Source organism: Triticum aestivum, chromosome 6B (assembly GCF_018294505.1).
Source record: "Triticum aestivum cultivar Chinese Spring chromosome 6B, IWGSC CS RefSeq v2.1, whole genome shotgun sequence".
NCBI classification, from domain to species: Eukaryota; Viridiplantae; Streptophyta; class Magnoliopsida; order Poales; family Poaceae; genus Triticum; species Triticum aestivum.
The window spans coordinates 19,317,594-19,389,682 of NC_057810.1; the positions used below are offsets into that span (position 1 = coordinate 19,317,594).

The 72,089-nt window shown below is 45.7% G+C and overlaps 2 protein-coding genes and 1 pseudogene across 2 annotated transcripts; 2 read left to right on the top strand and 1 right to left on the bottom strand.

Annotated features, from left to right (window-relative positions):
• Nucleotides 1-17,212: 17,212 nt before the first annotated feature.
• Nucleotides 17,213-23,486, bottom strand: LOC123138643 (uncharacterized). Its single transcript, XM_044558589.1, has 6 exons — nt 23,363-23,486; nt 21,276-21,772; nt 20,428-20,520; nt 20,192-20,287; nt 17,969-18,255; nt 17,213-17,669 (listed from the first exon to the last, which is right to left on the bottom strand). Exons 1-4 carry the CDS (start codon nt 23,484-23,486, stop codon nt 20,282-20,284), a joined length of 720 nt encoding a protein of 239 aa, XP_044414524.1. The 3' UTR covers nt 17,213-17,669; nt 17,969-18,255; nt 20,192-20,281.
• An 847-nt stretch (nt 23,487-24,333) lies between these two features.
• On the top strand, nt 24,334-25,908 carry LOC123135439 (uncharacterized). Its single transcript, XM_044554513.1, has one exon. It carries the CDS (start codon nt 24,478-24,480, stop codon nt 24,967-24,969), a length of 492 nt encoding a protein of 163 aa, XP_044410448.1. The 5' UTR covers nt 24,334-24,477; the 3' UTR covers nt 24,970-25,908.
• A 16,285-nt stretch (nt 25,909-42,193) lies between these two features.
• On the top strand, nt 42,194-43,616 carry LOC123138644 (uncharacterized; annotated as a pseudogene).
• The last annotated feature ends 28,473 nt before the right edge of the window (nt 43,617-72,089 follow it).

Below are 72,089 nucleotides of genomic sequence, written 5' to 3' on the forward strand. Positions count from 1 at the left end.
GTCATGTCCATTGTGTCCCTAAGAAGGGAGGTATTACTGTTGTCCCTAATGATAAAGATGAATTAATTCCGCAAAGAATTATCACATGTTATAGGATGGTAATTGATTTCCGCAAATTAAATAAAGCTACTAAGAAAGAGCATTACCCCTTACCTTTTATTGACCAAATGCTAGAAAGATTATGCAAACATACACATTATTGCTTTCTAGATGGTTATTCTGGTTTCTCTCAAATACCTGTGTCGGCTAAAGATCAATCAAAGACTACTTTTACATGCCATTTTGGTACTTTTGCTTATAGACGTATGCCTTTTGGTTTATGTAATGCACCTGCTACCTTTCAAAGATGCATGATGGCTATATTCTCTGACTTTTGTGAAAAGAATTGTGAGGTATTCATGGACGACTTTTCCATCTATGGTTCCTCTTTTGATGATTGCTTGAGCAATCTTGATCGAGTATTGCGAAGACATGAAGAAACTAATCTTGTCTTGAATTGGGAAAAGTGCCACTTTATGGTTAATGAAGGTATTGTCTTGGGACACAAAGTTTCTGAAAGAGGTATTGAAGTTGATAAAGCCAAGGTTGATGCTATTGAAAAGATGCCATGTCCCAAGGACATCAAAGGTATAAGAAGTTTCCTTGGTCACGCCGGATTTTATAGGAGGTTCATTAAGGACTTCTCAAAAATTTCTCGGCCTCTGACTAATTTATTACAAAAAGATGTACCATTTGTCTTTGATGATGATTGTGTAGAAGCATTTGAAATAATTAAGAAAGCATTAGTCTCTGCACCTATTGTTCAGCCACCTGATTGGAATTTAGCCTTTGAAATTATGTGTGATGCTAGTGATTATGTTGTAGGTGTTGTTCTAGCGCAAAGAGTTGATAAGAAATTAAATGTTATCCATTATGCTAGTAAGACTCTAGACAATGCTCAAAGAAATTATGCTACTACCGAAAAGGAACTTTTAGCAGTTGTATTTGCTTGTGATAAATTCAGACCCTATATTGTTGATTCTAAAGTAACTATTCACACCGATCATGCTGCTATTAAATATCTTATGGAAAAGAAAGATGCTAAACCTAGACTTATTAGATGGGTTCTCTTGCTGCAAGAATTTGATTTGCATATTGTTGATAGAAAAGGGGCTGAGAACCCCGTTGCAGACAACTTATCTAGGTTAGCGAATGTTCTTGATGACCCACTACCTATTGATGATAGCTTTCCTGATGAGCAATTAAATGTCGTAAGCACTTCTCGTAGCACTCCATGGTATGCTGATTATGCTAATTATATTGTTGCTAAATTTATACCACCTAGCTTCACATACCAACAAAAGAAAAAGTTCTTTTATGATTTGCGACATTACTTTTGGGATGATCCACATCTTTATAAATAAGGAGTAGATGGTGTTATTAGACGTTGTGTACCTGAGCATGAACAGGAACAGATCCTACGCAAGTGTCACTCCGAAGCTTATGGAGGACACCACGCTGGAGATAGAAATGCACATAAGGTATTGCAATCTGGTTTCTATTGGCCTACTCTCTTCAAGGATGCCCGTAAGTTTGTTTTATCTTGTGATGAATGTCAAAGAATTGGTAATATTAGTAGACATCAAGAAATGCCTATGAATTATTCACTTGTTATTGAACCATTTTATGTTTGGGGCTTTGATTATATGGGACCTTTTCCTGCCTCTAATGGATACACGCATATATTAGTTGCTGTTGATTACGTTACTAAGTGGGTAGAAGCTATTCGTAGTGCTGATCATAACACTTCTATTAAAATGCTTAAGGAAGTTATTTTTCCGAGGTTTGGAGTCCCTAGATATTTAATGACTGATGGTGGTTCACATTTTATTCATGGTTCTTTCCGTAAAATGCTTGCTAAATATGACGTTAATCATAGAATTGCATCTCCATATCACCCGCGGTCTAGTGGTCAAGTAGAATTGAGTAATAGAGAGCTCAAATTAATTTTGCAAAAGACTGTTAATAGGTCTAGAAAGAATTGGTCCAAGAAACTTGATGATGCATTATGGGCATATAGAACTGCATATAAGAATCCTATGGGTATGTCTCCGTATAAAATGGTTTATGCAAAAGCATGTCACTTACCTCTCGAATTAGAACTTAAGGCATATTGGGCTATTAAAGAGCTCAACTATGATTTCAAACTTGCCGGTGAGAAGAGGTTATTTCATATTAGCTCACTTGATGAATGGAGAACCCAGGCCTATGAAAATGCCAAGTTGTTTAAAGAAAAACTTAAAGATGGCATGACAAAAGGATACAAAAGCGTGAGTTTAATGTAGGTGATTATGTATTGGTATACAACTCTCGTTTAAGATTTTTTGCAGGAAAACTTCTCTCTAAATGGGAAGGTCCCTACGTTATCGAGGAGGTCTATCGTTCCGGTGCCATAAAAATCAACAACTTCGCAGGCACAAATCCGAAGGTGGTAAACGGTCAAAGAATCAAACATTATATCTCAGGTAATCCTATAAATGTTGAAAGCAATGTTGTTGAAACCAATGTTATTGAAACCGTAACCCCGGAGGAATACAAAAGGGACACTTTCCAGAACGTTTCAGACTCTGAAAAGGAATAGGTATGTGTTATGGTAAGTAAACCGACTCAAAACAAATTCTAAGGCAATATTTCTCCATTTTGGAATATTTTAGAAAAATAGAAAAAAAGTAGCAGTCCGGGGAGGACACGAGGCCTCCACGAGGGTGGAGGGCGCGCCCTACCCCCCTGGGCGCGCCCCCTACCTCATGAGCACCCCGTGTGCCCTCCAGACTCCGTTTTCTTGCACGATACGTATTATGCTCGGTAAAAATTCATTATATATTCTCCCGAAGGTTTTGACGACCGTATCATGCAAATATCCTCTGTTTTCATTTCGAGTTGTTTCCGTTGCAGATTTGAGGATTCCGGAGACTCTATCATCCTTCTATAAGGGTGAGCCTATGCCATGGAAGGTGGACGACAAGCTTGCATCATCAACAACTCCTCCACCGCCAACAACAAAGAAGGAGACATAATAACATGGGTATGGGCACTCCCCTTGGCAACTGCCAAGCTTGGGGGGGGGTGCCCCGGTATCGTATCACCATCACAACTCCTATCTTTACCGTTTTTCTTAGTTCGATCCTATTAGTAGTATTTTGATTTAGTAGAATAAAGTCATGGCATGATCTAGTGCTGAAGTTTTGCTTTATGATCCCTCTATGCAATCGAGTCCGTGAGCTATATATAATAAAGATTAGTGTTGAGTCAAGGGCTTGATTACTTTGCCATGATCTTGAGTGAATAAAAGAAAAGAATAAAAAGAAACAAAGAGCTCATATTGATCTTATTGAAAGTAATGGCTTCACATAGAAAGAGTACGATGATTAAAAGTTGTTGGGAGTTGGCAAATATAGCTTTGGTCATCGTTGCAATTAATAGGAAGTAATAAGGAGAGAGAGGCTTCACATATAGATATATTATCATTGACATCTTTTATGGTTGGGAGCACTCATTAAAATATGACATGCTAAAGTGTTGATGTTGGACAAGGAAGACAACATAATGAGTTGTGTTTTCTTATATCTAAGATAAAGTATGTTGTCATGGTTCCTCTAACATGTTGAGCTTGCCTTTCCCCCTCATGCTAGCCAAATTCTCAGCACCAAGTAGAGATACTACTTGTGCTTCCAAAAACCCTTAAACCAGTTTAGCCATGAGAGTCCACCATATCTACCTATAGATTGAGTAAGATCCTTCAAGTAAGTTGTCATCGGTGCAAGCAATAAAAATTGCTCTCTAAATATGCATGACTTATTAGTGCAGAGAAATAAACTTTGTACGAACTTGTTGTGGAAGTACTAAAAGCGACGGACTGCATAATAAAGTTCCACATACAAGGGGCAATATAAAGTGACGTTCTTTTGCATTAAGATTTTGTCCATCCAACCATAAAAGCGCATGGCAACCTCTGCTTCCCTCTGCGAAGGGCCTATCTTTTATTATTATCTTCTACCTTATGCAAGAGTCACGGTGATCTTCACCTTCTCCTTTTTATTTTATCCTTTGGCAAGCTCGGCATGTTGGAAGGAACATGATATATATATATATCTAATTGGATGTAGGGGAGCATGAATTATTATTATTGACATTACCCTTGAGGTAAAAGGTTGTGGGGCAAAACTATAAGCCCCTATCTTTCTCTGTGTCCGATTAAAACTCCGTAACCACAAGTATTGCGTGAGTGTTAGCAATTATGAAGGACTAAGTGATAGTTGAGTATGTGGACTTGCTTTTAAGCTCTGACATAGACTCTTTCCGATGTTATGATAAATTGCAATTGCTTCGATGACTGAGGGTATAATTTGTTGGTGCTCAATAAGGTTTATGATTCATACTTTGGCTTTATGAAAAGATCATCACTTGAACATAAGTAATCATATGAAAAATCTATATATGTTGTTGTTATGAGAATAATCATGATGCCTTCATGTCCGTATTTTATTTTTATCGACGCCTCTACCTCTAAACATGAGGACATATTTATTGTTATCGGCTTTTCGCTTGAGGACAAGCGAGGTCTAAGCTTGGGGGAGTTGATACGTCCATTTTGCATCATGTTTTTATATCGATATTTATCGCGTTATGGGCTTTTATTTCACGTTATGTCACAATACTTATGGCTATTCTCTCTTATTTTACAAGGTTTACATGAAGAGGGAGAATGCCGGCAGCTGGAATTCTGGGCTGGAAAAGGAGCAAATATTGAAGGACTATTCTGCGCAACTCCAAAAGTCCTGAAACTCCACGGAATACCTTAAAATAAATAAAGAAAAATCATCGCCAAAGATGAAGGCCAGGGGGCCCACACCCTGCTCACGAGGGTGGGGGGCGCGCCCCTCCCCCTGGGTGCGCCCCCCTACCTCGTGGGCCCCCTGGTGGCTCTCCGGCGCCCATCTTCTCCTATATGAAGTCTTTCGATGAGAAAAAAATAGCAAGCAACCTTTCGGGACGAGACTCCGCCGCCACGAGCCGGAACCAATCTAGGGCTCCGGCAGAGCTGTTCTGCCGGGGACACTTCCCTCCGGGAGGGGGAAATCATCGCCATCATCATCACCAACGCTCCTCTCATCGGGAGAGGGCAATCTCCATCAACATCTTCACCAGCACCATCTCATCTCCAAACCCTAGTTTATCTCTTGTATCCAATTCTTGTCTCCAAGTCCGGGATTGGTGCTAGTAGGTTGCTAGTAGTGTTGATTACTCCTTGTAGTTGATGCTAGTTGGTTTACTTGGTGGAAGATCATATGTTCAGATCCTTTATGCATATTATTACCCCTCTGATTATGAACATGAATATACTTTGTGAGTAGTTACATTTGTCCTGAGGACAAGGGAGAAGTCTTGCTATTAGTAGTCATGTGAATTTGGTATTCGTTCGATATTTTGATGAGATGTATGTTGTCTAACCTCTAGTGGTGTTATGTGAACGTCAACTACATAACACTTCACCATTATTTGGGCCTAGAGGAAGGCATTGGGAAGTAATAAGTAGATGATGGGTTGCTAGAGTGACAGAAGCTTGACCCTAGTTTATGCGTTGCTTCGTAAGGGGCTGATTTGGATCCATATGTTTCATGCTATGGTTAGGTTTACCTTAATACTTTTTTTGTAGTTGCGGATGCTTGCAATAGAGGTTAATCATAAGTTGGATGCTTGTTCAAGTAAGAACAGCACCCAAGCACCAGTCCACCCACATATCAAATTATCAAAGTACCGAACGCGAATCGTATGAGCGTGATGAAAACTAGCTTGACGATATTCCCATGTGTCCTCGGGGGCGCTTTTCCTGTTATAAGAGTTTGTTCCGGCTTGTCCTTTGCTACAAAAAGGATTGGGCCACCTTGCTGCACCTTATTTACTTTTGTTACTTGTTGCTCGTTACAATTTATCTTATCACAAAACTATCTGTTACCAATTATTTCAGTTCTTGCAGAGAATACCTTGCTGAAAACCGCTTATCATTTCCTTCTGCTCCTCGTTGGGTTCGACACTCTTACTTATCGAAAGGACTACAATAGATCCCCTATACTTGTGGGTCATCAAGACTCTTTTCTGGCGCCGTTGCCGGGGAGTGTAGCGCCTTTGGTAGGTGGAATTTGGTAAGGAAAAATTTATATAGTGTGATGAAATTTTCTGTCACTTGTTACTATGGAAAGTAATTTTATGAGGGGCTTGTTCGGTGTATCTTCACCCCTTCCAGTAGAGCAAAGAGTTGCTCCTCAACCTACTGAACCTATTGAAAATGAAACTCCTTTTGAATTTCCTTTGGGTATCATGGAAAAACTGCTGGCTAATACTTTTACAGGAGATGGAACAAAGCACCCTGACGAGCATCTTCGCTATGTGGATGATATTTGTGGACTATTTAAGCTTGCAGGTATACCCGATGATGTTGTTAAGAAGAAGGCTTTTCCTTTATCTTTGAAGGAAGACGCATTGACATGGTATAGGCTATGTGATGATACGAGATCATGGAACTATAAAAGAATGAAATTGGAATTTCATCAAAAGTATTACCCTATGCATCTTGTTCATCGTGATTGCAATTATATATATAATTTTTGGCCTCGCGAAGGAGAAAGCATCGCTCAAGCTTGGGGGAGGCTTAAATCAATGTTATATTCATGCCCCAATCATGACCTCTCAAGAGAAACAATTCTTCAGAATTTTTATGCTCGGCTTTCTAATAACAATCGCACCATGCTTGATACTTCTTATGCTGGCTCTTTTATGATGAAGACTATTGAATTCAGATGGAATTTATTGGATAGAATTAAACGCAACTCTGAAGATTGGGACCTCGACGAAGGTAAGGAGTCGGGTATGACACCTAAGTTTGATTGTGTTAAATATTTTATGGATACCGATATTTTCCGTAAGTTTAGCACTAAATATGGACTCGACTCTGAGATAGTAGCTTCTTTCTGTGAATCTTTTGCTACTTATGTTGATCTCCCTAAGGAGAAGTGGTTTAAATATCATCCTCCCATAGAAGTAAAAGTAGCTGCACCTATTAAAGTTGAAGAAAATATTATCACTTATAATGATCCTATCGTTCCTACCTCTTATGTTGAGAAACCACCTTTCCCTGTTAGAGTAAAGGATCATGCTAAAACTTCAACTGTTGTCGTAAAATCAATATTAGAACTTATGTACCTCCTGAGCAAGTTAAAGTAGAACCCAATATTGCAATTGTTAAAGATCTCTTGTCTGATAATATTGATGGGCATGTTACTCAGTTCGAAGGTGAAACTGCTAGAATTGCTAAACCCTGTGCTAAAGATAAACATAGACCTGTGGTAGGCGTGCCTGTTATTTCTGTTAAAATAGGAGATCATTGTTACCATGGCTTATGTGATATGGGTGCGAGTGCTAGTGTTATACCACATACTTTATACGAAGAAATTAAGAATGAAATTGCACCTGCTGAGTTAGAAGGTATTGATGTCACAATTAAACTTGCCAATAGAGATACTATTTCACCAATTGGGATTGTTAGAGATGTTGAAGTCTTGTGTGGGAAAACTATTTCACCAAACGCGAATCATATGAGCGTGATGAAAACTAGCTTGACAATATTCCCATGTGTCCTCGGGAGCGCTTTTCCTATTATAAGAGTTTGTTCCAGCTTATCCTTTGCTACAAAAAGGATTGGGCCACCTTGCTGCACCTTATTTACTTTTGTTACTTGTTGCTCGTTACAATTTATCTTATCACAAAACTATCTGTTACCACTTATTTCAGTACTTGCAGAGAATACCTTGCTGAAAACCGCTTATCATTTCCTTCTGCTCCTCGTTGGTTTCGACACTCTTACTTATCAAAAGGACTACGATAGATCCCCTATACTTGTGGGTCATCACCAAGCTTGCCTTCCACACAAAGGAGTGTCCCATCCGGACACGGGACAAAGTCTTCAATCTTGTATCTTCATTGTCCAATAGTCCGGCTGTCCGGATACCCCCTTATCCAGGACTCCCTCAGTAGCCCCTGAACCAGGCTTCAATGACGATGAGTCCGGCGCGTAGATTGTCTTCGACATTGCGAGGCGGGTTCCATCTCCGAATACTCCAAGATAAATTCCGAACACAAGGACCGTGTCCGGCTCTGCAAGACAAATTTCATATACCACCATAGAGAGAATAATAGACCATGAATCTAATCTACTGACAACTCTTCGTAGCGTGATATCACGCCATGGCCCGGTCATTATTCGAACCGTTTTCTGCAACCCGCTTCCGCACATATTGCGAGGCGGTTTCCTTAGCACGTCTTATCAAAGCAGAGATTGTGCCCCTTATTGCGGGGTTCTCTTCAATATGGGCGTGGCTAACCCAACCGTACCACCAATCGCGGTGAGTGGGGAACGAGCAGGTTCCATTAGGCAAGCCGGGAGGCACAAAGTTTCATTGCCTCTATAAAAGGGAAAGGCCTCTTCCTTTCTACCCACGCCTTCTTCTCCTTCTGCTCGTCCCTTTCTTTTCGCCCGAGCCCTAGAGCCCAAGCATTCATCTTCCCACCAACAAAGGTTCTTTGAAAATGTCCGGATCCGGAGCGGGAGGCAAGTGGATGGCCTCCTCCGTCCAGGAGAAGGATATTAAAAACTGTGGGCGGCCGGTTATCTGGCCAAGAAAATTGGCCACCGTCTCCTGACGGCGGGACAAATTGTCCCTACTCCGGAGCCCCATGAGAGGGTCGTTTTCCTCCCCCATTTCGCCCGTGGGCTTGGGTTTCCCCTTCACCCTTTTGTTCGCGGCATCATGTATTACTACGGGATTGATTTTCATGATCTATCCCCCAATTCCTTCCTCAACATCTCAACGTTTATTGTCGTGTGCAAGGCCTTTCTTCGCATCTCGCCGCACTTTGGACTATGGCTGAAGATCTTCAATGTGAAGCCCAAGGTGGTGAATGGCGAACACGCCGAGTGCGGAGGCACCATGGTGAGCAGGATGCCCAAGGTCACATGGCCGACGGGTACTTTCAATGATTCCGTCAAGGAGTGGCAGCAATAGTGGTTCTACATTACTGAGCCGCGCGGCAAAAAATGGGCCGCCGCTCCCGAGTTTTGATCTGGAGCCCCTTTGCGGCTTACGTCCTGGACCAAGAAGGGCGTGAACTGGTCGTCGTCCGACGAACTGTCAGTAATCCAGGCGCGTGTCAAGGGTATGGAAGACAGGGCCATTAGGCTTGTTGACGTAGTCCAGGTGATGCTAGTCTGCCTGATCCTTCCTTGTCAGCACAGAAGCTGCAATATGTGGGAGTATGACCCAGCCAAGCACCAGACCCTGCGGGAGCTTTTCGGCTCCTCGCACAAGGACATCTGGAAGGTGCTCTTCAAGTCCGGCAAACCGTGGCCGGACTCCGCCGCGGACCGCGGGTACCAACTGTCCCACCCCGCAAGTCCGGTAAGTCATCATTATATCTCGACCATCCCCATGTCTCGAGGGAGATGTTTTTTAACGTGCTTTTCCATGATCACCTCAGGGATGGACGAAGAAGGCAGGGCAGACTCATTGTCCGGCCCCGTTGCCGGAAGAACCGGCCGGACCACTTCTAACGAAGATGCTAGTCCCAGCGCCTTACGAGGCGCCGAAGAAAGAGGCCAACAAAAAGGCCAAGGAGACCAGGAGCGGCCTCCGTCGTCGTGGAGCTTCGAACACGAAGTCCGAAGACTCCAGTGACCATCCCTCCTCCAAAGAGGATGAGGAGGATGAAGAGGACAAGGAGGAAGGAGAGTACGAGTCCCCTACGAGGGGGAGGAAGAAAAGGACAACCTCCTCATCCTTGGAGGCAGATTCGCCTAAGAGGGGAAGAACACTCATCCCCGAGGCGTCCACCACGGCTACCAACAGCAGCCCGGAGTAGGATCCCAGGGCCCAGCCCCTGGTAAACTCATAAGTGCATGAAATCCGAACATATCCATGCATCCGGAATTTCTAGAGTGTAATATTTCGATTTGCACCGTACTTTTTTTACAGTCCGGCGAGGTCTCCTGCTGAACAGTCCTCATCGGAGGACTCGTTGAGTTCCGATGCCTTGGAGAGCGAGACACCTCCAAGGGCCCCTTCCCCCAAGCCTGGTTGTGACACCAAGGTGTCGTCCTTAAAGGACCTGGGCCAGGGGGGCGTACCTCGAGGGCCGGACACGCGGGAGCGGCGGTTCCCATGAACATCGACGGCGGGGGCGATCTTGGATTCGGCCCACAGCCGGACACAGTCCCGGAGAGCCTTGAGGCTCCGGGATCGGGCAGGCAGCCCATAATGACTGGAGGGGGCGATCCTGCTCCACCTGCGACCTCTGTCCAACCAAAGGTGTCGGGCGGCCTATCGAGAGCGCTGGAGAGCACTTCCATCATTGATGAACATCGCGCCCTTATGGGCGCGGTGATAGAAAAGATTCAGGCTGCCGAGAGCAGACTAAATGAATCCTGTATCAGCCTTATAAAAGGCTTGGAGGTATGTTTTTAGGAGTTGTTAGAAGACTGTCATAGTATAGATAGTAGCCCCTGATACACTGTTCAGAGAGGACAGGAACCGGACAGGGGATCAAATTTCCGTCCGTAGGAGACTCAGCTAATGACATATATCTATTTCTTTATGAATCGGGCATTTGCAGCGACTGCCTCATCTCATACTGAGGAGGTGTCCGGACTCAAGCAGAGTCTGGAGCGGGCCGAAGAGGAGCTCGGCCGAGTGAAGAAGCAGCTGGAGGAGAAACAAGGTATGTTTGAAACTTTAGTAAGTTTTAGCACAAGTAAGTAGTTGTGTCTTACTTAAAGCATTTATATTGCGCACTCTAGGGTCAAATGCCGAGATTGAGGCGCTCAAGACGGCTGTTGCCTTGGCCGAAAAGAAGGCAGCCGCGGAGCAGGCTCTCCGCGAGAAGCACGAGGCCAGGGTCGTGGAAGCTGAACGAGAGCTTCAGGAGGCCGTGAAGAAAAGCGAGACTTTGGAGCAGATTCTATTACTGAAAGAATCCGAACTAATCCAAGCTCTCCGGGACGCAAATGATGCTCAGGAGGAAGCCCAGGCTGCTCTGAAGGATTTTCTGGAGGCGCTTAAGATTGCAGCTAGTAAGGGTTTTTCTTATTCAAAGCGATTTATATGCGATTGCAGGGAAGATTCATGGTGACCCATTGAATCCTGATTTTTCCAGGGGCGTTTGCGGATCTGCCGCGCAGCATATCTGATGTTGCCCAATTCTGCCGAGCTGAGGAGAAGGAAACTGCGGAGAAGCTCTTCTGGTCGCAGTATTTGGCGCCGAATTATCCGGTGTCGTTTGTCGACCAGCTGAAGCAGCTGATTGAACTGCATCAGGCAGCCGAACTAGCTATGAAGATTTGGTTATCCGGCTATGGCCCGCCGAGCCTATTCCGAGCAGTTTCTTTGGGCTCGTGAAGCGAATTGTGAGTGCCTGCCCTTGGCTGGACGTGATTAAGCGGTCGGTTTGCATAGAAGGTGCACAAATGGCATTTTCCCGTGCGAAAGTGCACTGGGGGAAGCTTGATGCTGAGAAGCTGATGACCAAGGGGCCGCCGGAGGGGAAGGAGCACCGCAAGCCCGAATTATATTATGATGGTGTCCTAAAGGGGGCCCGCCTTGTGGCAGAGCAATGTGCAAAAGACATTATTTTTCCCTAAAGGTCGTTGTGTTGTCCTTTGTAAGGCGGAACCAAGTCACTTTTATGTATGTGCCTGTTATGTTTAAATTTTATTACTGCACCGTTTTATATGTTAGTCTTCAGAGTTGGCCAGTCGTCGGCATCTGCCCCACGTAGGAACTATGGGGGTGTTCGGGATACACCTGAACACTCTTTATCCCATTCTTGGATCCATGAAGGAGGCGCTCAACACAGCAAACCAGGCAATCGGACTATAGGGCTTTATTACTCTCACTTAGCCATAGGAATTTGAGTATGGGAGGCGTAGCCCCTGGTGTTCGGAAGACCGCACGAGGGGCTCTAATAGCGCCTGATCGATAGATCGATCCTTCGCACTCTGCATTTTATTATGGCATTATGCAGAATAAATCCTTAAAGATTTTACAACCTCTCGAACAGCTGACCAGCTCTCGCCTTATCATGACAGTCATTTTTCAGCTTTCTCTGCTGAGGTGTTCGTCCGGAAGAACCGGGACACAATTGCATCAGTTCTCGCAGCGCTACCTTAGCCGATATTGCGGAACGTAAGGTACCAAAACATGGGAGTCGGGCAAACCCAACTAATGACCCAAGACATGATTCGGAGCTGATGCATATAATGCTATAAGTTCGGGGTGCCGAACGACTGAGAAGGTGGTCGGACTTTGTTGCCATAGTGCGGGCGCAATGAAGCCCCTGGCGTTTTAGGGCATGACACGATGTTTCGGATGCCGTGATGATAAAATGTCGGTGAGGAATGATAGCAGGTAAGCGTCAAATGACTCTACATGTTGTATTCAAGTAATACGGCTATGCGTATGAGTACGACGCATGTTATAAAAGAGAGGCATGACGGCAAAACCTGTTGGGACTGGGCGGTAGGGAGATGTGCACAGATCCGAAGTAGTATCCGGATTGTTTTCGGGTGGGGTGAAGATACCCCCTTTCTGCGTCCGAGCTGATTCCATGTCGCCGGACCAGTTATGCGTAAAGGCAAACCTGCAAAAAATTGCTAAAGGTGTGTGCGTGCCGCACAGCGGCTGAGCCGTGGGATGTGGCCCGTCCAGCTTATGTCGGAGGGTCTGTTTGAGCCCTGATCAGGCTGAGGTATCGTGAAGTAGTTCGGACTCCTTTATCGGTGTCCGGGAGTTTGGCTATCGAATCAAGGTTCGATTAAAAAAGCCGCGACTTGCTGCTTATGTTACTAATGTGGCCGAATACTTTTCGGCGCTGAGGTGAAGTTCGGTCTTGTCCGTAATTGTGACTACATTACGTGGGTCTGATCCACGAGTGATCAATCGCTATACGACGCACCGTGTCTTTGTGCAGCAAGTTTGGACTGTTGTCACCGCCAATAGGGGAATACCTCTGGTTGATATTGGCCGGACAGTCTAGTCGATCGAAGATGATCGGTCGTATTTTTATATGACGGGGCGACTTGCTTCGTTGAGGTGACGTCCCGAAGAGTGTACATCTGCTCCTATGCGGATGGTGTTCACGGCTTTGGTCGGCGGAAGAAATTTCTTTTGCCCTGTGATGTTTGATGATCTGGGCGTCTTGTCCTGGGACCCCTTCTTACTATTTCCGGCATTTGCCTGCCGATCTGTTTAAAGACCCAGCATTCCCTATTGGTATGATTGGCTGCCGTTCCTGGGGTACCATGAATTTGACATGGGCGGTCAAGTATGCGGTTCAGGCTGGAGGGGCCCATGTTTTGAAATGTCTTCTCCCGCTGAACGAGCTGAGGGCTGCGGGCTCCTGTATTGACTGCCTTGTCCTGAGTGTCGTCCCTTATCTTCGGACGCTTATATTTGTTGTGCCAGGTTTTGCGGATGCTGTTCCTGGCTGCTGATGTGCCCAATGTGTTTGCTATGTTGTTGTTTAGTACGCTTTCTTTGTCTTGCGCGTAGCCCCTGGCCGTAGTGTGTTGGCGGCGGGTTTTACGCTGTCGTCCAGGCTTTAGTGCCTCTTCCTCGAATTGAGGTAGTAGCCTGCGCTTTGGGTAATATTGCGTTCGGCGGTCGAGTCCGTATTCCTTGGCTGCTCGGTCCTTAGTCCGTTTGTCTGTTAGCATATCGTGATCTGCTTGTAGCTGCTGTTGCTTCTTTTTCAGGCTTCTTGCAGTGGCTATAAGCCGGCGCTTGAAGCGCTCCTGCTCTATGAGATCCTCCGGTACGTCGAATTCATCGTCACCAAGGCTCACCTCGTCTTCGGAGGGAGGCATATAGTTATCGTCCTCCAAGTATCCGTCCATCGCCTGTTCATCTGGGCTGACCTGCCCGTGTTCTTGCTGGCTTGCTCGAAGGTGGGCTGATCAGGATTGTATTCCTCTTCGGCGCCATTTGGATTATCTTCTTCTCCAGTGCCGGTGTTGCTGTGGCGGGGCTTGGAGCGGCGCCGATGACGCCCATGCTTTGATTTCTTCCCTGAGGGGTTATCTCTTGTTGCCTCACCGCCATTGTTTTCTTTGGGAGTATCCACCATATATATATATCATATGAAGAGGTGGCAGTCCAGCGCCCTGTGGGTGGTGATTCCTGTTCTTCTCCCGCATCGTCGTCTATACCGTTGATGTCTTCGGAGTCGAGGTTAAGCACGTCGGTCAAATCATCGACCGTGGCTATGAAGTGGGTGGTGGGTGGGTGACGAATTTATTCGTCGCCTGCTTCCCACTCGAGCCGAACATAGTTCGGCCAGGAATCTCCTGACAGAGAGAGAGAGAGATAGAGAGAGAGACCTTAATGAATTTAGCACATCGCCATAGGGGGAGTGCTGGAAGATATCCGCGGCGGTGAATTCCATGACCGAAGCCCAATCAGATTCGATGGGCATAGACGCACACGGTCCGGGACCTGTGACCGAAGATAAGTCCGGGGGTCCGGAGACACAGATTTCCTTAGAAGCGGAGTCTGTGTTCGGCTCCAACGCCGATAGGTGTGCTACCTCCGTGGCGGGGTCCATCCACCCGTCCTCAGATGGCACGATCTGCTCTGGATCAAAGTCCGGAGCCATGGCTGGCGCCATGTCTCGAATACTGTCCGACGACAGATCTAAGTCATGCGCGCGGCGATCGTTCGGCGCTCCTGACGTGGGCTCGAATCCATCGAAGATCAAGTCTCCGCGAATGTCGGCAATGTAGTTTAGGTTCCCGAACCTGACCTGACGGCCAGGGGCGTAGCTGTCGATCTGCTTTAGATGGCCAAGCGAGTTGGCCCGCAGTGCGAAGCCGCCGAACACAAAAATCTGTCCGGGGAGAAAAGTCTCACCCTGGACGGAGTTGTTGAAGGTTGGAGAAGCCATCGAGCCTTACAGCGACGACACAGAGGAACTCTCAGTGAAAGCACCAATGTCGGTGTCAAAACCGGCGGATTTCGGGTAGGGGGTCCCGAACTATGCGTCTAAGGCTAATGGTAACAGGAGACTGGAGACACGATGTTTACCTAGGTTCGGGCCCTCTCGATGGAGGTAATACCCTACTTCCTACTTGATTGATCTTGATGATATGAGTATTACAAGAGTTGATCTACCACGAGATCAGAGAGGCTAAACCCTAGAAACTAGCCTATGGTATGATTTTTGTTGTCCTACAGACTAAACCCTCCGGTTTATATAGACACCGGAGGAGGCTAGGGTTACACAGAGTCGGTTACAGAGAAGGAGATCTATAATCTGGATCGCCAAGCTTGCCTTCCACGCAAAGGAGAGTCCCATCCGGACACGGGACGAATATCTTCTTTTTTTAATATATATGATGCATTTACTTTGGTTTTTCAGATGTCGTGGTCAGATTTTTAATCTTGACTTGTATTCTACAAAAATATTTACCTGATGTGATGTGATCCGGTGTGTTGTTGCAAATACAAATGTTTTTTTAGTCAATCATTTGTACATCTCTGACCTATATGCTCTAACTATGCTTACTATGTAATTACGAAGTTATTAACTTTCTTGTCATCATTTATAATTAGAACATGACACTACTTTGATATATCCCCTTCTTGACAGAGATCCTAAATAACATCTTTGAAGATATAAAGTTCAGTACTCTATCGATTCGTTTCAAAGAATGCAAAGAAAAACTGCAAGTAGGGGCTCACCTGCTGTTGTAGGCATTGCTTGGAGGTGCCGGCAGATGGACGGGCTGTGTTGCCCACCACATCCGGCGCACGTGCAAGCTCGACAGGGAGCAGCGGCATGAGAGCTTTGATGGCGCGGCGGCTCACCTCTTCCTCATCCATTCTGTGCTGGCAGCCATGCTTTTCCTAAGGCTAAGGAAGTGGGAGGCAAAGCAGGTCACCAAACTAACCAGCGAGGCGAGAGAAGCATGTGGTGAGATCGAGGCATACTTACCTGTTCGATAGTGTCGTGTGGTGCGGCAGCGAGGACGACGATGACATCAGCAGCAGAGGTGGCATCTGGTCGGCGGCAACCATGGGGGTCCCCACCAGCTAAGTGGCGTGCCTTGGCGCGCATTGCCCGTCTGAGTGCCGTGACCTAGCATGTATAAATCTTGTACATCGAAAGAAAATTACAACACTCTTTCAAGACTAAGGAGTTTAGTATAGAGCGCAAACGGTAGAGATATACCAAAAGCATGGTAAGCTGAGTATAATAAATCGATAGGATAATTTTTTGCAAGCACATGACAAAATTTGTTCCAAAAAGCCAGAGTGGCAGTGCCAGATAGGACAAACTGTTTGAATCAAGTTTAGTAGAAAGAAAAAAGATTAAAGATACCAAAAGCCTGAATGTTAATCTCCAAATTCCAGAACCACACATCATTGACAACATACTATAATTAAAATATGAGAACTTAACATATAGGCATAAACATAACAAATAGGCCCATATCAGAACTACCAATAGCATGACAAAATAAAAGGAGATTCATGTACATATCTGAACTGAGACTCCATATCCTATGTCTCAATACACCTCCACTCCATCAAGCATCAACCACGGTGAGAATAAGTCCTTAATTCAACAAAAAAGGATGCTTCGATTGTTATGCGGTCAGAACCTGAAATCTGAGGAGATTAGAAGATGGAAAAAATAAGGGTTTCTACTGAAAGATAAACTTAACTGATTAATATAATGTGTGGATGTACATGCAACAATATCTTTCTTCGGAGCTACTATCAAATATTGGGTTTCATATGAATGCTTGTTAAAGAAAAGATATCTGATTTGGACCGCATCATTGTGAAGCAGGTCGTTATAGAAAACAATGGTTCTACAAGTAGAGCATGCAAGTCACCCAAGACTCGATTAAGTAGTACGTTTTTATGGATATGATCTGGTAACAAATAAAGAATGAGACATCAGCATCATTGCCTATGAGTATGGTATTTCAGTCTAATTGCTAATTAAATCTGTCATTGCTACCATACTTGCTCCCTGTTCTCGTACACATTCTAACACATACTACTGATTGGACAGGAATAAAATTCTCAGACTAAAGTGCAAGCATCTCTTGAAGAGAAACATCTAAAACAGGAATAAAATATACAGTGATTAACGCAAGAGTAATATTTGCAGATGTTTCCAGTGTAGCTAATCATGATGTACTACACAATATCAACAGGTATTGACAATGACAAGGAGGTGCTACTGCTCTTTGACGCAACAATCTTTAATGTTTACAGATACATAGCTCTCTACTGCAGATGTTTAGAGATACATAGCGTTCTACTGCCAAAAAACTCAGAAAGATGCATAGTATCTAAAAATGAATGCTAGCTACTACATCAATTCTTCCTTCAGAGGGAGTGAACAGCGTGCCTCGTCGCCCATCTCTAATGTTGCTGCTTCCTGCACCCGCTGCCGCTGGCACCACGCCTCACCTCATGGTCACCACCGAGCAGCCGATCAGCTCCATCTTGCCCATCGTCAGGAAGTTGGCCCACTCCAGCGCCCAGGAATGACCAGCATGATCCGCAAGAACCCTACAAAATCAACAAGTTCAGGGACATAGGAAAGATCTTGGTATAAAATGACCAAATAATATAATATATAGAGTGAGAAAGGACAAAGAAGGCAAACTCAGTCTGAAACTTCTTAAGCCTTAGCTTCCCAGATTTATTATCTTATAGTAAAGTGAAAGATAATCAAAACAAGACTTCATAGATAATCAAAATAAGAACTCATTCTGGCGAATTTAAGGTCCTACTCTTATCATGAGCTGCAGGGACAAGTTCATGCCTACCATATGCACACAAAGGGTATAAAAAACATGAATAATTACCTAAAATATGCAGGTGGAATTTCCAGTTTGCTCCTTTACGTTAGTAGCCCTGCCCAATGAAAATTTGAGACATGCCAGCCACCAAGATCAGGAACAGGCAAATCACAGGGGAGACAAAGTGGGGCTAGGGAGGGAGGAGCTACGGCCCATTTAGCAAGCCATAAAAATTCCTCTTGGGGTAACCAAAGGCCAACAACTTCCAAAAGGCAAGCGATCTCCAAAAGAGAGTCATAGTTAGCAGAATAAGGGTTGTGTACATGTAACTTCGGCATCCTTCCCTAATTCAGCTGCACATCAAGAAGAAAATTCAGTCAAACAGAATGTTTAGAACTTCAGCATCATTTTCAACCTAGAACTAAAAGGCAATTAAATTTCATCGCTGATATCAGTAGTGGTAGAGGCAAACTTATGTAACTCTATCTACTAATGTAAAAATGAGCACACCTAAAGAAAGCTTAGGGGTTCCTTTTCAATTTGTGCTTATTTACCCTTTATGTATGTGAGTTAAAATAATTATACGAAAAGCATGTTCTACAAGTTTTTGGATAGCAGCTACTAATGTTTGCGCAGAGACTACTTTAAATCGGCTAATCCTGCCACTCAGAGGCAGAATTTGATGAATACATATAAAAAAATAAACTCAGATTGCAAAAGGGACAATAGACAAAAGGGGGTACAAAATCAACCGTCAGCCAACCAAGGTGAAGATAATGATACAAAATACTAACCTCGATACCCACGTCCACGTCCCAACGAAAAGAGAAAGAACGCGAGCCATAGACGAAATTAGCAAGTTTGAGATGGAGAGGTGCAAAAACTAACAACCAGAGAATCTACTAATGATGATATAGCTAAAGTGACTCCCTAATGTTTGGTGGGGCTAGTATCCATTTGGAAGACCAAATGCTTAGCTTGTTGATTGCGTGAAGGAGCATCAGTATGTGTATCTCAGAACTGTTACGCATCAATTATTGGAAGCTCTGTTTGTAAAGCGTCCCTAAAGCGTCGCTTAAGCGACGCTTAAGCGTTAGAGCGCCCTCCAGGCTCAAAGCGTCCAACTCGCTTTAGACATGTGTCTAAGGCGTCCGCCTTAGACACTAAAGCGTCTGAAGCGCCTGCTTAGGCGTCCTGATTGGCGCTTTAAGGCAGAGAGGACGCCTTAGACTTGCCAGGCAGGGTACAGAGATTCCTGGCAGGGAAACAGGGCTGGGCTCACATTTGAAACAGTTACAGGAGGGGAAAGAAAGAGAGAGAACCAAAACCAGAGCGTGCAAATATCCAGGCTTTCAGCTCTTTCCTCTCTCCTCTGGCAGCAGCTTCCTCAGATCTGCACCAGCCTTTTCTGCTCTGTTGTGTGTTATGCTATGCACAACTCCTCTGCTGTTAGGTGCTACTGCCTCTCTTATAGCAATTGGCTAGTTGCTTACTGCTTAGTGGATGGATCAGAATATATGGGCTCACTGGTGGATTAGAATCAACATATATATGTCTCACTAAATGGTGCTCTATTATACTGCCCATCAGGTTCAGAGTCTGTCTAAAGCGTCGCCTCGCTTTACGCTTTATCGCTTAAGCAGTGAGGCGCCCCCCTAGCGCCTCGCTTCGCTTTACCGCTTTATAAACATAGATTGGAAGCCGCAACAACAATATAAGGGCTCAACTGAATCAGCTTCTATCGAACGAACGAACAGATCTGGATTGAAACCGTCTAGTTTTCCAGCACTTCGTAGAGCAGATTTCGGTCGCTCGCCAGAAACCAAGACGAAATCATGCGCACACACGAGTGCGCCTCAAATCATAGACCAAAGGATAAGGAGGCCCCCGGTTAGATCGAAACTGAATAGATGGCCCCTGCCGTTCGACGGCAGGCTAGCTCAGGGAGAGAGACCGAATCCCCTCAGCGGCCCGACACATATATGAATATAGGAAGAAAAAGTTTGTTCTTGAATTTGAAATGCAACATTCAACTATTTAGTACAGTATAAGTATAACTGACAGCAATAAATGATTCCATGGAAGAAAATGCTAATACTTCAATTTTGTATAGCTCCTGCAACATTTTGCACTTTGCTAAACAGTATATGATTGCTACATCGTCCAATGAAGTTTTAGTTCCCTGAAGCTGTAGAACTTCTACCAATACTCACTACACAAATGTTTGGCTCAGACTAATTCCAACAAAACTGATATTGAACAACACAATGTCTTAGGAGAATAACTAACCTTTTGGTGCCTTCTTTGAACACTACAGTCTCGACTTTGCAGTGATGCCACGTTGCCATGCTTGTCACAGAGCAACTGATCCTCTAGATGTCATCTCTACAAAGAAAGAACAGAAAGGCAAGATTTTAGATAAATGAACTATATCAGTACAGAAGAAGCACTCGCTGAATACTGAACATGAGTAACACAAAGATACAATAGAAAATAATGACTGTTAACAGTGTATCACGTATCACCTGAGATGCCACCTTCATAACAATTATAGGCAATCCAGGGACTTCTCCTTGCACTTGCTTAAACAAGGCTCTGACCTCATCATCTTTGTGTACCTATAAAATCATTTAGATGAAATAAAAATCATCTTGGGTTAATATACAATATTTGGAGAAAGTTGGAGTTCATTTTGTATGGACAGTGGACATTTCCATGTAACTGTTTGGAAGTAGAGCATTCCATATAACTGTGGTAGAATTGAATTAGAAAGATTAAAAGAATATCAACCTTCTTTATTCCTTTACCACCCACACCCCATGATAAATTCTTGCCCATAAACAAACATGTCATAGTTCTGTTGTTAGTCTCAACTACGTACAGATTATTATACAAGATTTCCACAACCCTGAACATTAGTACAAGAGCCCGAAATACAAATAAAGGACCTACATATCCCTACAATTAAAACAAAATTACAAACCTGCACCTATCAGCCACATATCTTACTTATCCATACACAATCTACAACTTATCCACTCTGTGAGCATGCACATCTCCACGTTCTCACAGTACCGAGCAACCGCAATTCAATCACAGCACAACAATTAAGATATGTCATCCGGATCACTTGGTTCCCCTTTTACACACAGAAGAATTCAACAGAGCAAGGAACCCCAACCTTACTGAATTTTAGAGTTCAAGCTGAAGTAGTACAGTACAAATCTGATTGATTGCAACCCTCAAACACACATCTATGCATCTGGCGTCCGATCCACTAACTAATCCTACTCCATCCAGCCTAACTAACGCATGTACAGTGGTCAGATCGAAGGAGACAAATCACCATGTTTAGAACATGGCAGGAGCTTACCTCATGCTGGAAGAACTTGGTGGAACGGAATGCCAAAGCCTTGCTTCGTCTGCATCCTCTTGTTCCTGCGCTCATGGGGGGGGGAAGAAAGGATTTTAGGACTGGGAGGAAGGAGCGGGGGAGCTGCGCGGGAGAGTGGACCTGGAGGACCGGGAGGAGGCGCGGGGGAGCGGCGTGGCGTCGTGGAGCGGAGCGACGACGCGTGACCCAGAGCAGTGTGGTCGCCTTGGCCGCCGCGAGCGCGAGCAGGCAGAGGAGGTAGCCCGCCAGGAGCTCCGCAGTAGCCACCCCGGGCCGAGACCCTAACCCTGACCTCTCTTGCGAGGGCCGGCGGTGAGCTGCGCTCCTCCTGATGAGGAGAGACGAGGGCGAGTGGAGGCGGAGGCGGCGGCGGCGCGAGGGCGAGCTGAGGCGGAGGCAGCGCAAGGGCGAGCGGTGGCGGCGTGCGAGGCAGAGGGGATCGAGAGAGGGAGAGGAGGAGGTGGGACGAGCGACGGCTAGGTCACACCCATGTGGTGATTGGATATTTTTTCAACCATGGGAAATGGCGAAAATGCCCTCGGTGGCCATCCAGTTTTACAAGCGGTGGCAAACTTTCATTGCTACAGGGGCGGGATTGGATCGGACGGACAAGATCTTCCAGCGGCTCGATCAGACGGCCGGAATCGCATCAAGGGAACCGATCGGACGGCCAGGAAGCCCAAATCGCTGAGAATACTCAGGTTTCGAGCGATCTCGTTTTTCTGGATATTCAACAACAAGTTGACCACATGCAAAATGTATCAAAATGTAACCGATTGTAACCACAAATGTTTCTGAAATGATCTAGAAACATGAACACTTAGTTAACATGTGTTTTTCAATTTCAACATTTAATTCTAAATTTTAATTGCATAAGAAAGTATCTGAATTTTAACATGTAGATGTCCATATTGTTAACCATATCTGAATGTACCTGAATTTGAACTACTTCAAAAAATTATATCTGAATTTAAGCCAATTAATTACTGAATGTACATGAATGTATCTAAATTTGGAGAACTTGACATATGTATCAATCAATTCCTAATGCAGAAGACAATGTAGTACTAAATTACACATACCAGTGCCTGCATTAATAACAACTACATCAAAGAGAGCATGCTTTAATTACAAACTCCCCCCAAATCACTACAAACTCTAGTCAATTCACTACAACCCTAGCTCTCGTCAACATATTGAATCGTATCTACAACCCCCACATCAGTACAAACCCTAGTCAATGCCACCCAAACCCGAGCGAAAACCCTATCGAAACCCCCTGCCAAAACCCTAGTACTAACCCCTTTCTCCTTAAGATTTCGACTTCTAATCCATTGATTGCGACTATGGACTATCGGCTATGGGCGAAAACACATGAATAAAAGCTGATTATGGTGGAGGCTCACATGTTCATACCGTATTGCGGTGGCGGTTTGTGTTCCGGGCGACGAATAGGGGCCATCACGAGAGCAGACATGCGACGCTGCCTTGAACCTCCCTTCTGGCCACGGCATGACCTCCCGCAGCCTCGCTCCCGACGAGAGAAGAAGTCACTGATCACCTCCTCTGATCAGTGAACCAGGCGAGGGCTATTGTGGTCCAAAGCAGTTTAGGCGCACTACATTTCGGAATCTAGCCCAAAAAACTATACGCATTAGAATATGAAAATGGAGGGAGTACTAAATTACACATACCAGTGCCTGCATTAATAACAACTACATCAACAATAGCCTGCTTTAATTACAAACTCCCGCCAAATCAGTACAAACCCTAAATCTCGTCAACATACTGAATCGTATCTACAACCCCCCCCCCAAAAAATTTAGTACAAACCCTAGTCAATGCCACCCAAACTCGAGCGAAAACCCTACCAAAATCCCCAAAAAATCCCCTGCCAAAACCCTAGCACTAACCCCTTTCTCCATAAGATTTCGACTTTCAAATCCATTGATTGCGACTATGGACTATCGGCTATGGGGGGAAACACATGAACAAAAGCTGATTATGGCGGAGGCTTATGGGTTCATACCGTATTGCGGCGGCGGTTCGTGTTCCGAGCGACGAACATGGGCCATCGCGAGAGCAGACGCGCGACGCTGCCTTGAACCTCCCTTCTGGCGACGGCACGACCTCCCGCAGCCTCGCTCCCGACAAGAGAAGAAGCCAGCGATCACCTCCGCATCTGATCATCTTCACGGGAAAACCAATCGTCTCCCCACCTCGACCGCAATGAAGAAGGAAATAAAGCAGGGATGAGCTTTATGCAAATCACTTCACGTGGGACAAATACGACATATGTGGTGACCAACGCTGTTCACTGATGTGACATCAAGCACTGTAATCTAATCTGGGTATTCCAGTGTACAGCAAGCAAAGTGAACTTCACGATTAAATACAGTGGATGTGGGTGAATTTAACTCTCTCCAAATCCGTTGACCCGAAGCTCGTTCCAGCAGTCTCGAAGCGATAAAAAGGAAAGCAGCAATATCTAAAAAGAAAAGAAGCAATATCTAGGACTGACGGGTGGGAGCCCACCTGTTTAATTTTTTGAGGGAAAGGAGCTCACCTTCAGACCTGGCCAAACGGGCCGGCCCAGCACGGCACGACACGGCCCGTGCTAATCGTGCCTGGCCCGGCACAGCCCGCCATGGCACGTTTAATAGCCGGGCCGTGCTGTGCCGGCCCACGGGCGCTGCTCCTTGGCCCAGGCACGGCCTGATTAGTAAACGGGCCGGCCCGATGGCCCGTTTAGCACGCTAGGCTGCACATTTTCAGCCTGCTGGGCTGGTTTTTAGGCCTATTGGGCTGTATTTTAGGTATATATATATATATATAAATCTAAAAAATATATAAAAAAATTAAACGGGCCGTGCCGTGCCGGCCCGCGTGCCCAGGCTCCAGGCCCAGGCACGGCCCGTTTAGCCTGTGCCGTGCCTGGCCCATGGCGGGCCGTGCCGGCGTGCTCACGGGCCGGCCTGTTTAGCCCGGCCCGTTTGGCCAGCTATACTCACCTTTGGTTGGGTGGGTCGAAGGCGAACCAGATCAACCCTCTCCCTCAAAAAAAAAAAAAAGAAGTCGAACCAGATCAGAGACCAGACGCACGCAAATCACTTCCCCATTCCCTCGCCGCCGCCGCCGCCGCCTCCGCCCCGTCAATCTCCTCCTCCGCGGCGGCGCCGCCATGCTCTGGCTCCGGTGCTGCGGCCTCACCCAGCTCCTGTCGTTTCGCTCCGCCTCCACCATCTCCCAGCTCAGGTGCCTCATCTCCGCCACCGCGCCCGCGCCCGCCGTCTCCCCGAACCCTAGCTTCGCCGTGGAGGAGTATCTCGTCTCCACTTGCGGCCTCACCCGACCGCAGGCCCTCAAGGCCTCCGCTAAGCTCTCCCACCTCAAGTCCCCTTCCAAGCCCGACGCCGTCCTCGCCTTCCTCGACGGCCTCGGCCTCTCCGGCGCCGATGTCGCCGCCCTCGTCGCCAGGGACCCGCTGTTCCTCTGTGCCAAAGTGGAGAAAACCCTGGCACCCAATGTCGCGGAGCTCACCGGCCTCGGTCTCTCGCCTTCTCAGATCGCGCGCCTCGTCTCGCTCCCCAGTGTCACTTTCCGCTGCAGATCCATCGTCTCCACGCTGGAGTACTTCTTGCCCCTCTTCGGGTCCTCCGAGAACCTCCTTTGAGCCCTACCTCGAGCGGGTGGCTCCATTCTCGGGTCCAACCTCGAGCGGGTGGTCAAGCCCAATGTCGCCTTCCTGCGCGAGTGCGGGCTAGGTGCTTGTGATATTGCCAGGCTCTGCATACATACGCCATCGCTGCTCAGCATCAGCCCGGAACGCATCCGGACAGCAGTGGCATGTGTCGAAGGTCTTCTTGGTGTACCCCGCGGATCTCTGATGTTCAAACATGCATTACAAGCTGTTGCATACCTCAGCGAAGACAAAATCACTGCCAAAGTGGAGCTCTTGAAGAAAACATTCACGTGGACGGATGCTGAGGTGGGCATTGCTGTTTCTAAGGGTCCAGCAGTGTTGTCCAGGACTAAAGAATCGCTGCAGCGCAGGTCCGAGTTCCTTATCTCCGAGTTGGGATTGGAACCAGCATACATTGCTTATCGTCCAGCATTGCTCACTTATAGTCTAGAGGGCCGGCTCAGGCCCCGGTACTACATTGTAAAGTTTCTTAAGGAAAATGGATTGCTCAAGTGTGACCCAAACTACTATACTGTTTTTAAGGAGTCCGACATGACATTCAAGAAGAAGTTCATACACCCTCATAAGGAAGCTGTACCACACCTTGAAAAAGACTACGATGCTGCTTGCAAAGGGGAAGTGCCCACTAATTTCAGATTCACATAAGCCAAGGACGTGCTCTGATGTAACTGTGTGCTGGTTGTCCGCTGCTGTATGTCTGTTAGATGCTGGGTTGGTGGTTGGTAATGAGTGATGAAGCTGATAATTTGATCCCTGGATACTGATATGTAATGTCACCACTCATCAGAGAAGAAACCATGGATTGGTTATGAACTTTTTCATCCTCATTCATGTTTTATACACATGTATTGGAGCTAAGTAAGTGTGAGATCAGGCCATTCTGTAATGCACTAAAATTTCAGTTTTTAAGTTAGTTGCCTGTGCATTGAGATAATGAGCCAAGGTAAGGTCTCCTTCATTGTGGGTAATGCATTCCTAATCTTCTATTACTGTTTTTGCAATTCATAGTGGATAATTTGAGGATAAATCTGATGCCCTTCCCAAATCTAGGTAAATAGTCCTTTTGGAAGCAGATGGAGGGAATGCTATCCCCTGGTGTTAGCGTTTCTTATGTAGGGCCCAGGGTTAATTCACCTTGCTTTAGCATAAACTGTTTCTTCTTGTTTGAATTGTTTTTGTAAATCTTTGTGTGCAACGAATGACTTATTCTTAGTCCTCTGTGCTAAAATAAAGAAACCAGATTAGTCGTATATTCCTCAAATTTGTGACACAATGCCATAAGATAACCTTGTCCCCTGTTTTGTTGTGTCATCATGGTTTTTTCAGTTTTTCATTTGTATCTACTGTTTTGGTGTGATGGAGCCGAAACTAGACACAAAATTTTATGGAGTCATCAGAAGCTGTGGCCTTCTGCCGCCGTGACAATTTCTGCATAGATCTTTGAGATAATTCTCGAGAGGTAGGACAGGAGCCACGAGCAGTACTTCCTCAGTTACCCAACAATGTCATTCACACCAAGGAACCATATGATATTTTCGCAGCTATGACATTTGTGCCAAATTCCTGCCTGCACTAACAATACGCATATATAGTACTGTTTGACATGCATGCTTGTAGTATGCAACTAACCTACAATTGCTAACCTGACTGATTTAGCTTGTCTTGTTAAAAATATTGGGTATTGTGACAAATTTGTGCCTGCAGGTTAGAATTTGGTGATAGTGACATTAAGTTAGTCTTTTGGTATGGTGCTGAAAAGCAGAGGGCTTTCTTTCTTCCAGGTGAAGAAGTGCTGAAACTGGATGTACATGGTGTTTTTCTTTCTTCTTCCAGGAAACAAGATGAAACATGGCGGCTATGGCTTGCTGTGCTCTATACATGATTTTGAAGGCTCTGTTAGTTGATGATGCCCTGAAGCTTCAGTGACAAGTATGCCTTGATGATGTCTCTTTTTTGAATTTTGCAAGTTAAGTAATCCTTCTAGTTTGTACTGTAGATTTCAATGTAGCATCGCTTTAATCAATTTGTACATTTTGTTGGATCTTCACTTGGGATGTAAACAATTTGAATGAGCCACTTATGCATGTAAACAGTAAGCGCTATGTAAATTTTGTAGTCTGAACTCTGAATTTGAAGCAGAGCTGAACGTTAACTCTGCTTCTTTCAGCCTCCTTGTGTGAACTCTGAAACTTATTGTACCCAATTCAAGTGTGAAGCTATAGTAGTTGTTCAAAACATCTGTCGGGAACCAAGTTAACTAGAATCAGAACTGAAGTTGGCTAACTTTTATGTATGATTCATAGATATTATGTCAGACTCTTCAGGGCCACAACTGTTTTATCTATATATTCCATTGTCACAGCTGCATCTGTATGACACGAGTTCTTATGTTTCCAGATTATCGTGACTGGGCGTAACTAATAATGTTGAGAAATCATTAGAGGATTTTTAGCAAAAAGCTATTGTGTCATTTTCATAAATGTCCAACTTAGTCTATTAAAAAAGCGTTCTGACATTACCGTGTTAATTTCTGCCATATCCTTTAGCTAATTTTATTCCATATGAGCACTATCTATATATATACTGAGGGCATCCTTATCCCTTAGCATAATTTTTTACGATAGTAAAGTGGTCTTATGAACCATACTTCTTGGCAAATTTCTATCTAGAAAGTCGTAATCAAAAAAGGAAAAACCTGGATGGGATGCCACTTAGTGTAGAATCTTACAGAATTTTAATCATAGGGATAGTAGAGATATATTATACCATAATTTAAGAACAGAGCTGTGTGAGGATGGTCATATACTGGTTTGTTCCCGATGTGACGCTGTAGTAGTTGAAAGAAATCAGATCTCAGGTGTGTACTTGGTAGTAAGGCAAAGGAGATGGTCCATGCTAATACCCGCGAAGAGATGTGATCTAAAGTCAACTGTGTGTCCCTTCTCTGGTGCTTGTTGAAATTATGAAACAAGGTTAATGAAATGTAGGCGAGGGGAACGGGTTAAATGATGAAGTGACTTACCACAAGGTGAGAAGATGTTGAGTTTTCCTGAAGGAAAAAAGGGCTGGGCAATAGAAGCATACTGATTTACTGAATGTGGATGGTGCTTTCTTTTTTCCAGGTGAAGATGTTGTCACATCCCTAGCTTCTGGTGCTGCCTGGTGTGTGCATCATGTTTAAATTCTGAAATTTGAACTGAGGAATTTTGGAAGCCTCAAAAACTTAAATAAAAGAGGGGCAGAAACCCTAAAAATCTCATTCATTGTTCCAAAATGCTCTTCTTAAATGTTTGATAATTTTGGTAAGGGTTCTGGTCCCAACCAAAATATTGAACATTTTTAAGGATTTATTTTTGGGACTTTGGATTTAATTCATTAGCTATTTGAATTTGAATTATATTCATATAATTAGAATATAATTTCAAATACCCCTGAAATATTTTATAAGCTTTTGGAAAAGTCCATCTAGCATATAAAATATTCAGAGGAGTTTTTGGCATTGTTTGAATTACTTTAAATTCAAAACAGTGGCAAAATAAATTAAATAAAACAAAACAGAAGAAAAAAATAAAAAAGAGCAGAAAACCTACCTGTTGCTCACCTGTCCAGCCCAGCCGGCCCAGCTCCCCCAGCGGCCCAGCCCGCCACCGCTACCCCGCTGTCGCCTTCCTCCTCTGCCAGGAGGACGGGCACGCGCCCGGCGCGCGCGGCCACGCGCCCCGGCCACCTCCTCCCTGCTTCGGCCACCTCCTGCCTCCCTGCTTGCCTCCACTACTCCCTGGAGACGCCACGCGGCCCCCACGACCTCTCTCACTCTCCCGTATCTCTCCCTACGTCCCTATCCCCCTCTGCTCTCTCTCTCTCTCGCGATCGACCACGAGCACCCGAGAGCACCGACGAGCTCCACCGCGGCCAGTGTCCACCCCTCGCCTCGGCGATGCTTCCAGAGGAACCGCCGCGCCTTCCTCTTTGTCTCCACCAACTCACGTGACGCCGGGTGCACCGCAGCGTCGTCCCTGCCGCCTTCATCGCCGCATCTGTCCGGCGATCGCCGCGGTCGATTCGCCGCCTCCGACGCCTCCCCGAGACCACCGAGCTGCTCATCGACCTCGCTGTGAGCCTACGTGCAGAACCCCTCTCCTTCCCCTCGCGTTTGCGAGCTCTAGGCCATAGCTCCGTCGCGGCCGAACTCCGGCCGCCGCTGACCTCGTCGCCGCCGTCACGGCAGCCACTGGAGCTCCCACCCGAGTACACCAGTGTGCTCAGCGCGCCTCCACGAACCTGCAGCTACCAGTAGCTCCGCCTCCCATGCCCTCTAGCACCATACTCGGCTGCTCCCGAACGCCGGCCGCCGCCACGAGCTCGACCCCGGCGAGCTCGAACCACCCCAACCCCTCCCATTTGGCTCTCTGGATGCGCAAGAGCGAGGGCTATGCCCTGGTGCCCTCAGCGCGCCAATCCGACGCCCTAGCGCAAGTCCGGCGTGCCCCCGCCGTGTTCTGTGGTCGCCATCGGCTGGTCTCCGACGTGCTGACGTGGCGCCGTCGTTAGGGGCTAATGACCCTGCTAATTAGCCCCTGTGACACTGACAGCTGGGCCCCACGCCCTTAATTAACCACGGCTTAAACTTCTGTTAGTTTAGGTTAATCATAGTGGCCCCACGCGTCAGGTTGACTTTGCTGACGTGGTCATTGGCCGGACCCACCTGTCATTGACCCTGGGCAGCACTGTGTCACTGACCAGTGGACCCCACTGGTCAGGTTTGACCTGGGGCGCCCAATTGACTCTGCTGACGTCACAGTGACGTGGGGCTGACGCAATAAGTATTTTCTGGATTTATTATAATTCAGGAAATTTCAGAAAATGCCTAAAACTTCTAAAATTCATAGAAATTCAACCGTAACTCCAAATTAAAAATTTATATATGAAAAATTATCAGAAAAATTCAAGGAATCCATCTGTACCATTTTCATGCATGTTAGGACAACTTATAGCTGCTGTTTAGCACAAATCAATTAAAGGGCATTTAAATAATCACATATGGAGTTTGAATTTGAATCTTGTATTCAAACCAACCCCATTTAACTTGTTGCTAGATGCATTAGCCCAAAACACATTCATTTTGCCATGTCATGATCATGCATCATATTGTGCATTGCATTGATTGTGTTTCCTTCTGTGTTGCCGGTATTTGTCCCCTCTCGATAGACGTGATACCGATGATGTGATCGTTGACACTGATGAAGACTCAATGTTATCTTCAGAAGTGCCAGGCAAGCAAAACCCCCTTGTTCATTCCGATAAAATCCCACTCTCTCGCTCCTGCTCTCTTTTACTGCATTAGGACAACAACGACATATTTGATACTTGCTGCGGTAGCTGAACCCTTTATCCTTTGCATGACCTGACATTGCCACAGTAAATAGATGAAACCCACTAGCATGAGTAGGAGTTGTTTGAGCCCTGATGTGCCTACTCATTCATGCTTGTTTGTCATGCCTGCTACTGCTTAGAGTTGAGTCAGGTCTGATTCATCGGGGATGAATCAGAGGCATGTGAACATGTCCTACTATGGGTGAACTAAGTGTGTGAACACGATTTGGTAAAGGTAGCGGTGAGAGGCCATGTAGGAGTACATGGTGGGTTGTCTCATTGCAGCCGTCCTCAGGAACTGAGTTCTGTGTTTGTGATCCATGAACAGCTACTACCACACATTGGGCTCCGGGCGCTCCAAGCTCTCTCGACTTATTAATCAACATGATCTCTGTCCAGGAGTTGCAACTAGTTTCTGGTGTTTGTAGGTAGTGTTAGTAGTCTACCAAGTGGCACCCGGTACAGGTGGGCTTGGGACAGACTAGGCACAGTGGCACGGTGTACCAAGTGGCACCCGGTTGGTGGGCTTGGGAACCCTGCACACATCGTTTGGGGCCGTAAGCGACACCCCGGCCGGATCTCCTTGCGGATGGAACCCGAATAGGCGATAAACCTGGACTAGAGACTTGTTCGGTTAGTCAGGTCGTGGCCGACTCCCTCGCCCGGCTTCCGCTTGAAGGTTGCCGAGGTACATGACGTGTACAGGGCGATAAGTGGCGAAAGCGTGTGTGAAGAAGTACACCCCTGCAGGGTTAACATCATCTATTCGAATAGCCGGATTCCTCGGATATGGAAACTTGGACCCCTTGCATAGTTCATAGACAAGTGAAAGTGGATACTCTAAAATGCGCAAGATAAGAGTGAGTGCTATGGATGGCGTTCTCGTAGGGAGACGGGAGCGGATCCATAGTGGTGTATTGATATGGTGAATATGTGGACTCGTGTGCGCCACTTTAAAAGAGTTACTTGCAGTCGTAGTTCAGGATAGCCACCGAGTCAAAGCTGGCTTGCTGCAGTCAAACCCCTCCACCCCCTTGTTGATAATGATGCATATGTAGATAGATCTGATGTAAGTCTTGCTGGGTACATTTGTACTCACGTTTGCCTATTTTATGTTTTTGCAGAGAGACTTCAGTCTCACTAGTAGTTCCACGTGGACTTCGACGTTTAGCTTGTTACCTCAGCTACGATCTTGTGCCCTCGGCAGGATCTGGTAGATAGTCAGGCTTCTCAGCCTTTTTCATTTATAGATGTCTGTACTCAGACATGATAGCTTCCGCATGTGCTTTGACTTGTATGCTCTGAATGTTGGGTCGTGAGACCCCTGTTTGTAATATCTCGCTCCTCGGAGCCTATTGAATAATTACTTGAGTCGTAGAGTCATTTTGTGATGCCATGTTGTATTGCACATATCGAGCATATTGTGTGTATGTTATTGAAATGCTTGGTATGTGTGGGATCTGACTATCTAGTTGTTTATCTTTAGTAGCCTCTCTTACCGGGAAATGTCTCCTAGTGTTTCCATTGAGCCTTGGTAGCTTGCTACTGCTCCGGAACACTTAGGCTGGCCGGCATGTGTCCTTCTTCGTTCCTGTGTCTGTCCCTTCGGGGAAATGTCATGCGATGAATACCGGAGTCCTGTTAGCCCGCTACAGCCCGGTTCACCGGAGTCCTGCTAGCCCAGTGCTACAGCCTGGATTCACTCGCTGATGACCGACACGTTCGATGTTGGGTCATGGATGCCTGTCCCTGTAAGTCTGTGCCACTTTGGGTTTACGACTAGCCATGTCAGCCCGGGCTCCTTATCATATGGATGCTAGCGACACCGTCATATACGTGTGCCAAAAGGCGCAAACGGTCCCGGGCTAAGGTAAGGCGACACCCGTGGGAATACCGTGCGTGAGGCCGCAAAGTGATATGAGGTGTTACATGCTAGATCGATGTGGCATTGAGTCGGGGTCCTGACAGCGTTGGTATCAGAGCTTGACTGCCTGTAGGATCACCAAGCCAAACTGGTCGAAGTTGAGTCTAGAAATTCTTTAGTTATATAAGGGAATTGATTGTGGGATGGAACGTAAGGCTCTTTTTACTCCTTATACCTTATGCCTTCTGATCTGAGTCATCTTATCTTTCCTGCGGGGATTAAGAGCTAGGCTATCTCTTCTTTCTATCAGGATCACGTGTTACTAATCCGTAGACTTATAAGATTGTTGATTCAAGCCTCAGTTCAGCTCCTACTATCCTCTGTATGTTAACTGTTGATCTCGAAACCTTGATATTGTGCTTCTGAGTGGTTATGCCGCCATTTTGTGAATGTCTCAAATCTTTTCTGAGCATTTACAGCCGTTATGCTGTCCGAGTCATTCCAGGTTTCTAAATAGTCTGATGCATTTGCAAAATCCTTTCCCTCTGGTTTCGATGTTCCTTTATGCCAGCTCAATCACACTAATTGTTAAGTTGAGGTATTCTATTGCCTTGACATTATGTTGGAGTTACTACTATGACCCTGGGTGTCTCAGGGGATCATCTAGTAGTCTAGCCATGATTTATGTTCCAGTGTGATGACTCTGGCCGTCATTATCAAAAGCATCCCGTGATGCCATTTAGTAGTAGGTATTCTATCCCTGGGTTTTGAACCCAAGATTCACCCTACTTGCTTCATGTTGATAGTTTTGCTCGTTCCTTTAGGTTATTAGTAACCTTTGCATTAGTCCTCGATGTTCGTGGTATTCCTTTCTTCCAAATACTATGAACCGCTTATGGCAGATGTTCCTCGCTGATCGAAAGATCACAATCAGAGTGCTCTCGATGGGTTCTCGATTCTACATTGTGACTCTGCCAGTTCTACCTTTTCTGCATGGGTTATCCGGAAGAAATATGTGGAATTCGTTCGACATGCTAAACCATGCATCCACAACTCAGAAAATCGTATGTTCCTTTGAGTTGTCCCTCTTTAGTTGTCTTCTGACCCTCGTCTATCAATTGATAGTCGAGAGTATGCGTGCATTCGTTCGTCGATGCCTATTACCCTTGTGGTCCGCCAAGCCATTCTATTTCAGAATGAATAGGAGAAACAAACTCCAGTACCTCATCCATATCTAGGATTGGGTCAAAGTAGTTGTATTCCGCAGATCAAATGCCAATCCAGCTTTTGGTTCTGTTCTACCTTGGAGTATTACCCCCTTTATGTCAGGATTTTCATGAGGATTGCACCGGCTCTTGAGACTTCTTGATGTAGTGATACTTCTCGCCATCATTATTCATCCCTCGGTTCCGTGTTGTCGCAACCGGAATGTCGACAAGTGAATCGTGATGTGTGAAATCAATACTCCTAGCAACCTTGTTGCTTGGTAGTTAAAGGACAATAATTTCATTCTTAGCGTGTTGGTTTTTGAATCATCCTTCTAAGACTGATCGTGCTACCTAGTCCTTATTTCGGTGCACCCTTCGATTGATGAGTTAGGACCTTGTCAAGTCCTCACTCATTTGATCATATCGTCTTGCCCTCAAAAGCGAGATTGTTCTCGAGCTTAGTAACATATCGGTGGTTCGTGATTTTCCGAATATCTTCTCGGAAGTATTACGAGGTTGTCACCTGACCGCTATATTGAGCTCGTGATCAAGTTGGTTTATCCTGTAAACCACCCTTTCTCCAAGAATCCGTGTTGGATACCCCTGAGCTAGTTGGTTAAGCTAGACAACAACTTGGAGAGTTGGAAGATAAAAGCTTGCCTGACTTAGTTCGTTCCAAAGGGATATTCTTGTGTAGTGTGTGTTGAAGAAAGTTGATATTTTCATCGACTGAACCTCGTGATCAGTTAATGGACCTATCATTTTTATCCAACCTTTGATTGGAGTATGGGCTATCATCCAATCAGACCAGAACCAACGATATTCGTAATGTTGTCTTACTCGTGGTTGATCCTTCGAGCATACACCATTATATCTTTTGGGTCTGACCAATGCTATCACTTGTTCACTTAACTATGGAATTCCTTTTGAAAGGAAACCCAGATGAATTGTTGTTGAGCCCATTGACAACATCCTTGCCTTCTCCATAATTTTGCTGAGCATTAAGCTAGTGTTGGAAACTTTTGAAAGCATTTGTTCATGCTAGCTCATGAAGCATATGTTCGGATGTAAGGAGAGACTTCCTCTAGTTCATGTGCATTGGATGCAAGTTGCCGCCGTGGACTCGAGAAAGTCAATGGTGTTTCCTTTGAAATCATCCCAAATCAGTCATGCATACGTGAGAAGTATTCTGTGGTTCGGAGACTTGCAACCTCCATTCCATATGTATATCCTAGCACACCAAGCCACTGATTGATTTGTTCACGGAAAAGGAGTTGATGTGCTAATCCTAGGTCATGCACAAGACTTCAATATCCTCGATTATGATTCCCCACCTGAACTCGGTAGTGTTTTATTGTAAGACTACCATGTGATAATGTTTGTCTAGGACAGCGTGTTCACATGTTTTTAGCAGAACCAGCTCATATTTTGGAGCTTGCTATCGCAGTTCGTCCCTCGAGAATCTCGCAACGTCATCTCGTCGATTTGTGTTGCAAACTTTCATCTTTCTTCCTAGACTCGATGAGTCTGGAATATCCTGACACCAACCAGATCTGAATTTCAGGCAGATATGATGGTTGGAATATTTCCCAAGAATTATAATATTGGTCGCGCAATAACCGGTAGAGTGGATGTCGTGCCCAACACACCCAGCCGGAAGACCCGTTATTATAATATCTTGATTGATCAAGTTGGCCACCTTCCCATAGGGATTTCGTAGGGTTTACTCCCTAGTTGCCCTTATGGATTTTTTGTGTTCCCGAAGTCCGATCTTTTACTTGATGTTCTAGTTATCAAACCATGTCTATGAATGGGATACGCGAACACATCAAGGAGAACATTAGAAGCGGAGTGCTAAATGTCTCTCGGTCGATCACCCAGATTTCATTCCCTTGGCCTCGCTAAGGTGAAATCTGAGAAAGTGTTATCTTCCTATGCATCTGCATCGTCCATCGTTGTTCATCATGGTGGTATGTTGTGTTGCCAGGATCCTTGACACGGATGTTGGTAAAACCTTGATGAATATGGAAATACTCAAGTTCTTGAGAGCACGCACAAGCGCTAAGTGTTATCATCGGCACTAACTGGGTTGCTCTCAGTTTCCTCGGCAATGCTATGACCTATTCAAACAGTGAATTCACTCTCTGTTGTTGGGTTCTTCCCCAGTTACCAGAATCATTCCCAGCATTTGCATTTTGTTCCTAGCTTGCACCGCCAATGTGCCATTCTACCATGGGTCTCTTCCATCTCCGGTGGTAAGCAAGTTCATCCATTACGTTGTCTTCAACAAGGTAATCCACATCGTCCAAGTCCGAGTATGCCATTCTACCGACCCTCTCCAAACGATCGCTCGAGATTTTCCTTAGGCTGGTATAAAGGTTTTCAACGATCTCTATATCAAAGGTAATTCTTTTTGCCATTTAAGATAATAATCTACGAATCACCCTTCTCCAGGATGTTTCGTCGTGGTATCATGGCAACTCAACTCCTCGCTGCGTTGACAACCGTTCACCACCTTATTAGGTGTGGAATCGTTGTCTACCTAGTGAACCTTCGTCATCTGTTCCACTCCATTCCTCTAGGGGTGTGCTTCGTCTCTCGGCTCGAGAGATGTTGCTATGTCCCATTCCGTGAGTTAATCCTGAGTTGTCCGACCTTCGAGAAGAACGATTCTTTTAGGGTCTTTCCTTTCCTCTCGTTGTCATGATTAGCTGGAGTTCTCAGAACAAGACGACAGGACAAAGATGGTGATCGAATCAACGTTCCTATGAAGTGCACCCTGGATCGTGAGGATTATACTAGTTTGCGTTACCCTTCACCTTACCCTACGCTTGAATCTCGAGACGAGATTCTTGTTTAGTGGGGGTGAGTTGTCACATCCCTAGCTTCTGGTGCTGCCTGGTGTGTGCATCATGTTTAAATTCTGAAATTTGAACTGAGGAATTTTGGAAGCCTCAAAAACTTAAATAAAAGAGGGGCAGAAACCCTAAAAATCTCATTCATTGTTCCAAAATGCTCTTCTTAAATGTTTGATAATTTTGGTAAGGGTTCTGGTCCCAACCAAAATATTGAACATTTTTAAGGATTTATTTTTGGGACTTTGGATTTAATTCATTAGCTATTTGAATTTGAATTATATTCATATAATTAGAATATAATTTCAAATACCCCTGAAATATTTTATAAGCTTTTGGAAAAGTCCATCTAGCATATAAAAATATTCAGAGGAGTTTTTGGCATTGTTTGAATTACTTTAAATTCAAAACAGTGGCAAAATAAATTAAATAAAACAAAACAGAAGAAAAAATAAAAAAGAGCAGAAAACCTACCTGTTGCTCACCTGTCCAGCCCAGCCGGCCCAGCTCCCCCAGCGGCCCAGCCCGCCACCGCTACCCCGCTGTCGCCTTCCTCCTCTGCCAGGAGGACGGGCACGCGCCCGGCGCGCGCGGCCACGCGCCCCGGCCACCTCCTCCCTGCTTCGGCCACCTCCTGCCTCCCTGCTTGCCTCCACTACTCCCTGGAGACGCCACGCGGCCCCCACGACCTCTCTCACTCTCCCGTATCTCTCCCTACGTCCCTATCCCCCTCTGCTCTCTCTCTCTCTCGCGATCGACCACGAGCACCCGAGAGCACCGACGAGCTCCACCGCGGCCAGTGTCCACCCCTCGCCTCGGCGATGCTTCCAGAGGAACCGCCGCGCCTTCCTCTTTGTCTCCACCAACTCACGTGACGCCGGGTGCACCGCAGCGTCGTCCCTGCCGCCTTCATCGCCGCATCTGTCCGGCGATCGCCGCGGTCGATTCGCCGCCTCCGACGCCTCCCCGAGACCACCGAGCTGCTCATCGACCTCGCTGTGAGCCTACGTGCAGAACCCCTCTCCTTCCCCTCGCGTTTGCGAGCTCTAGGCCATAGCTCCGTCGCGGCCGAACTCCGGCCGCCGCTGACCTCGTCGCCGCCGTCACGGCAGCCACTGGAGCTCCCACCCGAGTACACCAGTGTGCTCAGCGCGCCTCCACGAACCTGCAGCTACCAGTAGCTCCGCCTCCCGTGCCCTCTAGCACCATACTCGGCTGCTCCCGAACGCCGGCCGCCGCCACGAGCTCGACCCCGGCGAGCTCGAACCACCCCAACCCCTCCCATTTGGCTCTCTGGATGCGCAAGAGCGAGGGCTATGCCCTGGTGCCCTCAGCGCGCCAATCCAACGCCCTAGCGCAAGTCCGGCGTGCCCCCGCCGTGTTCTGTGGTCGCCGTCGGCTGGTCTCCGACGTGCTGACGTGGCGCCGTCGTTAGGGGCTAATGACCCTGCTAATTAGCCCCTGTGACACTGACAGCTGGGCCCCACGCCCTTAATTAACCACGGCTTAAACTTCTGTTAGTTTAGGTTAATCATAGTGGCCCCACGCGTCAGGTTGACTTTGCTGACGTGGTCATTGGCCGGACCCACCTGTCATTGACCCTGGGCAGCACTGTGTCACTGACCAGTGGACCCCACTGGTCAGGTTTGACCTGGGGCGCCCAGTTGACTCTGCTGACGTCACAGTGACGTGGGGCTGACGCAATAAGTATTTTCTGGATTTATTATAATTCAGGAAATTTCAGAAAATGCCTAAAACTTCTAAAATTCATAGAAATTCAACCGTAACTCCAAATTAAAAATTTATATATGAAAAATTATCAGAAAAATTCAAGGAATCCATCTGTACCATTTTCATGCATGTTAGGACAACTTATAGCTGCTGTTTAGCACAAATCAATTAAAGGGCATTTAAATAATCACATATGGAGTTTGAATTTGAATCTTGTATTCAAACCAACCCCATTTAACTTGTTGCTAGATGCATTAGCCCAAAACACATTCATTTTGCCATGTCATGATCATGCATCATATTGTGCATTGCATTGATTGTGTTTCCTTCTGTGTTGCCGGTATTTGTCCCCTCTCGATAGACGTGATACCGATGATGTGATCGTTGACACTGATGAAGACTCAATGTTATCTTCAGAAGTGCCAGGCAAGCAAAACCCCCTTGTTCATTCCGATAAAATCCCACTCTCTCGCTCCTGCTCTCTTTTACTGCATTAGGACAACAACGACATATTTGATACTTGCTGCGGTAGCTGAACCCTTTATCCTTTGCATGACCTGACATTGCCACAGTAAATAGATGAAACCCACTAGCATGAGTAGGAGTTGTTTGAGCCCTGATGTGCCTACTCATTCATGCTTGTTTGTCATGCCTGCTACTGCTTAGAGTTGAGTCAGGTCTGATTCATCGGGGATGAATCAGAGGCATGTGAACATGTCCTACTATGGGTGAACTAAGTGTGTGAACACGATTTGGTAAAGGTAGCGGTGAGAGGCCATGTAGGAGTACATGGTGGGTTGTCTCATTGCAGCCGTCCTCAGGAACTGAGTTCTGTGTTTGTGATCCATGAACAGCTACTACCACACATTGGGCTCCGGGCGCTCCAAGCTCTCTCGACTTATTAATCAACATGATCTCTGTCCAGGAGTTGCAACTAGTTTCTGGTGTTTGTAGGTAGTGTTAGTAGTCTACCAAGTGGCACCCGGTACAGGTGGGCTTGGGACAGACTAGGCACAGTGGCACGGTGTACCAAGTGGCACCCGGTTGGTGGGCTTGGGAACCCTGCACACATCGTTTGGGGCCGTAAGCGACACCCCGGCCGGATCTCCTTGCGGATGGAACCCGAATAGGCGATAAACCTGGACTAGAGACTTGTTCGGTTAGTCAGGTCGTGGCCGACTCCCTCGCCCGGCTTCCGCTTGAAGGTTGCCGAGGTACATGACGTGTACATGGCGATAAGTGGCGAAAGCGTGTGTGAAGAAGTACACCCCTGCAGGGTTAACATCATCTATTCGAATAGCCGGATTCCTCGGATATGGAAACTTGGACCCCTTGCATAGTTCATAGACAAGTGAAAGTGGATACTCTAAAATGCGCAAGATAAGCGTGAGTACTATGGATGACGTTCTCGTAGGGAGACGGGAGCGGATCCATAGTGGTGTATTGATATGGTGAATATGTGGACTCGTGTGCGCCACTTTAAAAGAGTTACTTGCAGTCGTAGTTCAGGATAGCCACCGAGTCAAAGCTGGCTTGCTGCAGTCAAACCCCTCCACCCCCTTGTTGATAATGATGCATATATAGATAGATCTGATGTAAGTCTTGCTGGGTACATTTGTACTCATGTTTGCCTATTTTATGTTTTTGCAGAGAGACTTCAGTCTCACTAGTAGTTCCACGTGGACTTCGACGTTTAGCTTGTTACCTCAGCTACGATCTTGTGCCCTCGGCAGGATCTGGTAGATAGTCAGGCTTCTCAGCCTTTTTCATTTATAGATGTCTGTACTCAGACATGATAGCTTCCGCATGTGCTTTGACTTGTATGCTCTGAATGTTGGGTCGTGAGACCCCTGTTTGTAATATCTCGCTCCTCGGAGCCTATTGAATAATTACTTGAGTCGTAGAGTCATTTTGTGATGCCATGTTGTATTGCACATATCGAGCATATTGTGTGTATGTTATTGAAATGCTTGGTATGTGTGGGATCTGACTATCTAGTTGTTTATCTTTAGTAGCCTCTCTTATCGGGAAATGTCTCCTAGTGTTTCCATTGAGCCTTGGTAGCTTGCTACTGCTCCGGAACACTTAGGCTGGCCGGCATGTGTCCTTCTTCGTTCCTGTGTCTGTCCCTTCGGAGAAATGTCACGCGATGAATACCGGAGTCCTGTTAGCCCGCTACAGCCCGGTTCACCGGAGTCCTGCTAGCCCAGTGCTACAGCCTGGATTCACTCGCTGATGACCGACACGTTCGATGTTGGGTCATGGATGCCTGTCCCTGTAAGTCTGTGCCACTTTGGGTTTACGACTAGCCATGTCAGCCCGGGCTCCTTATCATATGGATGCTAGCGACACCGTCATATACGTGTGCCAAAAGGCGCAAACGGTCCCGGGCTAAGGTAAGGCGACACCCGTGAGAATACCGTGCGTGAGGCCGCAAAATGATATGAGGTGTTACATGCTAGATCGATGTGGCATTGAGTCGGGGTCCTGACAGATGTGCTGAAACTGGATGGACATGGTGTTTTTTTCCTCGACGAACGTGGCAGCTATGGCTTTGCTGTGCTATACATGGTTCAAATGGCAGCTGAAGGCTCTATTAGTTGGTGATGCTCTGAAGCTTCAGTGACGAGTATGCCTTGATGACGGCGTGAGTTTTATCCAGGGAAGCTCCTACTTGTCTCTTTTTAAAATTTTGCAAACTAAGTAATCCTTCTACTATTTTACTATAGAATTGAATATACTAGCAGCATCTGGTGCTTTAATCAATTTGTACATTTTGTTGGATCTTCACTTGGACGCGAACAATTTGAATGACCCACACATGCATGTAAACAGTAAGCCTTGCGTAAATTGTGTAGTCTGAATTTGAATCAGAGCTGAACGTTAACTTTGACTCTTTGAGACTCCATGTGTGATCTCTGAAACTTATTATACCCAATTCAAGTGTGAAGCTATATTAATTATTCAAAACATCTGTGAGGGGCCAAGTTTACTGGAATCAGAGCTGAAAGTACAGAGACAAGTGTGATTTTTTAAACTTGCATCTGAAGATTGCCTAGCTTCATGAGAGTAGAACAGATCAACAGAGTGGTATTACAGGAAGCCAGTTTTGGGCTATCTCTTGTGAGAATCTATGAGATTAATAACATTGGCTGCCCACACACTCATGAGCCCTAAAGTCGTGGACCCTAGGAATATGGAAAACCTGAATCTGAATGTGGCTTGTACGTAGCATCAAAGAAAACAGCTAGCTGATGCTTAATATCGCAATGACACCTGATTGTGTTCTTCGTATATTTCCTCGCAAAAGATAATTGGTTGCTTGCTTCCTTTGTTCTTGTCCTGGCATTGTGGCACCACCTGCATTCTCTGTGTACATTAATATCACAACATGTTAATATCTGGCTGCTAAATGATTCGCTTAGATCTGGGTTTCGTGACGATCGATCAGTTAGGGAAAAGAATAAACACCTGAAAGTGCTTGAGTTTGAACTTCTAAAAAACGGTAATCAGAGACTCAACATGACAGGGTGGCCATGAAGTATAAAGTATGTAGGTATAAACCATGTTTCAAATACGGTTTTGATGCTTGCATTGCTAGCACTTGTTGGCGAGATCAACGCCGATTCCCTGTCGGGTACGACATTTGATTAGGGGATATCCTTTTTGAATGTCCTTGAAATCACAACGAGAAAGAAACGAAAAAATACATACATTTTTAGGAGAAACAAAAACATCTAAGGTTCTTCTTTAGAAACGCAAGATCATCAAGTTTTTTCTAATCTCTCCCTAATAATAAAGCACGGATTGAGTCTGTCGGGTTCACCGTCACGCCTTTTTTTAAAATATTCCCTAATATCATCTAAGGCTCTTTTTAGAAACGTGAAATCATCTTGATTTTTTTCAAGGTCTCATAAGCATAGTTTAAAAAACCGAAGCAGCAACCGAATGGGCCATGCTGTCGGTTCAGGTTTTCATTGGTCGGACCGCCGGTTCATCGGTCCATTTGCGAGAAAAAACCGGAATATTTAAGGTGATTTATCAAAAAAAAAACCTCACATTAAATTAATACACACAATATTGGATGTAAACCATTAATAAATCACAAAGTGTCATTAGCTCAGCCCAGCCCAGCCCAGCCCATGGGTCAGTTGGTCATCCTCAAGGTTGGAGCAGACACCGCACCAACGCAAACCCTCACCACTCTCTCCTCCGTCTCGCACCATCCCCTCGCCGCCGGCGCCGCCATGCTCCGGCTCCGTCGCGGCGTCCTCGCCCAGCTCCTCTCTTCTCCCTCCGTCTCTTCTCTACACCGCCTCCTCTCCGCCGCCACGCCCGCTGCCCCCTGCATTTCCCCAAACTCTGCCTTCGCCGTCGACGACTACCTCGTCTCCACCTGCGGCCCCACACGACCCCAGGCCCTCAAGGCCTCCGCCAAGCTCTCCCACCTAAAGTCCCCTTCCAACCCCGACGCCGTGCTCGCCTTCCTCGCCGGCCTCGGCCTCTCCGCCGCCGACGTCGCCTCCGTCGTCGCCAAAGACCCGCCGTTCCTCTGCGCCAAAGTGGAGAGAACCCTGGCCCCCAATGTCGCTGGGCTCACCGGCCTCGGTCTCTCGCCTTCTGAGATCGCACGCCTCGTCTTGCTTGGCCCCGACAGATTCCGCTGCAGATCCATCGTCTCCAAGCTGCACTACTGCTTGCCCCTCTTCGGACGGAATAATTGATGATAACCCCCCCAGTTCGTGTGCCTTTGATCATAAGCCCCCCTTTGTGTCACTGACATGTGGGACCGGACCCCACACGTCAGTGACACAAAGGGGGGCTTATGATCAAAGGCACATGAACTGGGGGGGTTATCATCAATTATTCCACGACAACCTCCTTCGAGCCCTACCTCGAGCGGGTGGCTCCATTCTCAGGTCCAACCTCGAGCGGGTGGTCAAGCCCAATGTCGCCTTCCTGCGCGAGTGCGGGCTAGGTGCTTGTGATATTGCCAGGCTCTGCATTCCCACGCCATCGCTGCTCAGCATCAGCACGGAACGCATCCGGACAGCAGTGGCGCGTGTCGAAGGTCTTCTTGGTGTACCCCGTGGATCTCCGATGTTCAGACATGCACTACAAGCTGTTGCATTCCTCAACGAGGAGAAAATCACCGCCAAAGTGGAGCACTTGAAGAAAGCGTTCAGGTGGTCGGATGTCGAGGTGGGCATTGCCGTTTCTAAGGCTCCAACCTTGATGACAAGGACTAAGGAATCGCTGCAGCGCAGGTCTGAGTTCCTCATCTCTGAGGTGGGCCTAGAGCCAACATACATAGCACATCGGCCGGTAATGCTCACTTATAGCCTGGAGGGCCGGCTGAGGCCCCGGTACTATGCTGTAAAGTTTCTCAAGGAAAATGGATTGCTCAAGCGCGGCCCGAGCTACTTTACTGTTTTTAACGAGACCGACAATGTATTCAGGGAGAAGTACATATGCCCTCACAAGGAAGCTGCACCACACCTCCAAAAGGACTATGATGCCGCTTGCAAAGGGGAAGTGCCAACTAATTTCAGATTCACATGAGCCAAGAATGGGCATGTGATGTAACTGTGTGCTGGTTGCCCGCTGTTGTATGACTGTTAGATGCTGGGTTTGGTCGTTGCTAACGTGTGATGGAATTGATAGTTTGATCCCTGAATACTGATATGTAATGCAGCAGAGAAGAAAGCATTGATTGGTTATGAACTTTTTTTGTCCTCATTCATGTTTTTAAACACACATATTTGAAACTAAGTGTGAGATCAGGCCATGGAGGAGGGCTCACTTGTACAGGTTATCTGCTAAACATCGAACTCTCACATGGAGGAGGGTTGGCTTCATTTAAGTTTAAGTAAGTAAACCTACGCGACTCTGTTCCTTTTTATGCCAGTACCAATGGAGAAGCACTTTCTGCTAGTAATGTTCTTGAGACAAAGAAGCACTTATTTTTTATTGTGTGTATTGTGGATTTTCATGCTCTGCACCATGGTCATAAATCATGTGTTTATTGTGGATGGCAGCTTAAGATTTTTAGTTCATTATTGTGTTTTGGTCCTGTGGGTAGTTCTTGGTGCCAAGCACCACCAGCAGGTTCACTAGCATTTTTTTGTCTTCTATAACTGAGCTACCTCTTCTTTAGTTTGTCTAAAACTGAGTGCTTAATTTATTGCTCTGGTCGGTGTGATTGCGAATATAGGCACCAAACTATTGGTATCATGTACATCCATTACTCTGAATACACGGTCTGCATATCTGCATAGACTGCTGGTTCTTAAATACTCCCCCCTAGTATTCTTGTTTATTCGAAATGCTGCACATAATCTGCTAACTTTTGGGGGCACATTTCTTCCAACTGACCACATGATCTGTACTTGAATTAGTTTCTACCATCTTGGGTGTGTTCATCTAGAGAAAGATATCATCGAAGTTCATTGGCGAATAGTAAAATTTGGTATCTGTGTCTGTTTGATTTTCGCAAGGGAAAAGTAAGGATTTGAGCCATGTTTGATCTAAAAACACAAAGAACTCCTGTACTTTCTTTAACCTCCAAAGTAACTGCCAAAGCGTGCTAGAATTAGAACCATGTTTGATCTAAAAACACAAAGAACTCCTGTACTTTCTTTAACCTCCAAAGTAACTGCCAAAGCGTGCTAGAATTAGAACCATGTTTGATCTAAAAACACAAAGAACTCCTGTACTTTCTTTAACCTCCAAAGTAACTGCCAAAGCGTGCTAGAATTAGTTTAACTTCTACTACCTCTGTAACTAAATATGAGACGTTTTTGCAGTTCAAATTGAACTGCAAAAGCGTCTTACATTTAGTTACAGAGGTAGTAATTGTCAAGCAGATAAGTTGTACTTGTCATGGTCTGCCTTTTCTGAAACAAATTAAGATTTCAAGCTGGCCATACTTAAAGCTATCGTACATAATTATTAGCTACGTGTCATCTTGCCGTGTTGTTAATGCTCTGTTTATTTTACTTGTCAATGCAGGGTTATGGAAAGGCTCTCCAGGGTAAGAATTGGTTTTGTTGGCGGACCTTAAAGATGCACCATTGTTCAACTACCAACTATTTGTTGTTTTCAGGAAGACACAACCCTGTTGAAGTCTTACAGTGATTTTTCCTACTAGGTTTCATTAAGATTTTGTCGCTTTGTTGGCAATGATAAAGAATATTTTGTCACAGTCCATGCCGTAAATCTATATGATGCATCATACACTGGAGTGTTTATATGTTTCTTCAGGTTTTTCTGAACTACGATGATATTGAATCTCAACTATACATTGACCTTGACTTGTTCTGCCCAGCGAATATCATAAAACCACCCCCCTTATAAGTAGTGATTGTTCTGAATGCTAGCAGATGCCTCTTTTACTGTTTTCATATATCTTATAGTTCCCGTGTGGGTATTTAGTTCTGTAACTAAAATGCAAGTTGACATTTTGCAATGGCCAAGCAAACCATAAAGTTTGTTAATCTACCTCTTTTGTCAGCTGTTAAGTTTATTAGTCCACCTCTTTTTTCTGATGTTGTCAACTCTCTTCATGATGCAACAATGGTTTAGCCTGGTGCTGCGGAAGTGTCGCGGCTCGGCGGAGGGAGCCAGGTACCTTGCCAATCTTTCCCTGTTATGACTTATGGGTCTGGGAGAATATGCTAGTTAATATATTTATTTTTTATATTGGGGGATGTGCAATTCACATGTCCTGCTCCTGCATGATCTTAAGACCCCTTTACGCAGCCTTGGCTAGAGTATCTGCAATCGTATTTTGTTCCCTTGGAACAGAAGCCTGAAGCTTATGAAAAAGTTTTTTGGTAACTGGTTGCAGAGTCCAGTGAGGAGCACTAGTGTTGACAGCTTGTGCATGTACATACAGGGGAGGGAGGAATTGGATGTACATGAGCAATAATAGGAGTTGGCCCCTGAAGAAAACATCGACGTGCTACACCTACACATTTAACAGAAGAGTAGAGAGAGGGAGCTATGTATTTAGTAGTAGTAGTAGTGTTGAGTTTCTGATCCAAGCCATTGTCTGTGTAGCCAGTCAGTAGCATTTTTTGTAAGAGAGATTTTTACCTGCAAATACGATTTACGTATGTGGTACAAGGGAGGTACAGGATATATTCATTATTTGTCTGAGAGCAATTCCTCTTCGCTGAAGAAAAAAAAAACCGGCCTAGTGATTAGTCCCTGAACTAACTTTACGCTACTTAAACATGAAATATATTGACTGACTGATTTACTGAATATTGTAGATCGATGGTCCATGAGAAGATGTGCTGAGATGGTATGATGCGGTGCTTTCTCCTTCTTCCAGGAGATGGAGATGGAGATGGACGGAGCATGGCGGCTCGGGCTCTGCATGCTTCTGAAGGCCCAACACGCTGCTCGGGCTCTGCATGCTTCTGAAGGCCCAACACACTGCATCTGGTTTGCTTTAATCGGTTCGACATCGATGAGTTCCGTGCTTCCTCCTCAACACACGCTTTTGATCTAGCTTGGATGTAGACAATTTGAACTCTGAATTTTCATGCATGCAATGTATTTAAACAATCAAGTATTGGATGTGGTATTAAATTTTCGATGTGAATCACAGCTGAAAGTTGTTACCTCTGAATCTTTCAGACTTGATGTTTGAGCGAGGCCGAGGGAAGCGCTCTGTGAGCATGTCGCGTGATGGCTTCGAACACGCATGTTCCAGCCTCCTGCAACCTGGCGCATCAGCTCCCGCCTAGAACAGTACACGCTGCTGCCTAGAGGGCCTTCGTTGCATAAGCTCTCTAATTTTTTGTTCAGAGTATTCCTTGTTTACATCCTTCATTGTAGTTATATTATCTGGGCTATACCTCCACATGTGTGCTTTCTGTGATGGCTTACATACTCTAGAGATTATCATGAAATTTATAACTTGTTAGTGTTTCCCCGCTCTGCTTTGTCGTATATATTCTGCATTGCTACTCCAGATAGAATCCACAGTAGTTAGTTAATTTTGCTTGAAAACTTCTGTCTGATGGGCATGCTGGTCCCATGGCAAAACCAGCCAACCATGTACAACCTTGGTAGTCAAAGCAAAGTGATGGTTGTATATACTTAGTAATTAGATGCTGTGCGTGCCCTCTGCTAATTAAATAATCTTTCCTGGGCTCGATGATTAAATGATTGCCTTCTCGGCCCTTAAAAACATCATTGGACAAATTACTGTTCTGTATGAACTGCTCCTCTTGTTTTCCTTGATCTAATTTCCTAGGTGTGAAAAATCTCTCTACCAGTATGTGTTTTCGTTCAAGAAGATGCACTGTTGCATGATTCAGGGCATAAACACTAGATACATTGTTTTTTCCAGGTATTCAAACTTACTGCGGATCATGTGAGCTGCTGGATCCGTTTATTATTCACCTGAACCCTATTGCCCTGCGACGAGCGAGCAAAAGTTGCGAGTGTAGTACATATCGATTCTGAGCCGACAAGTTTATATGTAGGCCTGAAGCTTATGAGAAAGTTAGTTGATCGGCAGCATGGTAACTGCTTGCAGAGTCCAATGAGGAGCTAGGGTGTTTTGTGCTAGCTAATGATGCATGTTGACAGCTTCTGCATATGCATACAGGGGAGGGAGGAATTGCCTGGTCATCAGCAATAGAGAGAGGCGTGTACAAATTTGGCCCGTTAAGAAAACGTTGACATGCTCCACATTTAAAGAAAGTGTTTGAGTTTCTGATCCAAGCTTTTATCGTGCGCCTAAGATTCAGTCTGTTTAGCCATACACACTAGCATTTATTTGTGTTTCTATTACTTGTAAAGTTGTGACCATCCTTTTGAGTTTGCAAGATATGTTCAACATCTGTGATCATTCTGGGAGCTGTTTTTGCTTGCAAATACGATTTCCATACGTGGTAGATAGGAGGTACAAGACATTTGTCTGAGAGCAATTCCTGTTTTCTGGAGGCGAAAAAAGACATGGCTTAGTGATTGATCCCTGAACTAAGTTTTACATACACTACTTAAACAAGAAATACATTGATTGACTGATTTGATGAATGTTGTAGATGGATGGTCCGGGAGAAAATGTGTTGTGACTCGATGGTGCGGTGATTTCGTATTTCTTGTTCCAGGAGATGGACCGAGTGTGGCGGTTGGGGCCTTGCATGATTCTGAAGGATCTGTTAATTGGCGAGCTTCAGCAACAAACGTGATATGCCAGCGGCTGATTTTACTCGGAGAAGACCGTTTTGAATTTTGCAAGGTACGTGTTATATCCTACATATTGCAATGTAATATGTAGCTGCATCCGGTGGATTGATGGGCTCAAGACATGCTGGATCTTATTTCACTAGCTTCAATGTAAACAATTTGAACTCTTAACTGCCATGCATTCCATGTATGTAAACAATCAATTGGATGTGGTGTTAAATTTTCTACTCTGAGCTCTGGATTTGAACATGCTGGCAGTCATTTTTTTTTTGAAACGAGGCAAAAGACTTGTCATTTTTATTGATTAAGTAGAAGAGAATTGTCCGGTTAATTGACGGAAAATCGGGCTAAAACCGATACAACACAACCCACATGACATGGGCACCACCGGCCAACCTGGCCACCGACATGAAACAGAAGCCACGACGGCACATGCCAACGGATGGCCACACGCGCAAGCAACCGATAGCTCTGACTTTGACGACGAGCAACACAGGGGAAATATGCAGGACTTGCGCCGACCGTGCCGAAAAGAGCACCTCGGACATGCCGGGATGAACCGACTACCGAAGACCACGCCGCGACCCAAGATTCTCTCGACGCCATCATCGTTGCCAAACAGAAACCAGCGCCCCGCCTCAGCAAACCACGCGGCGAAGATGCCGCCATCGACGGCGAAGATGTCATCATCCTCCAGTCTCTCAGTCGTAGGCGGCTCCGAGACGATGCCCCCAAGGAGGAGAAAGACGCGAAGACGCCTCCATCGCCCGATCCAACGGATCTGAGGTTTCCCTCCGGAGCCCAAGCCGTGGGGAGAAGGAGCAACTCCACGACGACGGTTCCAAGAAAGATCACGACACCCGCGGGCGCCGCCGTCGCCGGTTGGTTGGCATACTCGGTTTGTGTTCAGCGAACACGAGACTTGTTTCCGGTCTCTGTCTGTCAGTTACTTGAGAAATCTGTTAGACTTGACGAGCTAAACTTTGACTTGACACCCGTGAACCGTCCAGCGGGTGTGAACATGGATGTACCTACAACATACGTTTCAGCAATTGCCAATCTACGTTTCCAGCGGGTGCGAAGTGGACACAATCTAATTGTTGGCATGGTGACTGGCGAGGTCTGCCCCTGCACCGTCCAAGGGCATAGCTGAGTCGGAATCCCAGCGGTAGAAATATTTCTGACACCTCTCAATCCTAGCTAACATGCATGTGAGTTTTTTCGAAAATGGATGTATCTAGAACTAAAATGAGTATGGAACTGAAGAGGTTAATATATATAGTTCATCACATCAACGTATAAAATCATCTCCTTCGTAGCTAGACTTGACTATGGTGGGCGGGAACAGACAGGCCTGAGGTGGTTGCTTTTGTTGAGATATATATTGTGAAACTGACTGAGGTGGGTGAGATATGATCCAAACTCATCATTAAGCCGTGCACATAAATGAGATACGTAGATGATTGCTGATGTTTCTAGTACTGTACTCTACCACCGGTGGACAATCAAGACTCGTTAGGAGCATCCACAGTGTGACGTTTTCTTGTGTTTGAAGGAGAAAGAAAAAGAAACTTTAAAACCAAAAGGACGCCACTACGGATTTCACATATCACTACAACACGGTTGTCAATTGGAGGCATTTCGGTGAGATGCCTCCAAACTGCGTATAAGAAGGCGTATCTGGAAAATGCCTCCGATTGGATGAAGCTTTCAGGGAATCTTTTGAAATTGCCACAAAACAGACATACTGAGGCGTTTCAGAAAATGCCACCAACTAGATTTCGAGGCATTTCTGAAAAATGCCTCCTGATCGATAGCCTTTCGAGGCGTTTTCTTAAAATTGCCTCGATGCCGTCCACGCGTATAGAGCCGGTGCGGCAGATTGAGCGAGCAGGTGCAAGCTGCATGTATTGCCGAGCTGCTACGGCGCATGTTTTCACGGTTGACTGCAGGGCTGTCCGCTGCGCAAAAAGGGACTCGACGGTGCAGGACGGTCGCTCAGGCGAGAGTAGGCGACGAGCAGCTGCGGCCATGTATGAGAAATGCACTGACGAGCGTGGCTCAAACTCTGGTTTCCCTCGCCATCTTAGTGACTGTATTCAAGTCCTTCCCGTGCGAGAGCTCACACTTCAACCAGTTTAGTCCCATACCGCTTAACGAATGAAAGTTGGACCAACTTATAATAGGAAACATGTCCACTCTTTCAGATATCACAACGACTCGCTAATGGGCCTGGAATGGATCAGTGTCGAAGATGGATTAGATTAGATTAGATTAGAAATTAGAATAGACAGATTTGATTTGGCTGGCTTACCTTACCCTGTGTTTTGATCAATGAACATTTGAACTAATTTGGGTAATGAGTTACTTTTAGTTATTGTCGTGGAATTTCTTTAAGGAAGTATTTTCTAGCAGCATCACCGAATTTTTTTGCTAGGGGTCGATCTCCGCACATGGAGGGCAACAAGCTTGCTCTCGTGATCTCTCCACACTAATCATTACGGTCAAACTCGAGTGACTTTTCAAGCATTCTCACAATACCTACCAAGGGTGTTTTCCAAAGGAAAATATAATATAAAATAGTAGTTTGTTTGGTTTATGCCACATACAATCAATTGCCATTCTGCAATTTTGCAAAGTAAATACAATGATTGAGCCAACATGAATTTCTTCCTCCTTAGATTCATCCATCAACCCATGTGGAAAAGCCTATCCCCTACCCGCCAACGAGAAAAGAAAAAACATAAGCTACTTGCTTCTTATTCGTCCACCACATGATAAAGATTTAAAAAAGGCAAACAATGGACTCCCTCAATAAACAATATATATTATAATCATTACTGAAGCACAACCATTTTTCCTTTTGTAAGGTTTAACTACATATAAAATAATTTGACCATCTATGAACCCAACCGGAATTAAAAGTACCATTGACCATTGATTAAGAAATCTACTATGGTGAATATTTATTAGGGTTAATTATCCTTTTGCCTTTAGTGGTGTCCATGTACTCAATTTTGCCCTCAGATGCGAATTGTGCTCAGTTTTGCCCCTAGTCCATGCGCACCGACTCGTTCCGTGAACTCTGCCGTCTCCGTCAGGTCAAACTTTTGACTCGGCCCTTACAGGTGGGACCAGTAGACAGAGACGGCCAATTTTATTTAGACCGTTGCACGCGTGGCTTGTGGGACCCAGCAGAGAGCCGTTGCGGGTGTGCTATATAAGCGGGCGACAGTGGCGGTGACCACGGCGAGAGAGAGAGAGAGAGAAAGAGAGAGAGAGAGAGAGAGAGAGAGCACGGCGGTGGGAAGCTAGCTGTGGAGGGCGCGGCGGTGGGAAGCTAGCTGTGGAGGGCGCGGCGACGTTGAGATCCCCTTCGGCTCCGAGCTCCATGTCTTCCTCAAGCTCCCGCACCACCTCGCGGATGCAGAGCCGAGCGCGTGTGGACATGCCTGTCTTCGTCTGTCCGCGGTGCCGGGCGGGCGTTGATAGAAGGGTTTCTCACACACCGAGGAACCAGAATCGTCCGTTCTACGTGTGCAGCGAGAATGGGGTAAGAATCGGGGCAATTGCACCATTTTCGTGGTCGGGATCTTTGAGCAATGGGTTGATCTGTTTGGTGTTCATGCAGGTGACATGCTTCTTTCTTTGGGTCGGTGCTCTGGCCAAGACCCTGATGAATGAACTGCAAGAAGAACATGAAGAATGGTTGCGCATGCTTCCACGAACGACAGTGGCCGCAACACGAGCTCCGAAAGAATAGATCGAGGGCGAAGCACGCACTGACAGAGAGCTGGCTGTTGAGCTTAGGATGTTGAAGAAGAAGGTTAGGAAGCTTGAAGATCAAGCACTACCAATACCCATTTGCAAATACTTTTGGGCATTTGTAGGTATGGTAATCGCACTGGTTGTAATGTTGAAAATGTATGGAAATGCATGAATTATGGAGGAATTTGTAATCTTGAAATTGTATGAGAAATTCACCTAGTTTAAATGTTGGTCAAAGTTGTTTAAATGTTGAAAAAAAGAGAAGTGACCAACATTTAAATATGTTGAAAAAAAGGAGAAGAAATGAGGAATTCAGAAACTTTTGATCAATGAAATGCAGCTCTCTGCTCTGCCTTTCTGTCAAAAAAAAGGTTGCTCTTGGGCCAAATTCAGAGCGTAGAGCCAAGTGCAGGCTATACTAATGGGCCAACTGCATCCAATTAGGCCCATTCGGGGGTTCTCTTGCGTGTTTTTCTATTTTCTGTTCTGATTTAATTTAGGCAGTAAATCATAATGCTGAAACTTTTTGTGGAAGCTAACTAAATTATTCCAGAACCAAACAATTAAGGTTAGAAATTTTTTGGAGCTATTAAATATTTAATAGCAATTTAATTAATCCAATTCAAATACACCATGATTTTAATCAAAGACCAAAATGTCATGGAAAATGTGCCTCAGCTCTGGTAGAGGTTTACACCTAGTGCCAAAATAAATGAACATTTTTTAAGGGCATTACATTGAGAAAAAAATAATTTGTCTAAAAAAATAAAGGGTGGAAAATGCACAAAAAATTGGTGCGGCTGGGGACTCGAACCGAGGACCGCATGGGTTTGTGGTGTTTAGGGCTGTGCTAGTAACCGCTAGGACATATGACAAGACTTTGACATGGGTAGGGAAGGAAGGTATACATAGTGAGACTGTGAAATTTGTCAAAAACAAAATAGTGAGACCGTGAATGTTTGCACACGTGTGGGAGTGGTTTTCCTTTGTTTTGCACTAAAATTTTGGAGGGTTGGAAGGTTGAAAACGTATGTTTGCACTGCCACATGATTTTGGTTAGAGTGGCACTTGGTTTAGGGTTAGAGTGGCACTTGGTTTAGGATTTAAAGGGAATAAATTTGCATGTTACACTAGTAGAAAAGGGGGCAATGGTCCAGGCCGGGTCAGCCCATTAGTCCCGGTTCAATCCAGAACCGGGACCAATGGGGGCATTGGACCCAGTTCGTGAGCCCCGTGGGCCGGCCGGGCCACGTGGGCCATTGGTCCCGGTTCGTCTGGACCTTTTGGTCCCGGTTGGTGGGACGAACCGGGACCAATGTGCATTGCTCCTGGCCCACCACCATTGGTCCCGGTTGGGGGAATGAACCGGGACCAAAGGCTTCCCTTTAGTCCCGGTTCAAGCCACGAACCGGGACCAATTAATTGCCTATATATATACCCCGCGAGCAGAGCACTCTCACTGCTCTGTTTTTCGTGGCCAGCAAGGAGAGAGCTTTGTGGTGCTCTAGCTCACCTCCTATGCACACGAGGTGTTCGATGGAATGCCCGAGCCACACTACTTAAGCTTTCTCCTCTCCAAGCTCCACCTCCAAGCTCCATTTTTCTCAATATTTGTCTAGGTTTAGCGGTCCGTCACGTCCTGTCCCCGTCTTCACCACCGTCGATCGCCCGCGCCGATCTCGTCGCCAGCACCACCGTGGTGAGCCTCTTGTTCTTATCTTCTTTCTGAAAGGAAAAAACTCTTACTTGTATGTTTATATAGATACTTGTATAATTTTCTTACTTTTATTATTGCATCTTATATAGTGCGATGGTTTTGGTATCCGCCCCCGTCGGCCCTCGTCCTGTCTATGATTTAGATGTGGTATATATTATCTTTTCATAACTATTGGTTCATTTATTGTTTATGACAATTATGCCGACCAACGTGACATAGATTTTATTTATCTAGGAGGTTGTTGAACCGGAAATTCCAACCGACCCTATTGTCGAGAGGTTAAATTTAGTTGAAGAAGAAAACAATTTGTTGAAGGAAAAAATTAGAAGAATTGAGGAGGAGAAGATGATATTGGAGTTGCATGTTGCGGATGTCGTCGATGATCAAAAGATCAAGATGGATGCAATGCGCTTGAAGATTAGAAAGATCAGAAAATATGCCATTCATACCGAGGCTTGGTATCATTATGCCGTTGGATCAGTTGTTACATTGGTTGCGATTATGATCGCATTTGTTTTCGCATTGAAATGTTTTACATAGTTTCAGTGTATGGTTTAATTAATTTAGATGCTCTGCAGAGCTTTATGTTGTTAGATGAGAACTATGTATGTACTTTGGTTTTAATGTGATGATGAACTTCTATTAATTTGGTCACTTAATTATCTATTCATGATGTTCTGTAATGATTTTTGACACACTTAATTATATATAATGCACGCAGATGAACCGGCAATGGATGTACGGTTCAAGACACACCTCCGAGTACATTAAGGGCGTGCATGATTTTCTCGAAGTGGCTGAGGCAAACAAGCAGAATGGTTTTATGTGTTGTCCATGCCCTATATGTGGGAATACGAAGTCTTACTCTGACCGGAAAATCCTCCACACCCACCTGCTTTACAAGGGTTTCATGCCACACTATAATGTTTGGACGAGGCACAGAGAAATAGGGGTTATGATGGAAGACGGCGAAGAAGAAGAGTACGATGACAACTATGTGCCCCCTGAATACGGTGATGCTACTGAAGATCAAGAGGAACCAGACGATGTGCACGATGATGCTGCAACGGGTGAAGCTGCTGAAGATCAAGAGGAACCAGACGATGTGCCCAATGATGATGATCTCCGCCTGGTCATTGTTGATGCAAGGACGCAATGCGAAAGTCAAAAGGAGAAGCTGAAGTTCGATCGCATGTTAGAGGACCACAAAAAAGGGTTGTACCCCAATTGTGAAGATGGCAACACAAAGCTCGGTACCGTACTGGAATTGCTGCAGTGGAAGGCAGAGAATGTTGTGCCTGACAAAAGATTTGAGAAGCTACTGAAAATATTGAAGAAGAAGCTTCCAAAGGATAACGAATTGCCCGACAGTACATACACAGCAAAGAAGGTCGTATGCCCTCTAGGATTGGAGGTGCAGAAGATACATGCATGCCCTAATGACTGCATCCTCTTCCGCGGTGCGTACAAGGATCTGAACGCATGCCCGGTATGCGGTGTATTATGGTATAAGATCAGACGAGATGACCCTGGTGATGTTGACGGCGAGCCCCCCAGGAAGAGGGTTCCTGCGAAGGTGATGTGGTATGCTCCTATAATACCACGGTTGAAACGTCTGTTCAGAAACAGAGAGCATGCCAAGTTGATGCGATGGCACAGTGAGGACCGTAAGAAAGACGGGAAGTTGAGAGAGCACCCGCTGACGGGTCGCAGTGGAGAAAAATAAAGAGAAAGTACTGGGATGAGTTTGCAAGTGAGCCAAGGAACGTATGGTTTGCTTTAAGCGCGGATGGCATTAATCCTTTAGGGGAGCAGAGCAGCAATCACAGCACCTGGCCCGTGACTCTATGTATGTATAACCTTCCTCCTTGGATGTGCATGAAGCAGAAGTTCATTATGATGCCAGTTCTCATCCAAGGCCCTAAGCAACCCGACAATGACATTGATGTGTACCTAAGGCCATTAGTTGAAGAACTTTTACAGCCGTGGGATGGAAATGGTGTACGTACATGGGATGAGCACAAACAGGAGGAATTTAACCTAAAGGCGTTGTTGTTCGTGACCATCAACGATTGGCCCGCTATCAGTAACCTTTCAGGACAGACAAACAAGGGATACCACGCATGCACGCACTGTTTACTTGACACCGATAGTATATACCTGGCAAGCTGCAGGAAGAATGTGTACCTGGGCCATCGTCGATTTCTTCCGACCAACCATCAATGTCGAAAGAAAGGCAAGCATTTCAAAGGCGAGGCAGATCACCGGAAGAAGCCCACAATGCGTACCGGTGATCACGTACTTGCTATGGTCAATGATTTACACGTAATCTTTGGAAAGGGTCCCGACGCACTAGCTGTTCCGAGTGACGCTGGGGGACACGCACCCATGTGGAAGAAGAAATCTATATTTTGGGACCTACCCTACTGGAAAGACCTAGAGGTCCGCTTTTCGATCGACGTGATGCACATGACGAAGAACCTTTGCGTGAATCTGCTAGGCTTCTTGGGCGTGTATGGGAAGACAAAAGATACAGCCGAGGCACGGGAGGACCTACAACGTTTGCACGGAAAAGACGGCATGCCTCCAAAGCAGTAGAAGGTCCTGCCAGCTATGCTCTTACCAAAGAAGAGAAGGAAATCTTCTTTGAATGCCTGCTTAGTATGAAGGTCCCAACTGGCTTCTCGTCTAATATAAAAGGAATAATAAATATGGCAGAGAAAAAGTTTCAGAACCTAAAGTCTCATGACTGCCACGTGATTATGACGCAACTGCTTCCGGTTGCATTGAGGGGGCTTCTACCGGAAAACGTCCGATTAGCCATTGTGAAGCTATGTGCATTCCTCAATGCAATATCTCAGAAGGTGATCAATCCAGAAATCATACCAATGCTAAGGAGTGATGTGGTGCAATGTCTTGTCAGTTTCGAGCTGGTGTTCCCACCATCCTTCTTCAATATCATGGCGCACGTCCTAGTTCATCTAGTTGACGAGATTGTCATTCTGGGCCCCGTATTTCTACACAATATGTACCCCTTTGAGAGGTTCATGGGAGTCCTAAAGAAATATGTCTGTAACCGCGCTAGGCCAGAAGGAAGCATCTCCATGGGCCATCAAACAGAGGATGTCATCGGGTTTTGTGTTGACTTCATTCCTGGCCTTAAGAAGATAGGTCTCCCAAAATCGCGGTATGAGGGGAGACTGACTGGAAAAGGCACGCTTGGAAGGGACTCAATAATATGCAGGGACGGATATTCTTGGTCTCAAGCACACTACACAGTTCTACAGAACTCTACCGTGGTGACCCCGTATGTCGATGAACACAAGAACAGTCTGTGCTCCAAACACCCGGAGCAGTGCGACGACTGGATTACATGTGAACACATCAGGACTTTCAGCAGTTGGTTGGAAGCACGTATCAGAGGTGACAACACTGTTTGTGATGAGCTGTACTTGTTGTCCAGGGGACCATCTTTGACTGTATTGATTTGGAAAGGATACGAGATAAATGGGAATACATTTTACACGATTGACCAAGATCAAAAGAGCACCAACCAAAACAGCGGTGTCCGCTTTGATGCAACAACCGAGAGGGGAATTGACACATATTATGGTTACATAGTGGACATATGGGAACTTGACTACGGAGTAGATTTTAAGGTCCCTTTGTTTAAGTGCAAATGGGTCAATCTGTCAGGAGGCGGGGTACAGGTAGACCCACAGTACGGAATGACAACAGTGGATCTGAAAAATCTTGGGTACACTGACGAACCTTTCGTCCTAGCCAATGATGCGGCACAAGTTATCTATGTGAAGGACATGTCTACCAGACCGACAAAGAGAAAAGATAAGGAAGCGAATACATCATACGATGAGCCAAAGCGCCACATAGTTCTTTCAGGAAAAAGGGACATCGTGGGAGTGGAGGACAAGACAGACATGTCTGAAGATTATGAAAAGTTTCATGAAATTCCTCCCTTCAAAGTCAAGGCTGACCCTAGCATCTTGACAAACGATGAAGATTATCCATGGTTACGGCGCAATAAGCAAATGACACAAGCGAAGAAAAAGTGAAGACTTTCTACCGCAACTATTATGATGATACCATGCCAACTTTGTAACTGACGAGTATGATACCATTATCCGTTTTGTACATGCACATGCTATGTGGGTCAATTTATGATACGATGCCAACTTTCAACTTTTTCAGAGTTCATTTGAAATGCTTTAATGTCTTATGGTTCGGCCCTTGTAATAATTAAAAATAGCAACAATAAGTATTTTGTTGTAAGTAGAAACAAAATAAAATAAATAAAGCAAGAAAGAAAACAAAAAAACAAAAAAGTGTTTTCAAATTTGAAAACTAATGGCACTAACAGAAAGTTTATAATTTTCCTAAAACTAAAAGCAAAAACAATTAAAAAATAAAGCAAAAAACAAAAGAAAATAAATAATGCAGAAAACAAAAGAAAAAAACAACAATAAGTATTTTGTTGTAAGTAGAAACAAAATAAAATAAATAAAGCAAGAAAGAAAAAAAAACAAAAAAAGTGTTTTCAAATTTGAAAACTAATGGCACTAACAGAAAGTTTATAATTTTCCTAAAACTAAAAGCAAAAACAATTAAAAAATAAAGCAAAAAACAAAAGAAAATAAATAATGCAGAAAACAAAAGAAAAAAACAACAATAAGTATTTTGTTGTAAGTAGAAACAAAATAAAATAAATAAAGCAAGAAAGAAATCAAAAAAACAAAAAAGTGCTTTCAAATTTGAAAACTAATGGCATTAACAGAAAGTTTATAATTTTCCTAAAACTAAAAGCAAAAACAATTAAAAAATAAAGCAAAAAACAAAAGAAAATAAATAATGCAGAAAACAAAAGAAAAAAACAACAATAAGTATTTTGTTGTAAGTAGAAACAAAATAAAATAAATAAAGCAAGAAAGAAAACAAAAAAACAAAAAAAGTGTTTTCAAATTTGAAAAACTAATGGCACTAACAGAAAGTTTATAATTTTCCTAAAACTAAGAGCAAAAACAATTAAAAAATAAAGCAAAAAAAAAAGAAAATAAATAATGCAGAAAACAAAAGAAAAAACAACAATAAGTATTTTGTTGTAAGTAGAAACAAAATAAAATAAATAAAGCAAGAAAGAAAACAAAAAAACAAAAAAAAAGTGTTTTCAAATTTGAAAACTAATGGCACTAACAGAAAGTTTATAATTTTCCTAAAACTAAAAGCAAAAACAATTAAAAAATAAAGCAAAAAACAAAGGAAATAAATAATGCAGAAAACAAAAGAAAAAAACTGGACCCCTACTGGCCCCCACGGCTTGAATACGACTAGAAACCCTACTATGGGCCAGGATTCAGGCCCGCAATAGGCCCAGAAGGCCCATCAGGAAAAGCAATAGCAAGTAGGCCCGAAAGCCTGCGGTGGAGAGGAGCTCGAGAGGGGTGCGGCAGTGGGGCTTATAAACCACTGCGCGCCCCTCTCGACTAGCGAGGTGGGACTAAACTTTGGCCCCGAGGCGGGCAGCATAGAGGCCTTTGGTCCCGGTTGGTGGCACCAACCGGGACTAAAGGGTGGGCATTAGTCCCGGTTGGTGCCACCAACCGGGACCAAAGGCCGCCGGTTCCCGCCCTTTGGGCTGCCAAAAAAGAGGCCTTTGGTCCCGGTTGGTGGCACCAACCGGGACTAAACGGGGGCATTGGTCCCGGTTGATTTCACGAACCGGGACCAATGCTTTTGCTATATATACATCACTTAGCAGTTTTCGCCAAAATCCATCTGTTTCTTCTCGCCCCGATGCCTTCTGCTCCTCGTCGCCGTCGCCGCCGAGCCCTGCCCCGACGCCGTCAGGCTGGTCCACCTCGCCGTCGCCGCCACCGAGCCACTGCCCCGACACCATCGCCGCGCGCGCCGCCCCTGCCGGCCCCGACCCCGTCGCCGTCGCCGCGCGCGCCGCCCCTGCCCCGACCCCGTCGTCGTCGCCGCGCACGCCACCCGTTCCCCGACCCCGTCGCTGTCGCCGCGCGCGCCACCCCTTCCCCAACCCCATCGCCGTCGCCCCGACCACACGCCGCCGCCTTCGGTCCGGTCGCCGGCGCCCTTTCCTCTTATTTTTTTGTGCATTTTATGTATATGTTCTCTGTGTATATATGTATATGTTCTCTGTGTATATATGTTCATATATGTAAAAGTTAGATTCTAGAAAAACTTTATATATGCAAAAGTTTATATCTGCAAAAATTTATACATATATGTAAGTATATATGTATGTATATATGTATGTATGTGGATACATGAGGGGGGTCGATATACCCCCTCTCCGATAGCATTTTTGTGCATTTTAGGTTAGTGTATATATATGTTGATGTATATATGCAAAAGATAGATTTTTAGAAAAAATACTATTTTTTCTGTTGATGATATGATGATGTTTTTTTTCATATATGCATTTTTTCATATATGTATTATTTCTTTAAGTTGTTAGTAGATATCGATTTTAGGTTAGTGCATTTTATCACTGATTTTAGGTTAGTTGATCAATTTAGTGCATTTTATGTTTGTTGCATTTTAGGATAGTGCATTTTATGTTAGTGGAGAGGAAAAAGTAAAATAAGGAAAAGGAAAATAAGTAGAGAAAGAAGGAGAAGAAGAAGGAGAAGACGAGGAGAGGAAGAAGAGAAAGAAGAAGAAAAAAAGAGGAGAAGAAGAAGGAATAGAGGAGCTTCTTCTCCTTTTTTTTCCTCTTTTTTTTCTTCTTCTTCTCAATTTTTATCGGGAACGAGGGTGTCGAGGATCACCAAGGGGTCAAGGGTCGGGAACTAGGGTAGAGGGTCGAGGGTCGTTAAGGGGTCAAGGGTCGAGGGTTTCAGGGTCGAGGGTTCGAGGTTTCTAGGGTCGAGGGATCGAGAGGGTCGAAGGAAGAAAAGAGGAAGAAGGAAGCAAGAAGAAGAAAAAGAATGAGAGGAAAAAGGGAAATAAGAAGATGAAGAAGAGGAGAGGAAGAAGAGGAGAAATAAATAAGAAGAGGAAAAAAGAAGAAAAAGAAGAGGAGAAGAAGAAAGGAATAGAGGAGAAGAAGAAAAAATAGAAAAAAAATCTATTTTTTCTTCTTCTCCTCTATTCCTTTCTTCTTCTCCTCTTTTTTTTCTTCTTCTTCCTTCTTCCTTCTTCCTCTTTTCTTCCTTTTCCTTAATTATTTTCCTTTCTCATCGTTGTCGCGTCGTTGTCGATATAACCCCCTCGAGATAACTTCGACAAGAGGGGCGGTCGATATAAATACCCCCCCCCTCGGCCCTCTCGCTCGACCAAAACTCTCGAGGACACCCAAACCCTAGAGAGAAAATGATTTTGGTCTCCTACCCCCTCCCGCCGCGCCCCTACCCGACAAATTAACTCTCTCGAAGCGTTGTTGTGTCGAGGCGACCCCAAACCCTAGAGAAGCAGCGTCGAGGCCACTAACATGATTCCTTATTGTGATTAGCTGGCTAGTTCTACGTTTGCCATCTGTACCATATATAAACATGTTGTAAATATTTGCAGAAACTATGGAGCACTGCCGAGATGAAGAAACATAAGCGATATTGAGGGACATAATCGCAAATGGAAGGGATGAAGTTGCGTCATTTCTCCTCGACACCGTTGGTTAGCTGGAAGAACGGGGTGAAGAAGAGGGCTATGTTCATGATGTCTTCGGCCCATTAATGCCGGTACAAGAACAGGACTATGTTCATGATGGCTCCGATGACACAATGGAGGAACAAGAAGGAGACCGTGCTGACTACTCCGGTGACCGAACCGAGCCCGGCCAGGTATATATATATTAGTTAAGCCCGTGCTGACTAGTTAATTGATGCTTCCATTGTTTTGGTATATGTACACATATTAATTACTCTCGTCTTTCTTCCTTATAATTTCTAGCCCTCCGGATCGAGCACAACTTCGGTAAGGAGACGAGGTCCGAAGAAAAAGTTGAGCTCGGATGAAAAGTTTGAGATCATAGAAATCGCGCCCGACGGTGAACCGATTGAACCCATCCGGACAAGGAAGGCATTTTCTGCTCAGTGCGGGGTTCTTGTTAGGGACAAGATCCCGATCAGCATCCAGCAATGGTATAAGCCTAAGGAGGAAGACCCTGAGGTGTCTTATGTCAATGATATGCAGAAAGAAGATCTTTGGACTCAGCTGAAGGCAAATTTCACCCTACCGCCAGAGGAGGATCCGGAGAAGCCAGCTAAAGAGGAATTAATCAAGTCTTGTGCTCTTAAGAAGATGGCAACCCTAATGAGGAGGTGGAGGAAAGAGCTGAACCAGTTTGTCAAAAATAAAAAGACACCAGAATTCATCGGCAAATATGAGAAGATCAAAGATCACTGGCCCGCATTTGTGGCCCACAAGACATCAGAAAAGAGTAAGAAGATGTCGGAGACAAACAAGAAAAATGCTGCGAAGAAGATGCTTCACCATTGCACGGGGTCAGGTGGCTACCTGCAAGCCCGGCCTAAGTGGTCCAAGGCTGAGAATGATCTGCTTGAAAAAGGGATCGAACCAGAGACAATGAGATGGCCAGACCATTGCCGGACTTGGTTCTTCGGGTCTGGCGGAACCTTGGACCCTGTAACAGGGTTTTGCCAGTGGACGGACGAGCAACTGGAAATACCAGTCAAGAACCTTCGACACTATATCGATGCAGCGCAGCGAGGGACGTTCCTTCCAAACAGGGAGAAGGATGAGCTCACAATGGCCCTTGGGAATCCTGAGCACCCTGGACGGACACGAGGCATGCCAGGCTCCATTCCGTGGAAGGTTGGTTTTCCGGACGCAGGGGGTTACAAAACCCACGAGAGGAGGAAGAAACTGGAGCAGGACCAACTGCAGGCGCTGCACGAAAGGGTAATGGGGCTAGAGGATCGAGAAGAGGAACGAGAAGCAGCAGATTGCAGCAAACGACCTGCCGAAGCTTGCCCCGAAGCTACCCCGTCATCTCAGCGGAGAAGCAGCGTGGCTTCCACCGAGCTGCTTCAGCCGGAGCATGTCTTGACGACTCCTGCCAGCTATCCCGTGGATGGTATCACGGAGTCTCAAAATTGCCACATGATGGCGCGATGGATGACTTTGAAGGTCAAGGCGGTTGTTGGCCAAGTTTATCCTAGTGGACCCGGCACAACTTATCACTGCCAGCCGATTCCAAAAGGATATGCTAAGGTGATGGTGGATGAAATAACGGAGGGATTTGAGGACCTCGTGCTTGACCACCCTACCGGTGAAGGGGAGACTAGGCTGGGTTCTGCTCTGAAGACTCCATGCCTATGGAAGAAGGAGCTCATCAACCTTCTGAACTGGACGCCTCCGCCTCCTCCTCCTGCTGCGGCGAGTCAGGGCACTCCGCATCCTCCACCGCCTCCTCCTCCGGCGAGTGACGATCAGGGCACGCGTGCCGGCACTCCGCCTCCTTCTCCGCCTGCGCCGGCGCTCCCGAGCAGCCAGCAACATCCTCCTTCTCCGCCTCGCCAGCAAGGGCGGAAGAGACCCGCCGCCGCCCCGGCTGCTCCGGCGCGTCGTACTCCTTCTCCTCTGCCTCGTAAGCAAGCACGAAAGAAGACAGACACCGCAGCCGCTCCGTCTGCTCCGGCATCTAGCAGCACAACCAGAGGCGGGAGGCAATACAAATACGGTCTATCATCTCTCAAGCCTCTAGAGAATTTACCGTACGAGAGGTCCGAGGAGGAAAACGATACGATTGTGCGGACCCACGTGAAGGAGTTCTTTGAAGGGGTGAAAGCAAAGAGACATCCACCTCCGGAGGAGAAGGTAGATCCGGTGAAAGCAAAGCGCACTATCGATGCCCTGAGGAAACCACCAAAGTCTCCGCCGAGAACCAACTATGAGCGCATTACTGAACAGACATATCTCCAAGCCCAGCGGTCGGGAACTACTGTCAGTGCTAAAAGGTCAAAAGAACGAGCAAAGGGGAAAAAATTGCCCAGCTCAGCGAACAAGCACAGCAATCGTGCCCCCCGCTCAATGTGTCTAATGCTCCGGGGACGGTGGCCGGTTATGGAAATCTTGACGATTACCTGCCTGACGATGCACTTCCTGATTTCTTCGAGGTGGACGAACATAGATACGAGTACGGAAAGCCTCTCGTCAAAGATGAAAAATCTCTGACAACAATGATGTTGGGGAACGTAGTAATTTCAAAAAATTTCCTACGTACACGCAAGATCATGGTGATGGCATAGCAACGAGAGGAGAGAGTGTTGTCCACGTACCCTCGTAGACCGTAAGCGGAAGCATTATGACAACGCGGTTGATGTAGTCGCACGTCTTCACGATCCGACCGATCCAAGTACCGAACGTACGGCACCTCCGAGTTCAGCACACGTTCAGCTCGATGACGATCCCCGGGCTCCGATCCAGCAAAGCTTCGGGGATGAGTTCCGTCAGCACGACGGGGTGGTGACGATGATGATGCTCTACCGGCACAGGGCTTCGCCTAAACTCCGCGACGATATGACCGAGGTGGAATATGGTGGAGGGGGGCACCGCACACGGCTAAGGAACGATCCGTAGATCAACTTGTGTTGTGCCTAGAGGTGCCCCCCTGCCCCCGTATATAAAGGAGCAAGGGGGAGGGGGCGGCCGGCCTAGGAGGGGCGCGCCAAGGGGAGTCCTACTCCCACCGGGAGTAGGACTCCCTCCTCCCTCCTCCCACTTGATTCAAGTGATTGTAGTACCCAGACAATCTGAGCACATGCTCACTAGTTGAGCGATTCTCCTCCATCTTTTAGCTATAAAACTTGTTGGAGACTTCATATCTCTCAACTTGGGTATTTGCTTGAAATATTAACTTCAATTCCTGGAACATCTCATATGGTCCATGACGTTCAAAACGTTTTTGAAGTCCCGATTCTAAGCCATAAAGCATGGTGCACAAAACTATCAAGTAGTCATCATATTGAGCTAGCCTAACGTTCATAACGTCTGCATCTGCTCCTGCAATAGGTCTGTCACCTAGCGGTGCATTAAGGACATAATTCTTCTGTGCAGCAATGAGGATAAACCTCAGATCACGGATCCAATCCGCATCATTGCCACTAACATCTTTCAACACAATTTTCTCTAGGAACATATAAAAATAAACATATGAAAGCAACAACGCAAGTTATTGATCTACAACATAATTTGCAAAATACTACCAGGACTAAGTTCATGATAAATTAAAGTTCAATTAATCATATTACGTAAGAACTCCCACTTAGACAGACATCTCTCTTGTCATCTAAGTGATTACATGATCCAAATCAACTAAACCATGTCCGATCATCACGTGAGATGGAGTAGTTTCAATGGTGAACATCATTATGTTGATCATATCTACTATATGATTCACGCTCGACCTTTCGGTCTCCGTGTTCCGAGGCCATATCTGTATATGCTAGGCTCATCAAGTTTAACCCGAGTATTCCGCGTGTGTAACTGTTTTGCACCCGTTGTATTTGAACGTAGAGCCTATCACACCCGATCATCACGTGGTGTCTCAGCACGAAGAACTTTCGCAACGGTGCATACCCAGGGAGAACACTTCTTGATAATTAGTGAGAGATCATCTTATAATGCTACCGTTAATCAAAGCAAGATAAGATGCATAAAGGATAAACATCACATGCAATCAATATAAATGATATGATATGGCCATCATCATCTTGTGCTTGTGATCTCCATCTTCGAAGCACCGTCATGATCACCATCGTCACCGGCGCAACACCTTGATCTCCATCGTAGCATCGTTGTCGTTACGCCATCTATTGCTTCTACGACTATCGCTACCGCTTACTGATAAAGTAAAGCAATTACAGGGCGTTTGCATTTCATACAATAAAGCGACAACCATATGGCTCCTGCTAGTTGCCGATAACTTCGGTTACAAAACATGATCATCTGATATAATAAAATATAGCATCACGTCTTGACCATATCACATCACAACATGCCCTGCAAAAACAAGTTAGACGTCCTCTACTTTGTTGTTGCAAATTTTACGTGGCTGCTACGGGCTTAGCAAGAACCGTTCTTACCTACGCATCAAAACCACAACGATAGTTCTTCAAGTTAGTGTTGTTTTAACCTTCGCAAGGACCGGGCGTAGCCACACTCGATTCAGCTAAAGTGAGAGAGACAGACACCCGCCAGCCACCTTTAAGCACGAGTGCTTGTAACGGTGAAACCAGTCTCGCGTAAGCGTACGCGTAATGTCAGTCCGGGCCGCTTCATCTCATAATACCGCCGAACCAAAGTATGACATGCTGGTAAGCAGTATGACTTGTATCGCCCACAACTCACTTGTGTTCTACTCGTGCATATGACATCTACGCATAAAACCAGGCTCGGATGCCACTGTTGGGGAACGTAGTAATTTCAAAAAAAATCCTACGTACACGCAAGATCATGGTGATGGCATAGCAACGAGAGGAGAGAGTGTTGTCCACGTACCCTCGTAGACCGTAAGTGGAAGCATTATGACAACGCGGTTGATGTAGTCGTACGTCTTCACTATCCGACCGATCCAAGTACCGAACGTACGGCACCTCCGAGTTCAGCACACGTTCAGCTCGATGACGATCCCCGGGCTCCGATCCAGCAAAGCTTCGGGGATGAGTTCCGTCAGCACGACGGCGTGGTGACGATGATGATGCTCTACCGGCGCAGGGCTTCGCCTAAACTCCGCGACGATATGACCGAGGTGGAATATGGTGGAGGGGGGCACCGCACACGGCTAAGGAACGATCCGTAGATCAACTTGTGTTGTGCCTAGAGGTGCCCCCCTGCCCCCGTATATAACGGAGCAAAGGGGGAGGGGGCGGCCGGCCTAGGAGGGGCGCGCCAAGGGGAGTCCTACTCGCACCGGGAGTAGGACTCCCTCCTTCCTTGTTGGAGTAGGAGAAGGGGGAAAGAGGGGGAGAGGAGGAAGGAAAAAGGGGCCGCACCCCTTGTCCAATTCGGACCAGAGGGGGGCTGCGCGCCTCCTTCCTTTCGGCCTCTCTCCTCTATTCCCGTATGGCCCAATAAGGCCCATATACTCCCCGGCGAATTCCCGTAACTCTCCGGTACTCCGAAAAATACCCGAATCACTCGGAACCTTTCCGAACTTCGAATATAGTCGTCCAATATATCGATCTTTACGTCTCGACAATTTCGAGACTCCTCGTCATGTCCCCCATCTCATCCGGGACTCCGAACTCCTTCGGTACATCAAAACTCATAAACTCATAATATAACTGTCATCGAAACCTTAAGCGTGCGGACCCTACGGGTTCGAGAATTATGTAGACATGACCTAGAACTATTCTTGGTCAATAGCCAATAGCGGAACCTGGATGCCCATATTGGCTCCTACATATTCTAAGAAGATTTTTATCGGTCAAACTGCATAACAACATACTTTGTTCCCTTTGTCATCGGCATGTTACTTGCCCGAGATTCGATCGTCGGTATCTAATACCTAGTTCAATCTCGTTACCGACAAGTCTCTTTACTCGTTATGTAATGCATCATTCTGTAACTAACTCATTAGCTACATTGCTTGCAAGGCTTATAGTGATGTGCATTACCGAGAGGGCCCAGAGATACCTCTCCGACAATCGGAGTGACAAAACCTAATCTCGAAATACGCCAACCCAACATGTACCTTTGGAGACACCTGTAGTACTCCTTTATAATCACCCAGTTACCTTGTGACGTTTGGTAGCACCCAAAGTGTTCCTCCGGTAAACGGGAGTTGCATAATCTCATAGTTACAGGAACATGTATAAGTCATGAACAAAGCAATAGCAACATACTAAACGATCAAGTGCTAGGCTAACAGAATGGGTTATGTCAATCACATCATTCTCCTAATGATGTGACCTCATTAATCAAATGACAACACATGTCTATGGTTAGGAAACATAACCATCTTTGATTAATGAGCTAGTCAAGTAGAGGCATACTAGTGATTATATGTTTGTCTATGTATTCACACATGTATCATGTTTCCAGTTAATACAATTCTAGCATGAATAAGAAACATTTATCATGAAATAAGGAAATAAAGAATAACTTTATTATTGCCTCTAGGGCATATTTCCTTCAAATGATGTGAAGATTCCATAATTGGTACATGGAAACCTGCAGAGAGTCTGAGGGTAAGAATGCTTTGTATCTGCATATTAAAGAGGAGCACGATCTCGTTACAAATGATCTGTTGACTATTCCATTTGAGGAGTTATTCGAGTTCTTCAATCAAAAGGCCCTCAATAAATTAATGGTCTTTTGCTACAGCCTGTAAGTACTATTTCTGTCATTAAGTCTCTATATATAGCTCGGCTCTTTCATTGCATGTATTTATAATTAATTATCCTCAATATATTATGCAGATTGAAGATCGTCGAGTGCAAAAAACAAGAAATTTATGATATTGGGTTCATTAACACAAATATCATAGATGTATTTCTGGTTGAAAAGAACGTCAAAGAGGCCGAGGACAACTTGCTACGATCCTTGATAAAAAATCAAAACAAAGATACCATACTCTTTCCTTACAACGGCAAGTGAGTGTTACTGTCGTGTGCATATTCGGTTTCCCTTATTACTCGAGCGAGGTTATAGTAATGTAATTGATGAGTTATCCATGTGTGTGCAGGTACCACTATATTCTTCTGGAGATTAAGCTTGAGCGGGGACTAGTAACCGTCTTAGACTCGAGACGGAAAGATCCCGAAAGCTATGCGGACATGACTGAAATGCTCAACAAGTAAGTTCAATCGATCATTATCGCACCATATTGGCAACTTTTTGTTCATTTCCTGATATCTCAATTAATAATAATTATTTTTTTTGTCTTGCAGGGTTTGGAAACAGTTCACCGCAGAAGCTCTGGGACTGCCGAAGGAGCTGCGATATACATACCCGAAAGTAAGTACTACTGGCTAGCTAGTTGCGCGCATCTCCCGTTGATTCTATAGCTATACTTTCATCAATGCCATTTATAATGCTTCATTATCAGTTTGATTGACCTCTATTTCTCATAAAGTGCTTGTGGCAGGAGGAAGGGAATGATTTCTGTGGATACTACGTGTGCGAGTTCATCCACACCGCGACTTCAAAAAACAAGCGGGGCTACTCTAAAAGACAATATGAAGTGCGTAAGCAATAATATTCACAATTTAATTTTATTACACCATCATTTCTGTTGAGTTTCATTCATATATATGTATTAATTAACCCCCTTCTTCAAATTAGACGTGGCAGATGCGAAATGAACTCCTAGAACCAGATCGCATGAAAGCAATTCAAGAGAAATTGGTGGGATTCTTTCTTGACCACGTCATCAGTAAAGCCGGAGAATACCATGTGGAAATTGATTTCAAATGCTAGGGTTTTGTAATTAAGAGATCTTATACATATTGTACATGTATGTAGCCAGTAGCGTCGGATACATGATATGAAAACTTGTTGTTCGACCAATCTCTCGGAGAAGGAGAGGTCGATCGATCACTTCTCTCGGTATGCATGACGAACTTCTGTACTGAATGGTTCTCTCGATCACTTATGTATATATAGTACGTAGCGTCGACCAAGCATGGACATAAGAGAGGACACTTCTCTCTATTAATTAGCTAGCTAACACAATATATGAAACACCTAAATTAACCCCCAAAACCCCCAACCTCCCCTCCTTTCAAAAAAAACCCCAGCCACTGGAATGCTGACGCGTGGATGCCTTTTTGTCCCGGTTGGAGCCACCAACCGGGACCAAAGGCCCCCTGACTGGGCTCGGCGCACAGGGCCACGTGGAGGCACATTCGTCCCGGTTCGTGTTTGAACCGGGACTAATGGGTGGATGTATTAGTAACGACCCATTAGTCCCGGTTCATGAACCGGGACTAAAGGCCCTTATGAACCGGGACTATTAGGTGTTTTTCTACTAGTGTTAGTTCATGACTTTTTTTTGAATGAAACAGAGGGCTTCTCACCCCCTCCGATTTTCATTAATGAAAACCACAAGTTCTCGAACTTCATGACTTGGTTTAGGGAAGAAATGATATGTTTGGGCACAAACATTTTTTTAACACACATAATAAACCCTAATAACTTAGATAAGGTGCAACACACCGTGCCATTACAATAATAAGTTCACGGACACATTGTAAGTGCATATTTATCCCTAAGGTGTTTTGGTGATTGATGACAATGCTTTTGCAGACTAATCGTGTACCTTGAGTTTCTCAGACACTTCTTCACTAGGCACAAGACGGTTTGGTGCCCCTCAAAGACTATTGAAGACGGCGTTTCTCTACGTTTCTTTTTGGTGGATTTGAGTCGTAGGAAAGCCTTACTATTAAGAGGGGGTCCGCGTCGGAAAGGTTTGGGTGGAATCATCACATACACGTTCCGTTCCTTGTCTCCACCTTTCCCTTGCACTTTGGAGCATCCCCCGTTTATCCTCTTTGCGATTGTCTTGGCTGCTGTTGTTGTGCTTGCAGTAGTACTGCTCCTTGGAGCGGTAGTACCGCAGGCACCTGTGGTAGTTCCATGGCTCAGGCGCGATAGTACCGTGGCTCAGGCATGGTAGTACCGCGGGAGCCCATGGTAGTACCGCTCCTCTAGAGCCGTACTACTGTAGCCCCCAGGCCAAGTACCACTGCGTTGCGGTAGTAGGGGCGGATGTAATTTTTTACATCTGCGCCTCCGCGGTAGTACGGCGCCTCGTGCGCGGTAGTACCGTGCGCGGTCTGGTCCCGTAGCCACGCGGTAGTACTGCTCTCCAGCGGTAGTACCGTGTCGGATTTTTGCACCATTTGTTTTGCAGCGGAAGTAGGCATGGATGTAATTTTATTCATCCGCGCCCTTCCCAGGCTAGGGATTTCCTGCCTTGCAGTACTACCGCAAGGGGGAGCGGTAGTACTGCGCTCGCGGTAGTACTGCCCCCTGTCAGGCTCGCTCTAGCCCCCGCTGCTGCTGCGGTAGTACTATGGTCGCCCACGGTAGTACCGCGTGGCCTTGCGGTAGTACCTCGCCTTTGGAGCGGTAGTACCGCGTGTCACGGGCTGGTTAAGTGGATAACGGTTGGATTTCGTCCACCACTATAAAAGGGTCATCTCCTACCTTTAGTTGACTACCTCTTTCAACCCTAAGCTCCATTGTTGCTCCAAGCTCCATTTTCGCCCGATCTCTCTCCCTAGCCAATCAAACTTGTTGATTTGCTCGGGATTGGTTGAGAAGGCCCCGATCTACACTTCCACCAAGAGAAATTTGATTCCCCCCACTAATCCCTAGCGGATCTTGTTACTCTTGGGTGTTTGAGCACCCTAGACGGTTGAGGTCACCGTGAAGCCATAGTCCATTGTGGTGAAGCTTCGTGGTGTCGTTGGGAGCCTCCAATTAAGTTGTGGAGATTGCCCCAACCTTGTTTGTAAAGGTTCGGTCGCCGCCTTCAAGGGCACCAATAGTGGAATCACGGCATCTCGCATTGTGTGAGGGCGTGAGGAGAATACGGTGGCCCTAGTGGCTTCTTGGGGAGCATTGTGCCTCCACACCGCTCTAACGGAGACGTACTTCCCCTTAAAAGGAAGGAACTTCGGTAACACATCCTCGTCTCCACCGGCTCCACTCTTGGTTATCTCATCCCTTTACTTGTTCAAGCTTATTTGTGTTATATTCATTGCTTGCTTGTGTGCTTATGGTTGTTGCATCATATAGGTTGTCCACCTAGTTGCATATCTAGACAACCTACTTTGTTGCAAAGTTTAATTTGGTAAAAAAAGCTAAAAATTGTTAGTTGCCTATTCACCCCCCTCTAGTCAACCATATCGATCCTTTCACACATGACGAAACATGACACGACACGACATAGAAAAGCAACAAAATAAAAAATGAAACATGACGAGCTTGACTCCGGGCTTGAACATCTTCATCTTGACCTCCTTCTTCCACCTTGGCCGCGCGCGCCCCTTCAACACCGTCTTCATCTTCACACCTCCTCCTCCTCGTCGTAGGGAAGGGAGTGCATCTGGCCTGGAGTGGGGAAGATGCTCTCGTAGTTGGTGTAGATGTTGTACACGGTAAAGAAGATGGCCTCGCAGCCGCACCAAAAGACTTGGCCGAGGAGCTCGTGTGTGTCAAATGGGTTGGTGAAGGTGACCGTGAGCAGTAGGAGGATGTCGCCGCGGTCACAAACCTCCTTGAGGGTGAACATTCGGTGAGCCACGTGGGAGGTGGGCATAGCCGGCTCTGAGGAAGGCGCGGGTGAGTTCGACGGAACCCCTCCACACGGAGCTCCCTCTCCAGGAGCACGCCCGGTGGGTAGCGCAGCTCCA

What these genes read in the sequence shown, in the direction of transcription:
- LOC123135439 (XM_044554513.1), top strand. Translation starts at nt 24,478, where the DNA reads ATGCTCTGGCTCCGGTGCTGCGGCCTCACCCAGCTCCTGTCGTTTCGC.
- LOC123138643 (XM_044558589.1), bottom strand. Translation starts at nt 23,486, where the DNA reads ATGATCAGATGCGGAGGTGATCGCTGGCTTCTTCTCTTGTCGGGAGCG. An exon ending in CTGCTCTCGCGATGGCCCAT is followed by an intron (nt 21,773 to 23,362) that starts GTTCGTCGCTCG and finishes GGTGTGACCTAG; the next exon opens with CCGTCGCTCGTCCCACCTCC. An exon ending in CCAAGTTCTTCCAGCATGAG is followed by an intron (nt 20,521 to 21,275) that starts GTAAGCTCCTGC and finishes ATGATTTTATAG; the next exon opens with GTACACAAAGATGATGAGGT.